The sequence below is a fragment of the Halichoerus grypus genome, chromosome 1 (assembly GCF_964656455.1).
Source record: "Halichoerus grypus chromosome 1, mHalGry1.hap1.1, whole genome shotgun sequence".
In the NCBI taxonomy this organism is placed as follows: domain Eukaryota; kingdom Metazoa; phylum Chordata; class Mammalia; order Carnivora; family Phocidae; genus Halichoerus; species Halichoerus grypus.
In genome coordinates, this window is record NC_135712.1 from 40,831,385 (window position 1) to 40,903,473 (window position 72,089).

The window sequence follows — 72,089 nt, forward strand, 5'->3', positions numbered from 1 at the left end:
AAGCTATCCAACAGGAGTAATTCTAACTTGTCTCACCACAAAATGTTTGTGATTTAAAGAAAAGAGAGGAAGAAATGGTAGCACATATTGAATGCTCTTGAGAGTGAAGGGTGGTGGAGATAGAAAAAATCAGAGGTGATTTGAACAGTAGCAAAGTACTGATGTATCAAATATTTACTGAGCACTCACAAAGTAGGACATTCTGTTCCAGGCTATGGGGCTACAGCAGTGAAGAGAACAGGCAAGTCAACCTTGAACCCTCCCCTTAAGGATGGAGCATCATTAAGATTTTCGACCAGTAGTCTTGGCTATGCAGCATGAATTTCTGGAAGGCCCAAAAGGCTGAGATGATAATTTACTCCAACAATGCTCAGCAGCTGGCTATTGGGGAAGAAGAGGCCAGTCATGTTTCCTAAGGATTCGGTGAAGAAGCGGTCAGTTCAGTCAGAGATGAGGGATTTTAGGATGGTTGTCAGTTTTACTTAAAATACTGACCTAGTTACTTGGAAAGACAAAGGAAGCTTAAATACAAGAAGTCAGAGATTGGGGTCAAGATGAGCGTGAAGAGTGACTATTTTCTAGTTATGATATTGAGTTACAAATGACTCAAATTTATGATTTTTAAGCAAGCTAAGCATAACAAAAATACATAATACACAAGGCAGGAGGCCAGCATTCAGAAAGCAATGATATTACAGCTAAATGAAAATTATTAACTCCAGTTGTACACTTGATTACCCTTGAGCAGTTTCAATTGATTTGGATAAGACTCTCATATGAGGAAACCTGAGATTTTATCCTGCATTTTTGGCTCAGTTTAGAGGTCTTACACAGACACTGAAGTGTGAGTCCAAGGGGTTAGACAACATTGCATGAGATATTTTTTGAGTTGTTGGTTCCTTTATGTCTATGAAACAATTCTCAATGGTTTGAGGAGAAAAACAAAGAAAAATTAATTTGGAAATATAATAGAATGTGTAACTTAAAAAATAGTAGATGAAGAAGAAATAGCTTTAAACATTTAATCTCTTGAATGTCAGTTATTAAGCCCTTTGAAAGAAAAATCAAGTGTAGGATTTATCAGTGCATTTAAAAGCATGAAGTGACAATTTTTGTTAATTCATTGTTGGATTTAATCCTGAGAGATGGATATTGTTAGGTACCCAAAACAATAATGATTGACTAGGAGAAAAAGAAAGCAAAAAGGATATAACTAACACTTGATTAGTTTTTGCAAAAGGAAATTACTTTTAGTGAAACACAAATTATAATACCGAAAAAAATCATACCAATGACATATCTTTTTCACTTAAACAATCGATTTGCTATATATTTGTGATTCTATAAATTTTTACTAAAAGTAATTGTCTTCCTTTTTTTTTTTTTTTTTTGTTAAAAGGGTTACTGGACATCAAGGTGAAGCATCAACAACTTGATTAAAACTAGACTAAGGGATGGGGTGCCTGGGTGGCTCAGTCGTTAAGCGTCTGCCTTCGGCTCAGGTCATGATCCCAGAATTGTGGGATCGAGCCCCGCATCTGGCTCCCTGCTCAGTGGGAAGGCTGCTTCTCCCTCTCCCACTCCCCCTCCTTGTGATCCCTCTCTTGCTATGTCTCTCTCTGTCAAATAAATAAATAAAATCTTAAAAAAAAAAAAAAAAACTAGACCAGGGGTTATTGTAAAAGGAAATAATTTGATTATTCCTCCTGAAATGATAGCATATTTTAATGTATGCAAGGCAGCATTATGGACAGGATATCCTATACCTGTATATAAGTATTTGCTTTTGTGGAAACTGGAAAAGTGAGGCAATATCTAATTCGTCATGACAAGAGTGACTGATTCATATGGTTTGGCATCCAAGCCAAGCAGGGGCTTCACTGAACACTTGAATTGATGCACAGAATCACTCTAATAGCAGTGAATCCTGTCAGAACAAAAGCTCTGCTGCTGAAAACTACGAAATTATTTTGAGTTGCATGCAATAAGATTTCTCAAAGATATTTTGTTAGTAAATTTAATTTTATTCTTGGGGTTATTAAAGGCAAAAATAAAATACACATAAAAAATCTGTGTTTACATACAACATCTATTAATTGATACCTGTTCTTTGCTCAGTTGTTAAAAATTTATTTTGATGGTGCGATATTTAAGGCTCTTCCACATACCTGACTGTGCTTCATATCAGAGCCCCCAGATGATGGAGCACTGTGTTGTGCGCTACAGATTAATTCTTGGACAGATTTTTCTGCTTCAGTACCTCTTTTGTAGGTGCCAAAAATAATTGCTGATTTTGCCAAGTTGTGTCTTTATCACCTATCAAGGATCTCAGTGCACTGTCATGTGGCATCTAAGGTAAGCATGCATTTATCTTTGTGTTTACTTTTCTCACTGCGCTGTGTTCGTGAAGCTTATTCCATTGGCCTTTGTCATCTGTTGTATGAGATGAGCTTAAAGACCATGGGGTGTTTCTATTTTGTTCTCATTTGCTTTTTAAAATGTGGTGACTTATTTTAAAATTTTATTATGTTATGTTAATCACCATACATCACACCATTAGTTTTTGATGTAGTGTTCCGAAAGCCAAATAAAAATTTGAAACCAGAAAATGAGTCTAGTTTCACTGACACTTAGCCATCTTTTGCTTTCCAAGCACATCAGACTACAACCAAAGCAAAGAAAAAAAAAGATAAGAGAAAGTGAATTCTGGACCTGATCCAGAGAGTTTTCTGCCCAAAGCTCCAAGAGACAATGTTGGACACTCCTGTGATTCACATCCTGGAAGTGTTCTGATTCAATGCAACTGGTAAATATTAAGTATATGCTTTTGTGGATTAAATCTTAGCTCTTGTTCCAACATTATTTAATAGTCATTTGGATTGGCTTGTTTGTGAAAACATCTAAAAAAATAAAACACAGCATTATATGCAAGGATAAAAACCTCAGAATCAGTGGTGCTTTTCTTTTTTAGTGTCAAATTAAAAAGGGCTTTATTTAAATTTATATTTGCAAATGTAAAGTATAAATACACTTTAGACAAGCATTTTGTAGAAATACACCAGCTTTTTCCAATTATTTTCTGTATCCACACCATTACAAAGTATAATATATGATATGGAATCCCTGGATTTCTAATATTCTGGGATTTGAACTTGAGAATTTTGAAGTGAAAATCACTTTTTTTACCTTAAATGATAGTGAAATTTATAAGTCACTTTAAGTATACAATCCAAAGAGGGATAAAAATAAATAATATACTTACTTGAGTTTCTGCTCTTTTTTCAGGTCATTAATTCTTAATTATCCAAGATGTTCAGTCACTATAAAGGAATTAAAAATACATTTTATATCTGGGTAATTGGTAATATCAAAAATGCTCTTCTGCATTAAATTCAGTAGGTGAGCTGAGTTATATTCTCTTCCATAAACTAAGATAGGGCATTTTTTCCTATTATGCTGAGGAAAGAAAATATTGAAATTACTGTTTTGCTTCCATTTACAAACATATTAAGTTGATATACTTGATTTTTATAAAGAGTAGATCTTAAGTATTGCAAGCTATAACTGAGCAAACACTTCGAAGGTAGTTTTGTATGAGGAGTAACAAAGCAGAGTTGGGACCAAAGCTTACTTGATTTTGATGGATTCATTTGAGGGTTTGCTTTACTCACCTCATAGAACACGGACAGAAGTGGAGGATTTGCACAGTCCTATGAGAGAAGGTGCATGGGCTGAGGGATTTCACTGGGGATGTGTCTAAGGCAAGTACACAGGCCCAGTGCCTTTGCTGCACCTTTTGAGATTAGATCATGGACTGTGAACTCCAGAAAGTATAAACAAATACTAGCTTTAAAAACAAAAAGCTATATATGTATGCATATGTGTGAAATCACATACCTGTGTATGCCCACATACACAGATAGACAATTTTGTGAGTTGTATCACTGCTACATATAGTAATGGTCATTTTTTTTCTTTGCATTGGAACTATTTGAAACTTTTCATTTTGTGGATTTGTGGTGGCTTCCCATTTGGAAAAGAGGAATGGGAGACAAGCCCAACCTTAGATTCTGATTTCTAGGAGGTGTTCTCCAAGTCTTCTAGCTCCACCTTCTCATTGTTCTCTTTGTTCATCACTATCACCTTTGGGGACTGGAGAGCTTTTGCAGTCTCCTTCCTGCTCTTGGGCCCAAAGGTTGTTTTAAGCTTTGGACACTAAAATAGGTTTTGGTCCAGGTTTGTGGTTTCTTTGGAACTAAAACCCTTTCAAAATTAGGACACTTTGAAGTTATTTCCTGCCATCCAGGTTCATGTGCCAGTAACCACATCCAAGTTTTTTCTATACATAATGTTCAAGCATGATTTCTTTCTTTTCTTCTCATCCTCATTTCTCTCTTTCCCCCCTCTTCTCTTTTCTCCTCCTTTTTAATAGCAGACAATTTAAGGCTATTAAAAAAAAAAAAAGTGGTCTCAGGTGAGCAGGTAACACCCTTAATCTGATCATCCGATCTTTGCTGCAAGATTCAGTACCTGAATCAACTGAGAAATCTTACTGGGCCTTTGGCACTCAAGTTATTTTTTTCAGTGTTATCTATTACTTGACCTCTACTGATCTTCTTTTCCAAACTGTAAAGCCCTTGATCTCATCACGAAAGCCAGCCAATCAGTGTCTGGGCTCATCTTTGTCTTCTGATACATTTTTGGAGGCAGCTAAGAGTAACCAACTACACATTCTGACCCTTTCCAGCCACTTCTTCTAAAATCACTTGTCTAGTTGTCACATGGTCTTACTCCTAAGGTAATTTGGACCTCCATTTTATAAACGTTTAACACAGAAGATCAGGGGTCTCCAGTCATCAGGCCTACTATATCTGTGTCCTCACCACCTGCCAGCAACCCATTAAGTCAATTTTACATATTTAGAGCTTCTTGAACCAGTTTATGTTTTATGCTAGTTAACACTACTTGGTAAATATCAGCTCTGTTATTTCAGTGAACTGGTAAAATGGAAGTTAATTGGCATGCATATAGAGTTCAGTTGATGGCAGGAAAGGGCTGGGGCTTTTGTTTCATGTAGTCCCTTAGTGACTCTTGGGCTCCTTCACCTCCTGGAGTCTTAATGTTTCACTGGATCTTCTGCATCTGGCTGACAGATAGGGATGTAGTAGGTAAGGATGATACATAGGGGCTTTTTATGACCCAAGACTAGAAATGACACATATTTAGAAATGTTTGCCCATTTCTGTTGGCCAAAATGCAGGCCACATCTCACTGAAAGAAAGTCTGTGTGTCCAAGGGGAAAAAAAATGAATGGATTCTCTAAGAAGTTAGTAAGTCTCCACTGCAAGAATCAACCTTCATTTTTCTTTATTAGAGTTTCGATTATCTGAAAAACTTCTAAGTCATAGATTTGTGATAAACTATTTTTCCTTAAAAAGGCAAAGTGTTTTCTTGTGTATACATTCATTTTTCATCATAGCAGTTTCTTAATCACTTACAACAGAGGTCAAAAAATTACACACCAGGGGTTGGCTGCTTGTTTTCGTAAATAAAGTTTCATTAGATCATAGCCATTGTTTACATTTTGTCTATGACCACTTTTTTAAACTACAGTGGTAGTGTTGAGTAGTTCCAACATGGAGATCTTGTGGTCCATAAGCCTAAAATATTTACTTTAGGAAATGCTTGTTGATCCCTGATTTAGAAAATCCAAAATTAGCTTTGCATATATCTGCTTAGGACAGTGAATGAAAAATGTTGTTCTTTCCATAGATGATCTTTTCCTTGATCTCAAGCCAACCTCAGTAATATTTTATTTAAGGAAGCAAATGATGATTTATTCTCTTTTTAAACTTGACAACACCATTTTCAATTCTCGAGAATTGGACAATTAAATGTTTCATGTAGGAAATAACATTTAATTATAAAATCAATGTGATTTCGGCAAACTCCCAGATAGGAACCTCATTTCTATATCTTTCTCCTTTTGATCAAGATACAATAAAACAGAAAAGATATTATTGATATACACATTACCAAACCTCAAAAGAGAAATGATCATCAATTTTTGGACAATGGAAACTCCAGATTGTTTGATATATCAGGAATGGTCTGTGAATTAGGAGTTTATTTTGTGGGCAGATTTAAGGATAATACTCATTTTACATTGGACCCTTTTCATGATAATGATGTGTATACATCATTCTTAAATTATAATTCTAAAAACTGACAGACCAATGCCACTGCATAGGTAAGCTGTTTTGAATGAGAACTAGAACCAAGGCATCTGCCATCAGATCCATTACGGTTTCCACTCTGACGCAGCTATTTTCAAATTAACTAGTCCATGGGTTTTTAGTTAATTTCCCAAATAGCCACAACTTTTCAACACTTTACTTTTGGATGTTGTTTTACTTTTGGATAAAATGAAAACTCTGCCTTCACGCTGAGCTAGGTGCTTTACAGGTATTATCTCATTTACTCTTTAACAGTATTTAACTTGTGCATCAGCATCCTTATCTGAAGAAAAAGTGGACTTGAAGAAGGTAAGTAACTTGTTTAAGCATATGCATAGAGGGAAAAAAAAAGTCCTTACATCTATCACTTTTATTGGTTATAGTTTTTTGCACTGACACGTTTTGAAGGAAACAGAGAGGAAAGTATGATGGATAGGGAGGTAAAGTAGGACGAAACCTTCCAAAATAGGGTGGTTTCAGAGAGTCTCTCTGAAAAGTGATATTTATGTTGAGACCTAAAGTGAGCAGTCAGTCATAAGAAACTCAACAAGTTCTTTCACGAGAGAAGTAATACCAAGTAGAATGACCTTAAAAAGAAATAGGTTGTGCTTTCCATTCTACTGAAGAATATTCTAGTTTCTATTCCTCTTTTCTTCTGTTAAACATATCTATTAAGTTTTTACTTTTAGAAATTGTACCTTTTTTAGTACTACAATATTAATCTGTCTCATTCTAGATGTCATCTATCTGCTAAAATTCTTCATCACTTCATTTATTTTGGTTTTGAAGATTTTAATCAAAGTTGTAACAAAGTTTATTTCTGATAACTCCAAAATCTTGATCACTGGTGGTTTATTGCTACTGTCTATTTTTTCTCTTTGTTTTTGATAATTTATTTCTGTCTCTTGTCATGCCTGGTACTTTTTAACTGAGTGTCAACCATTGTAAAAATTGTAAAGACTCTGAATCATGATATTTTTCTTCAGAGAAGATTTAATATTCATCTATTAGAGAGGTACTTATGGGTGGAGCACCTAGATGTAATTTGAGACTAAGATTTTTCTAAACTTGTTTCAGGCTTTCTCAGGGCTGGTCTACTTCTACTTGGTTCTTCATCCTACAGGGTCATTTTCCCAAGGATCTCACCTGAAAGTCTAGGGCCCTTTGGGGATCCTCCTTCATGGTGGACAGCTTAGCACTGTCAGATTGTTAAACATTCTTATAGTACTTTAGCCTGTATCAACCATTTTTCTTCTAGGTTCTTGTCTTTTTACTCCTTCATGCAAAGATTAAGAGTTTGGCACAGACTTAAGGGAAAACATATATCAAATGACACATTTCTCTATGATTCCTTTTTCTCCCAATTTAGCCCCTCAAATTCCTGCTGCCATGGTAATCATGACCTCTAATATTTTTCCCTTTCTACCTCAGTGAGTGGGCCACAAAATTTATGAGGCTGTTTTTCATGCAGCCTCTATGTCCTGGTCCTGGAAATTTGCAAATGTCCAAAGTGGGAAAAAAAAACAAAAAACAAAAAAAACCAGTAGTAAATGGAAGGCTTTTTCCATTGCATTTCCTTTATCTTCAGAATCATGGCCCCTCAAATCCTGGCCTCCTTGTCTGCTCCAAGATTCCTTCAAACTGCTATTTGCTTGTTTGTTTTAATTTTAGTCAGCTTTAATGGTTTCTTGACAGAAGAGTCTAATACAAGTTAATCATAGACAGCAGCAGAAGATTGGGAGATGACCCTGGGTTTGAATTTCCTGTCTACAGTAATAAATGTGTTTACTTAGTCATTTAAAAAATATCTCAATATAGGTTTTCTCTCCTTGAATGAGGATAATGTTGGTTTATGAGATTGTTATGATGATTTAAACATACACACACACACACACACACACACACACATAAACACATACATCTATATAGCAAAGCACTTGGTATATAATAATGAAGCAAGAAATGTTGGTTCTTTCCTTCTCTTGTTTTATTCAAAGGTCATATTTTTGATGTTCATTGATCCATATTTATCAGATTAGTGACATTTCCATGATATATGTAATAAGTTTTGAATGATGACAGAGAAGAAATAAATATACAGAAAGTATAACATGCATGGATATATTCTAAGAAAATACATTTCATCTGCATAACATGTACCATCCCAAACATTAAATTTTTCATGAATTTTTATTATGTTGTTTTTATTATGAGATACTTAGAATAATTTAACTTAACATTAAATAAAAACAAAGCAAGTACATAAGAGAAGACATAATAAAATGACCTAATTTTATTTCATTAAAATATTCAACACTTGGTAAAGAGAAAGAGATATGCATTGAATTGTATATGCTAAGATCTATACAAATGAAATGATGTAAATTTTGTGAAAATGCAAGTATATTTTAAGTACATAGTGTTTTCTGCCTAATAATTCAAATAATATTGCTAATGTTTTGTTGTTCACATGAATATTAATATATTTATTTATTTATATTTAATAAAGTCACCATTTTATTTACTATCTGTAAATTCATTTCAAAGATAGAATTTTACAATAATTGATAATGATCTCTTCATTTACTATTTTTCATTTGTGAGTTTCCAAAATACAGTGCTGTAGATTTATTTTCATTGTAGCTGATTACTTATCACTCCACCTTTCCAAGGCTAGCAGCAGCCTAGCAGATCAATGAGAAACTCATTGCCTTGAAAGAGATTAGGTGATAGGTTTATAGTCGAACCATTTGCTCTAGTTAAGAAATGTGTAAAATTAATAGATTGTTCTCAAAATTCCATCTGAGAATTGAACAATTTAGTCATTATATTCTCTATTTTCTTTAGAAAGAATAGGACCTAAATATAAATCCAAAACATAATTTAATAAAAAGGAAAGGAATTGAGGGAGCCAGAAGCCACAGAGAAGAAAAGCAACTCAAATACAGGTCAAAAGTTCACTTTTCCTAAGAGACAATGGGTATTAAGTAAAGTAATCATTGGGATTGATCAGATTAGGCCAGTCACCCTAGATGCAACCACACAGTCCCACCTAGCCTCAAGTTGCTGAAGATTTAGTGTAACAGCCCATGAGACACGGGTGGTCTCCTATACACAGACGCATAGCACATGAGCCCAATAGCAGCAATTTTCAGAATTTTGTGTTTCTCAAACACCAATAAAGTCATAAAGAATTTTTGAGACTAATAAATGTTTATTTTGTCAAAGAAGGAAAATCACACACACAGAGGTACATCCATATTACATTGTCATTATTTTCATTTTGAGGACCACTGAAACAAGGGCAGAGAACTGCCTAAGCCAGAGAACTAGGTTGACAGATTAGCTATTTTAGGACCTTTTTTAATAGTCTCCTTTGGAGACCAGGGGTGTTCTCATGTTATTATTCATTTAACTCACTTTACCACTTTAAACTTTTGATACATAACATCTTCCAGCTTCTCCACTCAATCCTTTCAAGTTCTTATTCTAGCATGAGAGTGTGCTTTATTTATTTTGTTTCTGTTGGACATTGAGCATTAATATGTAGTGCTTTCAAAATTTTGAAGTTCTCTGTGTGTTTAAGAATGGGGAAAAGATGCTAAAGTAAGTCACCCTTTTATCTCTTAAGCCCATAAGTCTGTTTTTCAATCCACTGATCATCTGACTGCGTGGTTGGTCTTTTAACCAGTTTCTATGATTGTATAATGTGAAAAGTGTTGCTGCCATGCTCACATAGGAAGTTGTTGTGTTACAGACACATATTTTGTACTTTAAGAAATTATTCCATAGATTAACACCCATAAGAAAACATTCATTAGAAAAAACACTGGATTCTAAGTCTGCTTCAATTTGAGATTCACTTAGTGTCTGTAAACTGAGGATATTGATTTTTGTTGTTGGTGGTGCTGTGTTAAAATATTTGAATTAGTTGCCAACACTTACAAATTGGGAGCTTTCACATAACATTCCAGATTCCAGGCCTTTTTTCTTTTTTTTTTTTAATTCGGTTTACTTCACCTCCTTGTGCCTCAGTAACCTGGTCCATCAAATGGGAATGATGATGGCACCCCTCTCACAAATACCACTCGTTTGGAAATACAAGGAATGGCTTGCATGTGGTGCCATGAGGCTTAATGAGCAGTTACATATCAAGTACTGAGTATAGTTCTGGCACATAATCAGTGCTCCCCCGATGCTGAAGCCTGGTCATGCTCAGCAAGCAAGTGAGCTTGATCGACCAGGGCATCCCCTTTTTGCTGGTTTCTGAGGTTGGGCACCAGGCCTCTCAGTCTCGGGGGTTCAGAGTTTGCTAACATGGTTGGCGGTGCTGAACAAGAGCATGAGGTGGGCAGGGACTAGCCAGTGAGGACCCTCCTGCTACACATCTACAGACAGATGGACAGAGTTGGGATTTTGTCCTCCTTTGCCTGGGCATGGGGCAGAATCTGTATAGAATATGAAAGAAAACTGACCAAAAACTGTAGTAGATTTAAAAAATCAACACAACAAAGGCCTTATTTTCCGACTATAATGCTGACTTAGAAATCATTTACAAATGATATGTGTATATATACAATATTTACATTATATATTTAAACATAGACTATTATATATATTACATTGTTATATTTACATGTATTATATATATTTATATACATTACATATGTATAAAATGATATGTCTGAAACCCAAAACAACCATATTAGTAAACATTCAGGTTAAAGAAGAAATGATAAAAGACTATATAAGATATTTATGAATATTCCCATATGGTTCTAAAATAATTTTTTAAACATTATATTATAAAATTTAAGTATAAGGACAAAGATCTGTAAAGAGTTGTATCAATTTCCAAAAATAAGAGAAAGTAAAAAACCACAGAGTGATTATTCATCTTATCAGATATTTGTAAAACTCTCTACACATCTATCATTTCATTTTTATTTTTTTTAAGATTTTATTTGTTTATTTGACAGAGACACAGCGAGAGAGGGAACACAAGCAGGGGGAGTGGGAGAGGGAGAAGCCGGCTTCCCGCTGAGCAGGGAGCCTGATGTGGGGTTTGATGTGGGGCTCAATCCCAGGACCCTGGGACCATGACCTGAGCTGAAGGCAGACATTTAGCGACTGAGCCACCCAGGTGGCCCTGCACATCTATCATTTTAAAACAATGTTAACACTGTCCTGGTTATAGACAAATATATGTAGAAAGAAACAGAGAGGTCAGGGTCAGAGTGCTGTGTGAGAAGAGAAACTTGAAGTACAAGCACCACTCATTTGGGAATAGATGGAGTGTTTTGTATATAGGCCAATGGGGGTACACTAACTGGAGCAAAAGGAAGTTCATTTTTTAAACAAAACAAATGTCAACCACGGTGGACTAAGAGAAAATAAATTTATAAAAGTTAAAAGATGGGCACACCGGAGAACAACTTCGTCCATTTGTATTAGAGAAAGTTTTTTTTTTTAACAAGACCCAAAACCAAATAAAAAATTGGATTTTGCTACATAAAAATATTTTTACAATAAATATTACCAAATATTAATTTTTAATGCATATCATCATAAGAGATTTTTGCATGAATTGAACCAACCAGGTATTGGTAATATCTAGATATATAAGTATATATACATACAGTCTAGAATTATAAAGGAATTTATAAAATAAACAGTAACACAATCAAAATACAGGAAACACATTAGAAAAATAGTTAACATTAATAGTTAAAATAGTTAAAAAAATTAAATGATTAAGTGGCCTACAGAAGGAAGCTCTGAATGGTTAATAAATATTCAGAGAAATTCTATGAATAAGTGGGGCTGTGCAATTAAAACAACGTGGAGCACATGCTCTCCAGCTCAGATTAGTGAAAGCCTTCAAGTTGATCAGAACTAATTATTGGTGAGAATGTGGTAAGAAATATTCAGTGTTGGTGCTGTCTAAACTGGAATGGTCATTCTGCAGAAATGTATAATTATTAATGAGATTAATATTCATGTAGCCAACACTCAAAAATTCTGTTTTTCATAAATTAATTGTCACAAAGTCCATAAGGGGAACTCTTTCAGGACATTCTTGGCAGCACTGATTGTAATATTAGGGATCTGAAGACAATTAGCTGTTCATCACTAGGAAAATTAATATGTAAATTGTTGTGTGGGCATTTTTCAGCAGTAGCCATATCTTTTCCATGGTTCTTGCTCTTCATTAGACAGGGCTTCTGTCTGTTGACTTTCTTACCTGAAATACTAACTAGACTGGTTTTCTTTTATTTTTTATTTTTTAAGATTTTTTTATTTATTTGAGAGAGAGAGAGACAGCATGAGTGGGGGCAAAGGGAGAGGGAGAGGGAGAGAGAATCTCAAGCAGACGCCACACTGAGCACAGACCGGACACAGGGCTCGATCTCACAACCATGAGATCACGACCTAAGCCAAAACCAAGAGGTCGATGCTTAACCCACTGCACCTCCCAGGCGCCCCCACTAGACTGGTTTTCTGATTGTAATCTTACTGCTGATAAGGTATTGGGGTTGATCCCAGGAAACAGACCCTAAAACAATACTGAGACTAAGAGGCTCATCTTCTTCACTTTTAACATGATGAGAGCTTCCTTGCAGGTAGAAATTGAAATTATAGTAATCCATGACAGGCAGAAGCATTAAGAATACCAGTGTTTGAGGTGAACCACTGATTAAAAGCAAGTATTTGGAGGATTCAGTAATGGCTTCACGTAACCATCATGGTACCAGTGCAGGCTACAAGGAGTAAAGCTATTTCTTTTTTTTTTTTTTTTTAAAGATTTTATTTATTTATTTGACAGAGACACAGCGAGAGAAGGAATACAAGCAGGGGGAGTGGGAGAGGGAGAAGCAGGCTTCCTGCAGAGCAGGGAGCCCAATGTGGGGCTCGATCCCAGGACCCTGGGATCATGACCTGAGCCGAAGGCAGACGCTTAACGACTGAGCCACCCAGGCGCCCGGAGTAAAGCTACTTCTAACGGTGATCAATAATCTATGGAAAGAGAAGCTCAAGGCTATATCATCTTTCTTGCTCTCTGTCTCACTGTGGTAATCAGAGACTTTAATTATCAGCACTTTCCAGAGACCATCTCACAGGTCAGTTACATTGATGATATTCAGTTTCTTCCTGGGGAGCAGCAAGGAGCAAGCAGCCAAATGCTTTAATGAGATACTACATGGTGTCTGAGATTAGGAGTTAGACACCATGAACACTTAGATCCCTGCCACTTAGATGATGTCTCCATGGGTCTCCTAGGCTGGGTCATATTGAGCTATTTCCTCTAAATTGAAAGAGCATTTTGATTTTGGAGGCACAATACACCATATTTAGTGTGTTGGTTCAGAGAATTTACTGAATAATGAGAAGGCTTTCTTTTATTTCCTAACTGTTGTTTGTTTCAGCATCTGTTGTTTGGCTTATCACCCATAAAGCAATTCTCTTATACAAAATTCCCTCTGAAACACGAGATGGCTTCTACTTTCTTGAGTAGCCATCGCCTCACACAATTCATGCTCAAAGACATAATCCTTACAAATTATAGTGAGTTTCTGTGTGACACATAAAAACAAGAGACAGTCTCAGAGTAGAAGAGGAAACTATAAAAAAATACAAAAGATGGAGCTTGAAGAGAACGTGCTATAAAAGAGAGACTCTGGTAATCTTAAATGACAAGCAAAAAAGCTATGTACATGACACTAAGATTGCGTGACCCATTAAAGTTTAAATATATTCTTGGTGGCAAATTCGGACTAAAACCCTGATCTCTTGACTTGCAAGCTATGTCAAGAGCTCTTGGTACTGTGCCATATTTGTTTTCCTGTTTTAATTTTTATTCTATTCTTGCCGAGAGCCTCCTTCAGAGAAGAAAATAAGGATATGTACGAAAATGCATATTATGAAGAAATGAGTTTTGAGGGTGGAAATTGTACACTTGAAGGAGGATGGTTATTATGAGAATTTCCATTAAAAACACCGTGCTACATTTTTCACCCAAAGCTCTGCGGTTTATTTTTCTGTCTTTGGGAATTTCACAAACAACTTGTAAAGTTCTGGCCAAACCTTTGAGGTTTGCCTTTCCATAAGTATATGGAACAAGCCAAAGGCTGCAACCGTAGCCAAATGAAACAATGGAAACCACAAGACCTGCTGGCCCGGCTCCTCTCTCCTTTCCTTGATTTTGAGCCCCTGGAGAGGAAACCACCTGAGTCGCATTTGTGTATGCTTAGAGCTCTGGAGAACTAAGCCTCCAAACTAATGGTTCTTGCTTAATTTGAAATAAAGGGATCAAAGTATTGAATCCTAAGGAAGTAGAGACAGTTTTGTTTCTACCACTCCTGTTGTTTTTTAAAATATTTTTAAATATTTTTATATTTTTTAAAATATTTTCTTTGTTGCAAACATTTAAAAGGAGCCTCTGCTCAGATGCATGTAGCCATGGTGTGCTTCTGTTTTCAGGAGTCTGGAGGGCACGGTGATGCACATACCTTCTCAGAAAACCCTTTCACCAGATGGAATCCGTGGAGCCCCCAGCAGCTGGTGTAATAGGATGTATACTCTCCCAACCTGTAGTACATTAGAGTGCAGATTCAATTCCGCCGAGACTTCGTACGCAATATAATCCCTGGAGCCTGATTGCTGGAGCTACTGAAACTCTTCGTGCCTCAGTTTCAGGATCTACTTTATTCTTCCCAGGACTGGTGTGAGATGAAATGAGTGAAGAGACACAAAATGCTTACAACAGTGCCCGGTATGCTGGAGATGCTCGACAGATACTTGCTGCTGGTGGTAGGACTGGTAGCGACGGTGGCAGCCGTAGTAACAGTAGTCATAGTGGTGACGTACCAATAGCGTGGTGGACGGCGGCCAAGGAAGAAAGTGGGAAACTCTGAGAAGCTGTAGGAAGCATGATTTAAACTTGTATTTGACAGCGTTTGATAACAGGTCTGCCCTTCTCTTCAGCGTCATTTGTGCTTTTATTGAGATCGAAAACTAAAGATAAACTCTCAGGCTGATGCTTCTTGCATTGAGTTGAAGGGAGCTCTCTGACAGCCGGGCACTTTTACTCACGAACCTATTCAATTATTCATTCATTCTTTCTGCAATTATTGAGTGACCCAATGTTAATGTGCATGTTAGGTAAGGTAATTCTACCACTGTAACAAAGTTCAGAATTCCCGTGGCTTAACCAAATGCAAGTTGAATTCTGGTATTAAATGTGGATGCTCCTGTTTGGCATGCAGCTTTCCTCTAGGTGGTAGTTCAGAGACCCGGGTCACTTCCATCTTGTGGATCTACTATCCCCCAGAGCCTCAGAGTGCTATGTTTCTCATCCCAAGATGGAGTAGAAGAGGAGAGAGAAAGTAACACTGTTGATTAATTTCTTTGTTCTGGAAATGACAAATACCCCTTCTACTTGACAAGACTCCATTCAGATGCAAGAGGATTTGGGAAATAAGGACTCTGCTTGGGTAGCTTTAAAAACAAAAAAATAAAAAAATAAAAAAAACAAAAAAACTCTATCGGTCAGAAGAGGGAGAACAGTTTTTGCTGCATGGTTATCCACTTCTCCCATACAAGGATACAGGGATAAATGTAATACCTGTTCTTATTGTCAAGGGAATAATGGGGACACAGGCTGGAAACCAAGAGATGAAGACCTTCATTATGCCTGGGGAGGTCACACAGTGCTTTAGAGAGGAGGTGGACACCACGATTGCATGGTGAATGAGCAGAGTTCACAGACACAAAAGGAAGTGTGTTAGATTAGCAAAAAAGAGACTATGATTCGCAGAGGTATGAACCGAGTAACCCTAAAAGGCTGGAGCACAGGTGTGTAGATCCGCCTGGGGGATGAGCAGTATCTTCAACTGAATGATGTTCTGTAGAGGACATAAACTAATTTAAAAAAAAAAATTACCCTGAAAACAGAGTAAAATACATTTGAAGATATTAGAGGCTCAGAAGTTAGTTGACAGATGAAGAAACATAAGTGGAGGGAGATGGAGATGGCAGAGTATACAGGAAATGTGAAGGAGTTTTGGTATTTCACTTCTTAACATGTTCACCCATCCTTTCTGCATGTGATTTCTGCCCTTCTTTGCATGTTTTGCAATACAAGCAAAACCAAACCAAAACGGATTAAAAGTTTTATGAGCTTTTGGAGAATTTTAAGTTACTTTTTGTTCCTTTAAAAGTTATATGGCAAAACAATAAGAATAATGAGAGACAACATAAGCATATAGGGTACTATACCATGGATGGTAAAATAGCATCCATCATGCTGGACTCAAAGTAACAGATTTAAGTACACACACATTCTATTACATGGGGGACAAAATCAATTAGGATTTGAATATAAAGAAAAGAAACATTTAGCCCTACTTGTCTTTCTTCTGATCACTTACTTCCCTTACATATCCCATAGTTAATGTCCCAGTAATTGTAAATCCACTAGGAGATCTAGCTTACATATGAGTAACCACCATCCGCTCAATATTTTCTGGGAACTTGGCTGTCATTTGGGTTCATCAAATATTTGAGTGTTATTTTCAAAGACTCCAGGCTGTCCAGTGCCAAGCTATCCTTGGCCCAGGAACCTACCCTTGATTCTTAAGTAGCTTCTTTCTAGAGAAATTTAATCTGCATGTTTCTAATACATTTAAAATTAGATCATCAAAATATAGTTTTATAAGAGCTATCCAAAACCCTTGTGAGAGAGTCTCCTCATTTTTTTTTTTCCCCAAATGAAAATGTCTCATTTGTTAAACTTCAAGTGTGTTGCGAAGCTAGAAACCCCTGAGAAACAGATTTTAAAACTTGGCGGTCTCTATTCTCTTATCCCTAAGGCATATAGTAGGTGCTTTGGAAGTTTATTTTTGAATATGTTTTTAGAACATTGCTTGGAGTTCATTCATGTAGGGCTGAGTTCCTTCCTTTCCACCAAGCCACAATTTTCCCATTTGAAACCTTTCCAGAACTCAAAGGAAGCTACACAGGTGAAATGTCATGATGGCTTCATAAGAAAGAGTCTGGGGCAGATATTTGCAATTTCCTATTCAAGATAACCTTATGTACTTGTTCAAGCAAGACTATATTCAAAATCACTTCCTGCCACAAGAATTCTGAATTTCATTGTATTTTCTTTGATGTACTCTTTGCTATCAGAATCAATCCTATTTTAAGACAACTCTTTTTGAGTCTCCATTTTATATATTTTTCTTACAGAAATCTAGAAAAAATACTCAATCACCAAATATACCCTATATTAATTATAATTAAGTGATTTTATTTGATGTTATATAATTTCTTAGTTTATTGGTATTATTCACAAATAAAAATAGAAGGTTAAATGTTTTTATCAATATTATCTCAAATGAATTGCATGATTGCCTATCACTAATTCAGTTTATTCACCGAAAAATTGGCTTGCTTTATTGTTCAAAAATAATTTTAGGTTCTATGATGAATGCTAAGATGAATATGGAAAAAGGAATTAACATATAATGCTAAACTTATCATTGTCCAAGTGTATGGTGTTGACGTGGGTTGCATATTTCTAATGCTTATTCAAGGGAAATCCATGAGCATTTCATATGATAATTACTGGTACTGTATTTTTAGATTATTAATTTAAGAGGGTTTGTGTCTCATGAAAAGTTGATATATTTTAATGAAACTTTCAGTCTAGAGTGACAAATAAATGTTGGGGTCATATAATATTCTTACTCTTCATAACACCATACCTCGTCTTCTAACCCCTTAGCCACTCCTCTACTCTGATCTGCATTTTTCCCTTTCATCCCCATTTCTCTGGCCTCCCCACCCCAGGCTGGATCTATTGTTCCTTCTCATTAGCCCTTATTTACATGATAACATTTACATTGTAGTATTTTTCATTCATCTTATCCAAAATCCTACCTACTTTTTGGTTTCTGTAACATTCAGCAACTTTCCAGCCCCATCCTGAAACTTGTTTTTTTCTGTAGCAACACTCCATCCAAATTGTTGCCCTATTATCACTGTTCATCTCTTCTCTGCCTCTTGTGTTGGTTCCTCCTATACCCGAGTTTCATTATATTAGTTCTTTATGACAACCTAATCAAACAGGTATTATTTCCATTAGTTTAGAGGTGATGAATTTCAAGACACTTTCAGATTACACAAATAATAAATTGCAGAGCTAGGATTGGAATCCAAGTCTATATGCCTTCAAAACCAGAATTTTCTAATACACACTTTGCCTTCCTGGGGCATGATCAGGCTGGCTCCAGGGCCTGCCTTGTTTTTTCCTGTTGAAGGCATCAGGGCATCAGCTAACTTTCTTTTTTCTTTAAGACTACTTCCCCCCTTGCCTAGTCTGAGTTCCAGTCATTCAGTCTCTTATATTACATCCCCTACATGCCTGGTTTTGAGTAACACAAGTTCAAGTTCAATTTCAAGTTCACCACTTTTTTTTTCTTATTGTTTGAAGACCTGCAAATCACTATAGGAGAGCAAATGGCGTAACTGCGTGATTGTTACCACAGTCAAATAATCATACCAGGTTCTTCAAAAATCCATATTGTGGGTGTCAACTACTACTTTGTGGGCTTCAACCAGCAAAACCCATGGTGGCAGAAATAATTACTCGAGACTACCATTTAGTCAAGAGAGGTGAGAGGAAGCCTGAGGATAGACTCTCTGAGCCACTCCTAGACTCTCCTATTTATTAGCGCAAAGACTTCAGGTAACAAAGTAACATACGTCATAGGAATTCATGCAGAGCAGAGGTGTAAGTGCAGAGCAGGGGGTTACAAGGTTCTTGAAGCAAACAAGGCAATCAATCTTAAGCAATTCAAAGGGTAGGCTTTACTACTTCTGGATATGAGTTTTCTACAGGTGAGGCAAAAGCAGGCAAGCGTTAAGAATCCCACAAATCTGGTAGAGCTGGTACTAGAGAAGCGAAGCATGTCCTGTTGTTTCCAACAAGACAGAAAGCAGTTTTCTGCTGTGCTATGAGACCCTATAACTTACTAACCCATGATTGTATTCCCACACATACAACCTGCTTACTTATAAACTATGACTCATATTTTAATGCCCAGACACTGTCATCCGTATGTTCCCTTGTACAAAGGAGCAACTTAAATGTGCTTAATAATTGCATGATATCTCTTATATTTGTTTCCACAAAGCTTTACAACCAAATGCCCCACCAATAGAAGTTATGAAGTTTAGCCATTTATAATTAACAAGAAAAAAGTAGAGTATAATTAATCTTTGCAGACTCTCTCAGCTCTCCTGTATACTTTAGTTCTATCACTTTGGAAATCATTGAGATTTAGGTGTGATTGTAACTAATACATTCCCATACGTGTCTAACACCTCTTCTTAGCAGCCCCAGACTTCCTTATGCACAATCATTCTGGAAAGTGTAGATTTATTCCCTTCTGAGCATTTTTTCAAAAAGGTGCAAACTGAAGTGTAAATGGCATTCATCTCACCAAATCAATTGGAATGTAGTTGCTGTTAAGGTGGTTAAAAAAAAAAAAAAGCAACAACAACAACAACAGGAATATAATGCCTCTCTAAGTGATAAAGATTTTGAAAACAAAATATCTAGGCACTGACATCAAAATCTAATGATGTAATGTATGGTAATTAACATAACATAATAAAATAAAATAAAAAAAATAGGCACTGACATCAGATGGAGATTTAGTTCAGGCAGTTTGATTTGCAGATTTAATTTGGGGACAGGCGTGGTTTGGGTGTGAGTTAAAGATAAAGCTTGGAAATCTGAATAAACAGTGACAGAGGTCGTTCCCGATGTAGTGTATTCCTGCTTCAGGAACGAGTGTGCCTCTGGAAGAGAGGCAAATGGAACTCTGCTCAGGTGACAAACCCACTCTGTTCTCTCATGCATGTGAGCACAATCTAAGATAAGCGGTGAGGGCAATTTCATTTTCAAATAATTTATTCATTAAACAATATCTTCCACATCTTATTAAAACCCAATATGCATAAGAAAAAGAAAAAGAAAAACAACGCTCCTATTAGAAACTACAGTCGATCTCATTGATTTAAAAAGTATATTGCCACTTCACCCCGTCCTCCCCTGCCAGATTGTGAGTCTCTTAAATGAAAGACCTGGGATTTAAGCATCTTTGCTCCTTTTGTGCTTCTCACAGTCCCGGCATACACATACAACAGAAATGCAATAAATGGTTGTTGTAATAAACTAGAGACATAAATATTGCTGCTGTCAGAGATATTAGAGGATCACTAAAATGGCAAAAACATGGAGCAGCTTAATAGTCTACTATTACATGGTTTGAAGTTGAAATTAATCGTTTTCTTGTTTGTCAGACTTGGATTTTTTAAATGGCTAAGCATGGGGTTAATTTTGACAGGTAAGTTTTATAGTTTGGATACACATTAAGCATTTGGTTTTAATTGAAGTCTTTTTTTTTTTTTTCTTGCTCAGGCCACCCAAAAGCTTCCTTGTAAGAATATGTTTATATCTGTATGTATTTTCCCTGTCACCATTTGCTGATGCAGTATTTAATTTCTTTCGTTTATGGCCTAAAGTATAATATTCTGCCAATTGAACAAGAGTTCACTAAGTATGAAAAAATATATTTTCCAGTTTTCCATTAGGAAATCCAAACCTCTGTAGTTCCATTTGGATGCTGCAGTTCACTATTTTGTCCCAATTCACTAGTTACAGATGTTTTTAAAAGTGCTGGAAGGCATAAGACCAAGATCTAACAGGGATATGGAAATTAACTCAGTAGGTATCCCAAATTTTATTTCCTCTTAAACTTCATGTTAAACTTACATAAAACTAAAATAACTGGTGTATTCATTCAATTTAGTTTTTTTAACGCATGAAAATAATTGTTTCATTGCCTGATTTTTAAGAAAAAGACACACACATACACACACACACAGAAAGAGAAGAGATTGATTTCTTTTTTTTTTTTTTAAGATTTTATTTATTCATTTGAGACAGAGATACAGAGAGAGAGAGCATGAGCAGGGGGAGAGGCAGAGGGAAAATCAGGCTCCCCGCTGAGCCAGGAGCCTGATGCAGGGCCCAATCCTAGGACCCTGGGATCATGACCTGAGCCAAAGGCAGATGCTTAACCATCTGAGCCACCCAGGCACCCCAAGAAATTGATTTCTTAACAAATTTCTTTTCCAAATCTGGAAGACAGCCAAAGTCCTAAAACTTTGCTTTTTGTCTATTGCTGTCTCCATGAGTAGGAGAGCATCTGCAGGCTCCATGAAGTATGTGCTCCAGGAATCGGAGGACCAGGTCATAAAATGTCACCCTCTCAGCACAAGAATAAATTCACAGTGAAGAGATTAATAATTTATAGTATTAACCCACCCAAAGAAATGCTTTGTAGCTTAGTTGTAAATAGGTTTATGATTTAATTCATTTTAATTTATTCAAAGAAGGACACCTTCTCAGGAGCATGGCATTTTGTATGGAATTGTGAGAAAATAAAGTGAAAAAAAAAAATCAGTATTTTTCTGGTATTATTGAAACGAGAACAAGACATTATTTGAGAGGCATCAGCACTTGAGCCATTAGAAAGTTGTACTCTATAGAAAAGCAAAGATAATTTTCCAAGCTCTACCACAGCCTAAATGAAATATCCCTCAAGACCACACAGATCTCCGCCTGGATTGCATGCTCAGCATATATTTTTATAGTAAGAAAAAGATGCCACAGTTTGCAAATATAAGTATTCCTGGAGCCAGAAAAGAATGTTAAAAAATTGTATTCTATGTGAAAAATTGGTGTTCTACTTCATAAACTAAACTTTTGTTAGAGCAAATAATTCAACAAATATTTATCGATCTAAGCAAATAAAAATGAGTGAGTCACAGTGTCTATACTGAAGAAACTCACACAATGAAGAAATGAACTAGAAGACACCTCTGTGGCACCACTAGGTGAAGCTTGTTGATGTCTTGATGGTTCAAGTGCAGATGGGAAAGAAAATTGATTCTACCTGGGTTTGTCTACTGATGGCTTCCTACATGAGGTGATATTTCAGTTTCAATGGAGAGTTTTTCTTCATGAGTTTAGTTAGCATAAATTAATTCAGTTAACTTTCATAAGAAGTGGATCGTTGAATGAATTGCCTGTCTCTCTTTACTTATCTTTATGCTACATAACAATAACACTCTGCATTGAACATTATTTAAGTACAAATATATAATCAAATAATTTTAGGTGGGCCCAAGAAGTATAACCTACATGGAATTGGGTGTCTTTGAACTATACTAGATTTTACCTTAGCATTTTATTGCAGTCAAGAAAATAGACACAATTGAATGTGCACATATGTGCACATACAAATTCAATTAAAAACATTGAAAATGATACAGATTTTCTTGAGCTTATATTTGGAGGAGGTAAATGAAGATTGTGGATACACAGCACATATTTTTAAAATTCCCTTCTAAAGTTTCTCTTGTCCCTAATGCTCCTCAACTATCACATCTTGTCTTTTGTGCTTATTCCCTTCATGTTTCCATTGTCAGCCTACAGCTACAATCCCTCTCCACAATCTTGGAATATATCCAAGACCACAATTTAAAAATTAGTGAAAGAGTGTTTGACAATATTCAAACCTTGCCCTTAATTAAAATTTAGACTTCTTTTTGTTAGTCAAGCATGATGTGGGGAGCACATCACGTGCGTAATTTCCAAATGATAATAGAAAACAGTCAACCTAATTTTCCTCTTTATAAACATCAGCAGGGAATGATAATAACTATATTTTTGAAATGCTCATTACCTACGAGGAACTGCAGGTAAAATATCATTTGTGAATCTCACAATAATACTAGAACAGGTAAGTTTTCCCTTATTTTAGTAGAGTAGGAAGCTGACACAACTCCATTAAGAATAGACAAGAACTTACACCAAGTTTGGCTGACTCTAGAGTCCTCACTTTTCCCACTGTACTAGGCTGATTTTACACAAAGCAGTAACAGCAATGTATTTTGAGTATGTGAGTGCAGGCTCTCAAAAATAAATTGGCTAACAAAAATATCAACAACAAAAGTCCTAAGGCCCCAAATTATCTTTGACCTTTTCATCCCTTCTGTCCACCACAAAAATGGCTATATTCATCTGCATGCTGAAAATAGTCAATTCAGGAATATTTTCCAATTGCTGAATGCCATAATATCCAAGGCAGCACCCATGGCTTTCACTTGGAACCTTTCTGGTTGTGAAGGAGCAGAAATCTTTCTGAAAGTAACCTTCTAGGGAAAAGTAAGCTTTGAAGATCTGATTTCTTAAAATGCCATTCCATGAACAATCTACCACAGATACTCAAAGCAAAAAACTTTAGGAATGAGTCTATCAGTGGCCAGGGATGGCGAGTATTGATAGAGGTTATTTGAAGCATAAAAAGATGACTAATATAAAAAAATTACCTAAGGCACTAAATATAAAATTTTAGTACAACAGAACCCTTCCACAATTATAAAATTTCTATGCTAATCTAGCTATACCTTTGGGGTAGACATAGACATTGATCAGAAAAGCACATACAGAAAATGTTATGTATTGTATGTGGGTGTAAACTTTCAAACATCCCATGAGGAACGTATATGTTTATGACTTTTTCAACTATCACTAAAGCAGTATCAGGAAACTACAAGTTAAAGCATAAGACAAATAAAACAGGTATCATGAATGATCCAGAGTTTCGTGATAGTCCCTGGGAGAAGAATTCAAATAAATGTCTAAAATAACAGAGTGTAGATATCTACATTAAGAGGAAAAGATCACCTACAACAACTAAGAAAAATATTATCAGCTAATGAGCCATTTCCAATTGGAACTGAGTAATCGAAGAATACTAGATACAAAATTTTAAAAATAGTTATGTTTTCTAATGCTAACCAGCTAAATATAAATCGTTTTTTCTTTACCTCAGAAATATGTTGTACTGTACCGAGAATTTACAGTTTTAGGGAGAATGATTGATGTGTTGAATTTGAAAAAGTTCACATAATTTAGTAATATAACCTCCTTTTCTGTTATGATTTGAAGCATTTGCAGCTGTAATGGCCTTCGAGTCCCTGGGATAAAGGCCTCAGCCAAAGCCAGGAGTTGCCTATAAAGTTCTCTTTGACAGAAACTGGGATGGAATCCAGGCTCATTTCAGCAATATTTGTGGAGAAGAGGATTGAACTCAATATATTTGACCCAAAAATGCATTTTTGGGGCTTGCACCATATTTATTAAAGCCTTGTGGCAGAAGTAGAAGTTATTAAATGGGTGAGAGCTGGCTTATAGAGACACAGTTCTTAGCAGTCGTAGTTCAATTCGACATACTTTTACTGATCACCTACCTGGAGCCATGTCCTAGGCTAGGCACTCACAACTATAAAAAAAGGAGGCAAATACCATCCACAGACTCAAGCAACTCAAAATCTAGTCAAAGGCAGATAGAAAAAACTGTAACACATGATGCAGTAGGATAAAAGATTGTAAAAGAGGTACACAGTACAACTGGGAGTCATAGATACTGAAAAAAATCAGGACTACATTCATGGGAGAAGTAGCACTTCAGCTGGGCGTTGACAAAATGGTGCACGAGCAGTGCGTGTGTCGGGAGATGGGAGAGTGGGGGCAGGGTTACAGCTAAAAAATTAGTAAATTCAGAATACATTCAAGGAATTAAAGTTAGCTTTTCAGGAAGCAACATTTTGGCTGGATTATACGATACCTATTTTTAGAACAAAATACCAGGTTAAACTATTTGATGCGTGTTTTAAAAATAGTATAAAAGATCCAAATGTAGAGTCATGTCATTGTCACTGATTCAGTTATAGTTGGAAAGATAGGGTGGCCACAGGGAAGACAGATGAGAAATTGGGAAATCAAACAGAGAACGGTTAGTCACCTGTCACAGGACAGGTAAATAGTCAATTAGTTTCTTATTGCTGCCCTAACAATTAATGGCATAAAACAATGCAGATCTATTATCTGACAGTTCTGGAGTGGTCAGAAGTCCAAAATGGATCAGCAGAGTCATATTTCTTCTGGAGATGCTGGGGGAAATTTATTTCTTTGCCATTTGTAGTTCAGAGAGCCACCTACATTCCTTGGCTAGTAGCACTTTCTTCCAGAGTCAAATCCAACAACACAACATTTTCAAATGTCTCTCCTCTCTGACTCCTCTGTCTTCACATCTTCTCTGACTGTCCCTTTTGTCTTCTTCTTATAAAGACCCTTGTGATTACATTAGGCCTACTCAGATAATTCAGGATCATCGCCCCATATCAAAATCCTTAATCACATCTGCAAAGCCCTTTTTACCTTGTAAAAGAATATATTTACATTTTCTGGGGATTAAGATGTGAACATCTTTAGGGAAACATTCATTCAACCTCCCATACTGTGGGAACATTATCTAATTCCCAGACGTCAACCGTTTCTAATTTGTAAAATAGGGATAATAATAGCGCTATCTCGCATCATGGTTCTGGGGCTTAAAGGAGAAAAATAATATAAATCAGTTACCATAGTATTCAATAAAAATTGTAATAACCATTGTCATTGCTGTTAATGGTGTTGTCATTTTGAGGGTTCTGAATGCTACATTGAGTTTTACCCACTTTATTTGGCAATGTATAGCTGACCCTTTTAAGAGCAAGGTTATGCTCTCAGAACTTTATCTGTTAATGTTGAATGTCACGAAGTTTGTTGCAGAGAGACTTGAGACATAGGGGGCTCTTGGGGGAGGAAGAATCATTATTCAGATGGATTAGAGGACAAATGACAATTATTTGCAAAGTATGTGGTAGGTATACAGTAAAGTCTTAAGCTTTTTAGAGACCCTGAAAGTTAATAGGAAATGATATTATTCCAATAGAAACCTGGGGAAGAATGTGATAAAGATTCTCTAAGAAAGGATCACTGGTCAAAAACAAATGTTTAGAGGCGGCTAGGTGGCTCAGTTGTTTAAGCGACCGCCTTCAGCTCAGGTCATGATCCCAGGGTCCTGGGATAGAGCCCCGCATCAGACTCCCTGTATCGCGGGAGTCTGCTTCTCCCTCTGACCCTCCCCCCTCATGTGCTCTCTCTCTCTCTCTCATTCTCTCTTTCTCAAATAAATAAATCTTTTTTAAAAAAAACAAATGTTTAAAATATATATTCTAAGTCAATAGTAAACGAAGAAAATTAAAACCATAAAATGATGAATTGACCGGGATTTTTAAGGCAGTGTTCAATGTTGAGGAACATTTTTAGATGAGTGTGGAGTGTAGATTGACAACTACAACCTTATGGAACACTTGAAAGATGTGTACCAAGAGCTTTAAAATAGTCTTTGGCCAATAACTGAGGACAATTTTGGTGCTGAAAATATCTTTTTGTGCAAAAAATATGTTTAGTTAAAATTTCTGTGTTCTTTTTGGTTAACGCAAGAACACAATAGACATGAAATTCCAATGTCGATTATGTGACAGACCACCGTGGACAAATGTCAAAGCAGGTTCTGAGAGTCAGTAAGATATTCACACATATTGGGACCATAAAGGAGGCAATTGGTTGGAGACAGAAAGACAAAAAAGATTTCTTTGGAGACAAGTATCCCGTATTCCCCACCTTAAACCCATGGGAACTGTTGGAGGGCTGGACCCACCCTTTACTTCAACCACAAGAGGGACACCAGTGGAACCACAGGGAGAGCTTAATATTATTTCTTTATCCCTAGTGGAACATGGTGAGTGACTATGGCCCAGAAGATCTGCAGGATGCGGGGTGTAGTGGCTGTTTTGCTGAAATAGAGAGAGATGCTACTGTCTTTAAAAAAGCCTACAGTATTAAAATTTTTTGAAGTAAGAAATGCTTGAGTTCTTACTGTAGTCCATAAATGGGCCAGAAGAAAGAAAGAACTATCGCGAGTCAAAGTATTGAGTGATGTTTCCTTAATGGGAAACGAGACCTCACCTTGTGGAAGCTGGAAGGGAGTTGGCCATACTCACAAGGGTTAATAAGAAATTAGAGACAACTGAGAGGCACATTATGCAGAATGCAATAGAACTTGCTCAGTGGTGGCTTCTGGTAAATTTAGAAACATATTTACAAAAGCATAGCCTTTAAACATCTGTCAGGTCTTGAGAGTACCAAGCTAACTTATAAAAATGCCAAGCAAGTTATAATGTCTTAATATCCTTAGTTCGGTTTTCTTTTTCTACTTCAAGCTCAGAGGAGAAACAAACAAAACAAAATAAAGCAAACAAATAAACAAACAATGAAAAACATGCAGTAGTTTGGAGAACGAGGATTTTCAGAAGAGAGAAAAAAGCCAGTCACCTTCCATTCCTGAACTCAGGTGTCCCATCTATATCAAACAAGGTCTGGAAAAGTTGTAGAGAATATTTACTTTGGAAAGAAGTTCAAAGTTTCTATTATTACCTGAGGCTAAATGCATTTAATTGCTGAACTGAGATTACATTCAGCAACTTGAAGTTGTAGTAAGACTTTCTCTTACTTAAAAATGATTTCAAAAAATTTTCAGCACTGAGTGGTTTTAGAGGGAGAGTGGGAGAAAACACAATGCAGTTACTTTTTATTACACTCTCTGAGTACTGGTTATTCAATGTACTTATTATACATACATATAAATTTACTCAAACCATCATTAATATTAATAACAACTGTGAAATAATCTAAATATCCAACAAGAGAGGTTAAATAAATGATGAGACAATCAAAAATAGAAGTTTATGTGGGTTTTTTTTTGGAAGTTTATGTGATTCTTAAAGACTATTATTTTATCATAAAATCTTGGACAATTGTTGCATAATGTAACCATTTATTTTAATACAAAATTAATGTATATTATTCACCATAGAAGACTGTGATAATATTTTTCATTGTTCTGCAGTCGTGTATCGATTTAGACAAAATTGAAGAGAACCGATACTGCTCATTAGGTTTAATACCTAAATTTTATGGCTTAAATTTATAATATTTTGAGGAGGGAAGTGCATATAAATATATAAATTCAAATGATAACCGTCCTATTACCGCCCTATGAATTTTGTCAGGGCAACCACTGAGAAAATCTACTCAGAATATTTACAAAGGATAATAAAATAGTAATCATTTTGATACTACAATTTTTAGATACTCAGTATCTATCTGAAATAAAAATACAGTCTTATAATATGAAAGAAGAACAATGTCTGTGACTCACTGAACAGTCTATTTACTATGTCCGGGAATACTACTCAAAGGACTTCCTAACAAAGAAAGATTCATTCTTTCTTTCAATACATATTTATTGAGTGTCCATTATGAACTAATAACCATGCCAATTTCTAGAAGTAAAATATGGAACCCAATATACATGGTTCCTGGTCTAGTACGAGAGCTAGATCTCAAATAGTTACTAATGCCTATAAAATTAACACTATGGTAGTGCTATTAAAGAGAGCATGTAGTTTTAAGAGATCATATGTTAGAAAAAGCTTCAATGAGTGACTGGCAATTCATCAGATTTTTAAATTAAAGAAGCAGAAAAAGGAAGAGCATTTCAGAAAGAGAAAATTGGTTGTGAAAAGGCCAGGATAGAAAGGAACTTTACAAAGTGAAAAAGGATAGGTGACTAGACATTTAACACAAGAGGAAATGTGTTATGAAATATAACTAGAGAGACAGATAGCAACCAGACCACACAGGACTGAATAGGTCATTTTGGAGTTTTAGGTTTTGCCGTGGTAAACATTTTGGTTATTTAACATTGCTTTTAGGTTGAATATTTTGTTTCAGGCAATAAAGACATGAACTCGAAGTGTTGAAGATTCCTTGGAGAAGTCTGGCAATGAAATAAAGGAACTAGGGCAGTAGCTGGAAGGTACTGTGAGTGTGATGAGAAGTATTTCCAATTGGCAGAGATATCAGCATGCTTCAAAGCCAATGGACTTGTGGCTAAAGATATGGAAATAAAAGCATTTTTTAAAATTTTATTGCCCAATTTCACACCCACCAAAAACAAGAAAACATTTTAAAAATACAAGTGGAGAAAAAGTCTGTATTTAATGAAACAAGTACATCAGTGTGATATTTTGATATTCATCAATGTGTTTTTTATTATCAGAATTCTATTTTGCTCCCATTTGTCTCCCCATTTCAGGAAGCAGTTATGTGAGTCCAGGATACAGATCCAAGCAACAAAGGTTGAACAGTAGAACAACAGAGAAAAAGTATTAAGTTCTTGGCTTTTGAGCTCAAAAATTGTCACCTGAAACTCATAACATAATAATTTGAAAACATTTGGTTTTCCAAAGATGATTTTTTTTTAGTTACAAAATATTTTGAATTATGCAGGACAGAATATGTGTAGAATAAATAGAAATTTGGGAATAATGAATACTAATGTAGGTGCCACTTTCCCCATGAACTGGATAAAGATCTCATGAGCAGAAGAGAAAGGCTTAGAGATGTGGGTTTTGAGAAGGAACTAGTTCCAGAATAAGGACATGAAGGAGGAACTCCCCAGATTTCTTGGGGTAAATTTGAAAGAGGAGGAAACTCATAAGCGGTTTCCATTTGAACCCTGATGACATCAGACTTGTAAGTGTTCCTCTGTCTCTGCAGTCTGGTAATAGGATAGATTATACATATAGAAGCCTCTGGACACATATGGGGGAGGTGTTCCTACAAAGAGTCACATGTCACCAGAGTATTATGAGAAGGCAGTTATATTTTCTCTTGTCTTAAGAAAGGCATAGAAGTTTGAGGAGAAACTGCCAGGAATAATGAAGGGCAGAAGTTGCTTCAAAATTGGCTTGGTTGTCAGGTTCTAGCAGGTATCAATTGCTAAGGCACCCCAGATGATACATTCAAGACACTAATGGGATTGTTCACCTCAATAGATACCAGAATGAACAAATGCTAAAACGTGGTTTTACCTTTCTCAGATTCAGGCTAGATACATAAACCAGGAGGAATTTGAATAGTACTCTGGCGAAAAGAAGGAGGGGAGTCAGTGAAAAACATGGGTTGAATCCTGAAATGATGAATACATCTAAACAAACTAGATTAATTTTTTTAAAGATTTTATTTATTTATTTGACAGGGAAAGAGCTCACACACAAGCAGGGGGAGCGGCAGGCAGAGGGAGAGGGAGAAGCAGGCTCCCTGAGGAGCAGGGAGCCCAATGCAAGGCTCAATCCCAGGACCCTGGGATCATGGCTTCAGCTGAAGGCAGTTGCTTAACCAACTGAGCCAACCAGGCGCCCCACTAGATTAATTTTTGGAACCAAATTTGGACTTAAAATATAAATTGTTATAGAAAATAAAGCTGTTTATTATACATATGAGTCATACCATTGAAAGGTGGTGAGGCAGAGCTGAAAGATAAATCATATTGGCACATCATTAGTAATTGTTTAAAAACTAATACTCCAGCTTAGGGAGACTTCTGAAGGTAACACAAAGTAAAGGGTGCAGAATGAAGATACAATAATCAAGAAATGGGAATTTGATATACATAATGATTGCTGAAAATTGAGGGAAGATGTGCTTCAGGACAGGGAAAATAGCATATTTAGTGAAAGCCTACAAGCAACAATCCCATACCAAACCCAAAGTGTACCAACTCATCTCTCTTCCTTCCTCAACTGACATTACTCCTTTCTGATTATGTCATTATTCAACAGATAGGTTACTCCATTCAAAACTAAAAGTCAGTAAAGGAAACCACATAAAACTTAGCCATAGATTATACATCCTCTATGCTCATGTTCCCTAATAGGAGACCTGTGGGTTTGAATATCTGCTGCCAATAAATCAGTAGATTCCTCTGGAGTTACATGCCAACTTCTAGGAGTAAAATAGGGAACCTAACATACATGGTTCTTCGTCTAGTAAGAGAGCTAGATCTTAATCAAATAAGATTAAGCATCCCCATTAACAGAAGCATCACCTTGAACAATGGGGAAAGTATTAATCTGTTCTATATACTCAAAGGTAAATTTTGAGCAGTTGAACTGTTTTTGTTCTTTGGAATATATAAATTATGTAATTTATTGAGTTATTATATTAGCTATAAAAATCTTTCTTCCAATATTATAACCTACCTCCTAAGAAGTCCTCTACATATTTTTGTTTTGTTTCTAGCTATACTTTATGCTTCCCTTTCTTATCCTTAATTTGATTGAATTCTGTATTTAAATCATTTTTGCATTTTTATATTTTTTTCGGGAAAACTCAAATCATTTATTTGACTAAGGAAGAATAAAATAATAAAAAATACTGCCATATGCACATTAAAATTTTTTTGAAGTATAGTTGATATATGATATTATATTAATTTCAGGTGTACAAAATAGTGACTGCACAATTCCATACATTGCACTGTGCTCACCATGCTAAGTGTAGTATTCTTTTATTCTTTAATACTCTGTAGGAAGCATGTATTTTTTATAATGAGAACAATTTCATATAAAAAGCAAAGTTTAGATGAAAAGTTTTTTGGTTAAAAGTTTATTTGCAAAAAAAAAATTCCTAGTTCTCAGGGTCTTTAATAGTTTCTCACACAACTTACTCAACACATACTAGCATGTAATCCTCCTTGTTGCTTGTGATCCAGATTCTTTATTTAAAATGCTCTCCATTATCATTGCAGTAGGGAAAGGGTGGGGGCTTGGTAAAACATTCAGTGGCCTGAAGAGCTTCCAACTAGCATTTGCACATAACACTTCTCTTCACTCTTAACTGGCCAAAGGAAGTCACGTTGCATGGCCTAACTTCAGGGGACACAGGGAAGGGCATTCCTACCATGTACCTGGAAGTGAGAGTGAAAATATTTCAAAAATATTAATGATAGCCTTAAGTGGTAATGATTATTTTCACTAGGATGGTGAAAAAGGGGATAGAAAGAAGAAATGCATGCAAAAAAACCCTATATATAATATATATCTGACATATGTACACATACATATGTAGCTTTTATATATAATGACTTATATATAATTAGAGACAATGGAGAGAAAAAAAAACAGGAGTAATTCAGTGACTTTTAGTTATAGTGACAGGAAAAAGAAGTGCATTAAGGGAAATATAGGACCCTTGAGAATTGTGTAAAAGATGGTGACAGATTATTTAATTTCAGACTTACTGAATTCAGGGTAGAAATAACGTACAATTAGAAATTCAGCTGTTTTTTAGGAAAGATATGGAAGTCACTGATTTGGAGATGGTAAATGAAATCATGGAGTTAGCCAAGATTCCAAAGAAAGAAAGCGCACATAAAAATGGCTGTGGGGAAGTCATCAGAGAGGGGTAAAAACCATGAGAGACTCTTAACTATAGGAAACAAACTGAGGGTTGCTGGAGGGGAGGTGGGTGGGGGGGAACGTGGTAATTGGGTGATGGGCTTTAAGGAAGGCATGTGATATGATGAGCACTGGGTGTTATACTCAACTGATAAATTATTGAACTCTACATCTGAAACTATGATGTACTATAAGTCGGTTAAGGAAAAAATGGCTGTGGGCAGATTCTTGGAAATTAGAATAATAGAAAGATGGAAGGGAAAGAGGCATACGTATGAGTAAAGGAAGAGGCATTAAGAGAATTGCAAGATAAATGGGATAGTTTAATGTTAGGACAGCTAACAGATATCTAGCAGAATGGTGGGATTTCATCTTTGGAATGATCTACAATGACAAATGTTGTGAAATTGTTCATTAAAGGCAACTGAAGGAAAATATTTAATGTGTTAGGTCAATGGGAATTTCTGAAGAAAGGCTTCTAGTAGAGTGGGAAGGACATATGCCAGAAAACAAGGGGTTAACAAGTAAGCTGATAGTCAAGAAGTAATAGTGGTGCTTGACTATAGTTCTTTGAAGATGATAATTATGGAGAATGAGAGAGGATTTAGATGAGGTACTGTAGATGAGAGTAGAAATGTATTGGCAAGGAAAATCAACAAAAATAAAACTGTGATATATAGAGGTAGATGATAGAAACTAATGGAATAAAGAAATAAAAATGAAACACACGCGTATAGTCCTTAATGATACTTGTCCAAGTTTTTTGTTTCCTTCCAGATTTTTATTTAAATCTAGTTAGTTAACATATAGTGTAATATTGGCTTCAGGAGTAGAATTTAGTGATTCATCACTTACATATCAACCCATTGCTCATTACAAGTGCCTTCCTTAATACCCATCACCCATTTAGCCCATCCCCCACCCACCTCCCTCCATCAACCCTTGGTTTGTTCTCTATCATTAAGAGTCTCTTTTGGTTTGCTTCCCTCTCTCTTTTTTTTCCCTCTTCCCATATGTTTTTCTGTTTTGTTTCCTAAATTCCACATATGATTGAAATCATATTGTATTTGCCTTTATCTGACAGACTTATTTCACTTAGCATAATATACTCTAGCTCCATCCACATCATTGCAAATGGCAAGATTTCATTTTTGATGGCTGAGTAATATTCCTGTGTGTGTGTGTGTGTGTGTGTGTGTGTGTGTGTGTATGTGTATATATATATATATATACATATATATATATAATCTTTTATTTATCCATCCAAATTTTTATTTAAGTTCCAATTAGTTAAGATATATTTAGTGATTCATCACTTGCATATAATACAATGCTTATTACAAAAAGTGCCCTACTTAATGCCCATCACCCAGTTACCACATCCCCCCATCCACCTCCCCTCCAGCAATCCTCAGTTTGTTCCCTATAGTTAAGAGTCTCTCATGGTTTGCCTCCCTCTGTTTTTATCTTATTTTATTTTTCCTTCCCTTCCCCTATGTTCATCTGCTTTGTTTCTTAAATTCCACATATGAGTGAAATCATATGGTATTTGTCTTTCTCTGCCTTATTTCACTTAACATAATACACTCTGGTTCCATCCACATTGGAGACTCTGTTTTCATATAGATTTTTTTTTTTTTTACTCTATTCTCTTATGTCTCTGACTCTCTGTTTTGTATTTTCCCTTTTATTCCTCTTTGTTTCATTCTTGACCTTTTCTTCCTTTGCGTATTTCAGTTTACTAATTTTCTTTTCAGTTTTTCCTGTTTTATATTATTTCAGTTCTGATTTCCATTTGTTTCATTTTTATAATTTCCAAGTTTTTGCTAAAATTTCTAATCCTATCATTCATCTCCTTGAATATCTCAGGATTAGTCAAAGATTGTGTGATAATTATTTTTTATAACTGGTTTGCACTTAGTATTTCTCTTGGTCATTTTTTAATGGAGAAAGAATTAAAGTCTAAAGTAATGACTTGAAGCTGAGATACCTTCCTGCAAGGACCTTTCTTCCTCAGTTCACTGTTGGAATATAGCTCTTTGCAGTCCAATCCCAAAGCAGGAAGTTATTACTATTTCCTTTTTGAACTCTGAACTCAGCAACCTCCTAAATACCCTTTTTTCCTGAAATTTAAAGACATTTTAAGGGAAAACTAGCCCCAAATGCTGAGTTCACATTTCTGATTTCTGTGTTCCTCTGAATCTTGGCCTTATTATTTTCCCTAAAGAAAAGGAGAAACCTGATATACTTAGGTCTCCAAGCACAGTTTTTTCAAGTACACTTTTTTAATGTCAAGTTTTTTCTTTTTCTCTTTCTTTTTCTTTCTTTCTTTCTCTCTCTTTCTTTCTTTTCTTTCTTTCTGAGAGAGTACAAGCAAGGGGGAGGGGAAGAGGGAGAGGGAGAGAGAGAATCTTAAGCAGACTCCAAGCCTAGCGTGGAGCCCAACATCGGGCTCTATTTCATGGCCCTGAGATCATGACCTGAGCCAAAAATCAAAGATCTGAACGCTTAACTGACTGAGTCACCCAGGTTCCCCAATGTCAAGTTTTTTCATTGTCTTCAGTAAGGTGATTGTTTCTAATCTGGTCAGCTATCACAAGAACCAGCTATCACAAGAACCCCTATGTTGAATTTTAAAGAAGCATGCAGATGTTAGTATTAGCTAGATTGTGAGATATTTTTAGGACAGAAACTCTAATTTATTCATTGTCATTACCAGTTTGTTACATAGAAAACAATCAATGAATATTTAAATTTGAACATTAGCTGCTCTCTTAGTTTCAAGAAACTCCATTTAATAAGAAACTTGAGTTTTTTTCTAGATACTTCTGCTTACCTGGTTCTTCTTTTCAACTTGTAGCCATATGAGATGACTTTCATGTCTTTTGCTGCCTATTACTCCCTTAGATTTTTCCTGCAATTGTGACATCACTTGCTAATTAAATTTGTCCTGGGTCCCAGCGACCCCTACCCTCATTCCGCCCATCCACTCAACACCCAACTGCTTAAACCTGTCTCCTTCCTACTTTACACCTATTTTTTTAAATCTAGCAACTCCCTAAGATGCATTTAAGGTAAAGGTTAGCGACAAGTGTTTATTTCTATAGTATTCTTCTTCAATTCAGAGATTCTAAAATAACTAGATTAAGAGAAATTTTGACTTAATATAAGCTATTATTCTTGTATTTTGGGTTTTATGCTAATTAGTTAGACATCTGAAATCTGATTTCCTTTCTCAGGCTGTTTTTATTTTCAGTTTGCAAGGGCATGTCTGAGATTCTGTGAATTTCGGACAGGTTATAACTTGAAATGACAGGCAACACAGTATGATTTAACATTTCAGAAATAAGGATTTGTTATTACTGTTGTTTTTTAACTTACAAGCCTTGTGAAACTTGTTAATGAGAAAGTTAATTGTTTGATTGGTTAGTTCCCTGGGGTCTGTGGCCCTTTTAATGCTTGTGAACTTGTTTTAAAAAGCAAAACTAAGAAGCTACCGCAAAGATATAAGTATCCATGAAAAACTTGTTTTAATCTATATAGAGTGTTGTGTTAACTTTAAATATTACAATATGATAAAGGCATAAAATATTAACTAGAGAAGGCAAAAGACTGACAAATATACTTTATCATCACAGGAGTCACTGAAGGTTTAGAAAAAAAGCAACAATTCACACTTTTGAATAAACAGGTATCACATAGTTTACTAGCAGGATAAGTTTTGAATCATGATTTATCCTTACCTATACCTTTCTTTAAGCCAGTCTTTTCCAGAAATGTTTCAGAAATACCTTGCCATTCAACATGATTATAATAATCAAAGTCATCAGTAGCAGTCTGTTATTGTTTTATGTGCAGAACACTTGACTAAATGCAGAGAAACATCTTTTTAAATGTTCTCCTGGAATAATTAGTTCACCCTACTTAATATTTGACCTTTCATTGACTCAAATGGAAATAAGAAAATAGAAATGTACATAATGGGATAATTTCAAACTCTTGGAAGACATTCAACAATTATCTCTGAGTGGTAGGTTAATGTGGTCTATTTTCCATATTAGCCCCCAAGGTGGATTAAAATGAGCAATGAATTATTACACATTTAAACGCACCCAAATTAATTGTCCAGTGCTTTTCATTGAAAAAGAAAAATACAGATTCTAATTGTGTATCAAGTTAGAAATCTGTGCTTCCTTACAAAATTGCAGGTAATTTCCTCCTAGGTGTACCTAAATAGGTAAGTACTGTGTACATAAGCTCAAAATGTGAAGAAAAAGTTAATAACCAATTACTTTATTGGTATCAAGGAACAATCCTCTTACTGAACTTTAGAATTCTCTTCACTTTTAGATGAATTATCTGAAGCTAAGAGAAAGAAAATATTAATTAAATTTACCTGGGAGAAGCAAATGATGTACATTCTTTTTCTGCAATTTGGAAAGCACTAATATGCCTATGGACTACTCTAAAATTCAATTATTGCTCTGAATAACTTAAATCCCTTCAAATGTTTAGATCTATAGAGTGACAAACCAAATCAAAGATATTAAAATAAACAGAATTCCCTGTTAAATAGTTATTTTATTTACATAAATTTGTTCTTTAATTTTTTTGTCTTTATAAAATTTTTTTTAAAGAATTTAAAGAATTCTTTTAAAGAATTTCCAGGGAGGAAACCGTACAGACTAGCCTTGTTATTTCACTAAACAAGATAAGAAAGGCAAATTATCTTTTCTCCCACATAGGAAAGGAAAATGTGGAGCCCCTGGTTGGCGCAGTTGGTTAAGAGGCTGATTCTTGGTTTCGGCTCAGGTCATAACCTCGGAGTTTTGAGATCGAGCCCTGCATTGGGCTCCCAGCTCAGCGAGGAGTCTGCTAAAGTTTCTCTCTCTCTCTGCCCCTCCCTGTGCTCACTCACTCTCACGCTCTCTCTCAAATAAATAAATCTTTAAAAAAAAAAAGAGGAAAATGTTCTTTCTTTTAGGCATGACTGATCTATCATTTTACTGAGTTGGAGATGTCTTTGTGATCATTCTGCCTCAGTGCACTCATTTTTGTAGTTAAATGCATATACTGAACATCTGTGATTTAGTAACTGATAAATACCATTTCTAATACTGAGTCTGATAAAGGAAAGTACTGTGCTCCACCAAGAGAACATCTTCTTAAATGTCAGAATTAACTTTAAAAATACAAACAGAAGATACTTATCTTTTGTTATAATCTGTGTAAGCAGGAATGCGTTATATAAAAACAGTCATAGAAATAAAACAGAGGCATTGAGAGAAAGAATGGTATACATCAGAGAATTAAAAACCGGCACAAAATAGTCTTCTTTTTAGAAAGACGCTAATTAATAGTCTCTTTTTGTTTTTAACCAAATTTGTTTACCTCTGGAGAGGGGGAGGTATAAAAGGAAAACCTTATCGATATTACAATAAACAGAAGGCCTGGCAAGTAGAGATTTGCCAGCTGAGATATGCATCAATGTGTCCAGAAATTGATGTTGGCCTAACTGGGGGCAGATCCAAAGACCAGTGCCCGAGGTGGCACAATTATAATTAAATCAGATGAAGGGGTTCATTACGCTCACAAATGGTGAAGAGATGCCTGTCTCTTTTCCTGTTATATCTCCTCTGTCTCGATTATGCCCTTGGGGGCTGGTGAGTAGAGTTGATAGAATGAGGGAAGGAATATGCCCAACAGCATATTTGAAGTGAAAGGAGATTTTCAGAGAAGTCTAGAAATATAAACAGGTCTTTTGATGAGATCTTTCTCAATGGAATAAAAACAATTAAAAATATTATAAGGCATGGTAGTACAAAGGAAAATTCTGTTTTATCTGGCCTGTCTTTTATCACACAATTGAAAAACTATCAAAGGAAAAAAGTAGGTCCAAACAGAAATACAAAATAAATCTAGGTTTCTTACCCCTTTTTATAATTTAAGTAGTTAATAACCTACTTATCAAAATGGGTCATTGCTTGTATTAGATCATAATACAAATTAGAAGTACAGAAATGATTATTATATCTATACTTACATCTATAAGTACACATATATCTATATCTATCTATCTATATCTATCATCTATCATCTATTTATCTATCTGTCTATCATCTATCTATCATCTATCATCTATCTATCTATCTATCATCTCTATCGGAATATTTGGCCATGCTTATCACAATCAGGCAATCAGTTTATTTTTCTTTTAACCTTTATTTAAATAGAATTAGTTTATTATATGATTATGGCAATAAGGTATTTTTAATTGAGATTTATTTATTTATTTATTTGAGGCTGGGGGAGGGGCAGAGGGAGAGGGAGAGAATCTTAAACAGGCTCCATGCTTACATGGAGCCTGATGTGGGCCTGACACAGGGCTTGATCTCACAACCCTGAATCATGACCTGAGCAGAAGTCAAGAGCTGGACGCTGAACCAAGTGAGCCACCCAGGCGCTCCTTATCAAGGTATGATGTACGTTCTTTAAAAAGCACAGATTTCAATGTTTTAGTACTACTATTTTGATAAATGTGTAAATCCACATAACCCCTTCCCCAGTCAAGATATATAACATCTTATTACCCTGGATATTTTTTTATTTTCTCGCTCCATTAAACCCCCCTTGCCTAACTCTATATACAACTATTTTCATCATTATAGAATTGTTTTTGCTGTTTTAGAACTTCCTATAAGGGAATCATAAAGAATATATGCTTTTGTATCTGGGCTCTATTTTTCAACATAATGTTTTTTTTTTGTTTGTTTTGTTTTGTTTTTTAAGATTTTATTTATTTATTTGACAGACAGAGAGAGACAGCAAGAGAGGGAACACAAGCAGGGGGAGTGGGAGAGGGAGAAGCAGGCTTTCTGCTGAGCAGGGAGCCCGATGCAGGGCTCGATCCCAGGACCCTGGGATCATGACCTGAGCTGAAGGCAGACGCTTAACGACTGAGCCACCCAGGCATCCCTCAACATAATGTTTTGAGACTTATTCATTACTTGTGTGTAGCAGTACACAGTTCTTTATATTGATGAGTACTGATTGCTAAATATGGTATGAACTTACCATTGGCAAGTGTTTTTCTTGCTGGACCTTTTTTTGCCCAATATACTTAGCCAACAATGGGAAGACCTGGGTTCTAATCCCAACTTTATCACTCACCCACTTTGGAAATTTGTGCATTTCTCTTCCTCAAGCTAGACCTCGTCCTCATCTGTCCAATTAAAGAGGAGTGCTAGATCATCTCTGAATCTCTTTCAACTCATATATTCTATGTTTTCTTGTTCATGGTTGTTTAATAACAATATCAATTTGATAAAGAACTATTTCTAAATTACTAACAGACATATTAATCTTAATTTAGTGACTGTTATTTTCAACTCAATTGTTAGACAGCAAAAGTTAAGATTTCTTCTCTTCCTTCTTCTCTTCCTGAGGTTGGCTTTTCAATATTACTCTAAAGGGAGTAGAATACATGGTATACATCTGATAATAACTCCTAAAGTTATCTTTCACTACTTTGATGCAGTACTTTTAGTTGTTGCTAAACCACTTTGGTCAAACTGAAATGTACTTCATCCATCTTTGTCTGTCAAAATTGCCATCTTTTAAAGATACATTTCAATTGTCACATTTTCCTTAAAACTTTTTCTAAGCAGTGAAGTCAGGAGTGAATCTCTTTCATCTTTGAAATCTTACTGCATTTTGCATCATTCTTTCCCTATCTTAACCATTTGCACATTCATTCATTCATTTGTTCATTCATTCCATCAAGTACTAATGCATGTGTCTAGCCTGTGGTAAGTGTAGGAATACAAGAATGAGCAAATAAATAAATAAATAAATAAATAAATAAATAAAGTCTCAGTTCTCATGAGCTTACATTCCAGTATGACAATCATGAAACAACTATGCTCAGTTACAAATAGCTCGTACTCTGAAAAAAAATTACTGATTCCACTACGCTGCAAAACAATGAGATCTGGTCTAGTCTTGGGTGGATCAGGGGGATATCCTATACAATATGATGTTGAAATTCAGGTCTGAAGATAAGAGTTAACCATCTGAAAAGGTGTTTGTGTGTGTGTGTGTGTGTGTGTGTGTGTGTGTGTGTGGTGATAGTGGTGGATGATGTAGACACAGTGAATTGATTTCCTGGCACAGTAACCTGTATTAGAAAGCAACACAACACAGTTTAGAAATCCGCAAGATTTTGAAAAGCAAGGGTCAGAAAATTGTGAGAAGAATCTAGAACAGGTAGGCAAGTACAAGACTTTTTACAATGTTAGAGACTCTTTTTAAGGTTTTGATTTTTACCTTATGACCTATTCATAGGGCTTTAAATTGATCACATTTATAGGTTGAGAAGAGCGTTTTGGACTGAATGTGCACATGAGGAAGTCACTGGCTGATGGATGACAAATGAAGTCGTATGTGTTGATGAGAAGCCTGTGGAGAGTGTTAAGAGTGAGAAGAGGTGTCAATTCTGAGACTTCAGAATCTCCCAGAATAACCTTTTGCACATTTAAGTGTATTATAGATATTTGTAGAAATACCTCATTAGCTCTCCTTAAATTTTAAGATAATGTGACAGAATTAAAATTTAAAAAAAGTGTAAAGATTTAAATCTAAGCAGTCTTGGGTTCAAATTAAGACATTATCCTTTACTGGCTGTGTGACCATGGACAGTTTGCTTAATTTCTGTTATGCCCTTTTTTTTCCCTTCCTTAAAATGTAGATAATAATAATTCTACTATGGGAGTCTTAAGAATCAAATGATTCTTACATAGAACAAAGAGAATAATGCCATGCACATTCTATACACTAATACCTGTTAGTTTCTTTTGTGTTCCAGTTTTTAAAAACACAATGCATAGCATGGATCTTTAAAGTAAATATTTGTTTCTTAAATTTAAGAGACAAAGCAGATGAACATGGTGGGGGGGAAGAGAGGCAAACGGGAAAACAGACTATTGATGATAGAGAACAAACTGAGGTTTGCTGGAGGGGAGGTGGGTGGGGATGGGCGAGATGGGTAATGGGCATTAAGGAAGGCAGTTGTGCTTAGCATTGGGTCATGATCTTAGTGTCCTGGGATGGAGTCCAGCATTGGGCTCCCAGCTCAGTGGGGAGCCTGCTTCTCCCTCTCCCTTTGCCCCTCCCCCCTCTCATGCACGTGCTCTCTCTCTCTCTCTCACTGACTCGCTTGCTTGCTCTTAAATAAATAAATAAAATCTTTAAAATAAATAAATAACTTGAAATTTTTTTAAGTAAATATTTGATAAATAGGTATTGAATAAGTGAGATCCATAATGAGGTAATGGAAGATGGAATCAGGAAGAAAAGACCGAAGGGAATACAAAGTGATTATAAAAATTATCAAGTTAGTATATAAAGTCAAGATTTTTAAAAAATTTTAATTATAATGTGCTGTTTATTAATACAGCATGATCGGTAGTTAATTGTATTGGTCTAAGTTTATACATCAGCCCTGATTTCCCCAAGGCTTTTGTTGCTTCCCTTATACTTGTTGAGTTAGGAACTGTTAAGGGGTCTAAGATTTTACCCTGACTGCAAACTAATAAGCAAGCCTGCTATAGATTCAAAACACATACGGACAAAAGAACACAAGTGCCCTAGGTCAAAGCCACAGACAACTTATTACTCACAGCAGAAAAGCTGCAGCCAGAGCATCAGTTCCTCCTGCCCACATTCCCACGGGGCAATTCAAGGAGGGCCAGATGTTTTAGGGGCACATGCAAGAGGTTGCACCTCAGGCGAAAAATCCCACAATTACAAAACAGGACGCTCTTGTATGCCTGCTGGCTATCTGCCCATCCTCCTCTCCAAAAATAATAATAATAATAATAATAATAATAATAATAATAATTAATAAATTATTCCTTACCTTGGACTATAATGAAATGTTTCCAAGGTGGGAAAGGCAACTTACTACCCTAGAACCCCCTGGAGTCTCTATCTTTAGGGAGACATTAGCTTCCGAGGCGTGCTTATTATTCAAACGTGCCTTTGCTCCAAAGGCGGGAGGAGGGAGAAATGGAAGAAATCCATACAGGATTGTTGCCCGATAGTTTTTGCCCAGAGTGGCCCCAGATACCAACCCCACTCTTCCTGTGGTTGGAAAGCCATGGCTGCTGCCACAGTGCCCTTGTTTTCCCAGCTCACCCTTTTCGTTTGCCTCCCCCGACTAGGACGGTGGCCTTTCCTCCTTGGTGCCTGCTGAGGTGGGTTGATGGTAGCTGCAGTGTCTGCGGTAGAGATGCTGGACGTGTAACAGCCTCTGGCCATCTTAGCAATAACACAATTCGGAAAAGCAGCCAGCTTTGACTCAGTGAGTGACTTTAAAGAGAAGGAGTCAGCGGATCAATATTTGACCCCTCCACTTCGTGGATAGACTCCTTCTGGCGGCAGTGGTTGCCCCGCGGCCTCTCAGGAATCAACCTTAGTGACGGAGATGACAGCTGTGTTTCTCAGTAAGCCAGGTCTTAGTATTTGCGTGTCCTCCTTCCCGGTTTCACCTCATTGTCTGTCCTTTTTATTCTCTCTTCCCCTGCCTCCCATCCCCCACCCCCAGTGAACCATTACTATGCGATCTTTGCCAGAGACTCGTTTTTCTCAGTAACCCAGGCTAGCATGCTAACATACTGGAGTTTTTGCTGTGTGCATGTTGTGTGTACATCTTTTTCTAGGAAAGTGAAAATTTGTAGCGAAAAAAAAAAAAAGAAGATAGTAGGAAGGGAAAAATTAAGGGGGGGAAATCGGAGGGGGAGACGAAACATGAGAGACTATGGACTCTGAGAAACAAACTGAGGGTTCTAGAGGGGAGGGGGGTAGGGGGATGGGTTAGCCTGGTGATGGGTATTAAAGAGGGCACGTACTGAATGGAGCACTGGGTGTTATACGCAAACAATGAATCATGTACATCTACATCAAAAACTAATGATGTACTGTATGGTGACTAACGTAACATAATAATAAAAAAATAAAGGTAAATACTAATGCAGTCATTGATTTAACATACACATTACCAATCTCAGGCATATCAAAAAACTTTGAATGAAGTGAAATGTCTCTTTGCATTCACATCCTCACTTTATATTTCCCTAGACCAAATGTGCTGCTCTCCAACCTGAATGTCCAGAGTCTCCGAGGACGGTCATAGGCTCTTGGTATGTCCCTTCAGTTCTCTGCACTTTTCACATTCCCTTACTTCACACCTCTGCATGCTATTCTTATGTATCATGTTCATGTAAATGTGAATGGTAATGAAGTCATGCACAGAACTTTCCTTATTTCAGAAAAAAATCTTATTTCAATACAAAGATTTTAGTGGCAAGGATTAGTCATTTTAGATAGAAGGATACTTTGGTAGATAGAGGAGTCATTTACATCTTAAATCAAATTATGTAGGCAACATCCTTCTTGGTCTATTTGCATAAGTCTTTCCTTGGTATGAAAATATTCAGAAAATCCAAAACAAGCATTTGTGATACTTTGGATAATTTTAATATTGATCTCTCTCTGAATACTAACTTAAGTCTGGGCACACTTATTCCTAAAACAATTCTAAGTATTTTTACCACCTCTTTTAACAAATTATATATATTTTCAACTACTCTCCCTTATATATTGACATAATTATAATTATATTTATATTATAATTATATTTATAATATATAAAATATAAATTATATATATTTTATATAAAATATAAAATTTATATAAAATATAATTATAATTATAATATTAATGGAAGTTAAGTAATGTGCATATGCATTAAGTTCAATTGTCTGTTAATTGGGCATAACAGTTAAAGTAAGTCAACATAATATGATTTATTGCATATACTCCATAAACAGATAACCAGATGAAATGTTTGAATGAGGAAATAAATTACTATGGAATATCTCTGTAAAACTGGGTGGTCAATTAAAAAATAAAATCAACAACACTAGTGTCATATTAAATCAGGAAGTAGTAAATATTTATAGGATAGTGAGGCCAAGGTAAAGTCATGTGCTTAGCAAACTTGTTTTCTTTCTCTGTGCCCCCTGGAAAAAAATCAACTATAATTTCCCAGGCCAAATATCCATTATTCTTGGACCTTATGACAGATTTCTGGGCAGTGGAATATTTGGCTTAAGTAAAGACATAATTTTTAGACTTGATCATAAAATGTTTCATTGATCATCCACTTTTTCTCTGTCCCTCTGCATAGCAGTTTTTGAAGAAGTTGAGATAAAAGATACAATTATATAAACCTCCTTCTTCATATTTACCCCTAAAGGAAAACTTTCCAAAAGAGCCACCCCATCTTCATTAGACGATGATATGACAAGAAATTAACTTTTGTTTTCTTAAGCTACAGAGATGTTTGAGTTGTTTTCTCCTGCTAGTTTACTTCTCCTGGTATAAGTAGGGACTCTGTAATATATGCAGGGAGGAATGGTCAAATTTAAAGGATATTGTCAAAGAAGTATTGACAAGGTAAAGGATATTTCATCTGATAGAGTGAAAAGTGAAGAAAAAGGAGAAATCAGACAGCTTTTACTTCTAAAATATCAGCAGAATAACAGATTCTCGACAGTCATGTAGAATTTGTGAAGAAAGACTACTTAAAAAGTATGTCATCTTCTGTCACCTAATAAGGAGAAAGTTTTAGAAAGAATCAGAAATTCCCATCTCTGTTGGGGACAACAAAAGATCTATGTGGCCTTGTTAATAAGTGCAGAAAGAGTCCATTTAAATCTGGTATATATAACTTAAAAAAAAAAAAAAGGATATTCTGTGTGTTTGGAGGGAGGGATTAGTCATATTTTCTACATAATAAATATATAGTAACACATGTAGGGAATATACAATTTCTATTTCTAAATCATAAACTACAAAACAGAGAATACACATCGCAAAAGAATTTTGTAATTTTTTGCTTTGCTAAAGAGACCATGTTCTCAGACTAAATAAATCTGAGCTCAGCTTACTCAATACTTTAAGGATGAAGTTTTCTGTCATCTATGAATTTACTTAACTACACTGTATTAAGCAAGCATTTATTTTCTGTCTTGTCTGTCTTGGTTTCAAACCAAATCATCGACTGTGTAAAATTGGGAAATTTATTTGATTTCTCTGAGCTTTAATGTACTCATCTAAAACAAGGATAGTATCTGTTTTACAGGATGAAAACAGACATTAGAATTATTTGCACTTAGAAATAGGGTGTCCATGTTTTTGTATAATATCAATGCAAAATTCAAATAGAGTATGTACATCATGTTACCTTGATCAATCAGTCCAATAACATGAATAAAGCAGAATAAATTTATTTTAGAATCATGTGTTCTTAAAGAATCTATTATAGTTCATAATGCTGTTACTTTGTTTTAATAAAACATTTTTATGATATCAAATGTATTATCATATAGTTATCTGAACTTACCTTTTGAAAAATTGTGACAGCTCTCTGTTCTAGGTCATGTTTCCAGTATCTCACAATATCATTTATTGCCAGAAGTTCATAAGGAAGTTATACAGAGGAGTCTCTCCAGAAAACGCACAATGTTTATTACTGTGTCTTTGATTCCAAAATTCTATGAATAATTGTTTGTTTCTTAACAATACCAAATATCTATTTCTGGCTCTGCTAAATGTTGTCTTCATTCTGGAGCACAGGCTGATGGAACAATCTCTGTCTGGGATATTGGTGGTATTGTGGTAAATAGATAAAAAATATTTAGCAAGCCATATTTAGCATGCTAGATGTAAAATTTCCTTTCCAGAAGTGACACTCCAAATTTCACTGGCCAAATTAGGTGTACACTTGAGTTCAGTGGATATGAAAATACGTATACAAAGCTTTTATAAGAAGTATATCAGACAAGGAATTTTGATGATTCAGGAAAAAGTAATATAATCCATGACAGAAATTCATGTATGTTTATGAAGAAACTTAATTTAATTGTGGAACTAAACTTAATTTAGTAATGGAGACAAGGAAGGAGTAGTGAAAGAATATTAAATACTAACTATGTAATTCTGGCAATTTAACCTCACTAAGCCTCAGTTTTCTTATTTATAAAATGGGAATTTTAGTCTCTGGCTTGTAGAATCATTGTTAAAATAAAATGTGCTAATAAGACTAAAGTATATAAAAGTATACAGCGGAATAACCTGGTTAAGACTCAAGTGTTGGCTATTATTATCTTTACTTTTATTTCATTATTTTAATGTAAGAATAAAATACAATATATTTAAATTAGAATTATTAAAAAATAAATATACACCTTTTTAATAGTGTATATATGTTGTGTTTTTTGTTTGTTTCCTTCCACACCATTCATTTCATCTTCTTCTGATAAGTAACCTCAGTTTTTCTCTGGGGAATTATCCTTCCTTCACTCTCAGTTCATGCCTTTGGATGGGGTCTAACTATCCCTCATAGTCCAGAAGCTTGAGAGAACACATGGTTTGGTTGGTCTTGTCATTCTGCTGTCCAAAATGATTAGCTTTCCAATGGGCATGTGGCCCAGGTCAGGATAATGGGCATTTCTTCCTGGGCTTTATTTGAAGCAGTATGAAAGCAAAGCTATCTTTCTGTTGAAGTTGGAGTTAGGAAGACAAAAGTCTGGAACTTTGAGCAGAGATATGTTCAGGAAGTTTATTGGAAGATACTCTCAGGGTCAATAAAGGAAAGATAGTGTTTCAGTTTGTTCAGGCTAGTATAACAAGACGATCATAGATTGGGTGACTTATTAACAACAGAAATTAATTACTCATGGTTCTAGAGACTGGGAAATCCAAGATTAAAGTGCTTGCAGATTTGGTGTCAGGCTAGAGCTCACTTCCTGGTTCACAGATAGTGTCTTTTTGCTGTGTTCTCACATGGTGAAAGGGGGCAAGAGAGCTTTCTCTGGCCTTTTTCATTAGGGCACTAATCCCATTCATGAGGGTTCCATTTTCATGATCTACTTACCTCCTTGGGAGTTAGGACTTCAGTATGTGAATTCTGGGGGGACACAAATGTTCAGACCATAGCAGGGAGTAAAGGAAGTAGAATCAGGCAGAGGGAGGATTGAGTTGGGATGAGTCACAAATGTCTCAACTGACCCTCCAGAGCTCTAGAACTGGGTGGCTCTTTAGAAAGGATCACTTCAGGCAAGGAGCCAGGGACTTTAGATTCCCTGTTGAACAGTCATTGGATATAGGCTGCCTCTAGGGAGAGACAATGTCCTTGGAAATGTGGATCTCCTCAGCTGAGCACAACTCCCTGGAAAGGGACTCACCTGACATGATCAAAAAAGGAATAAATACATCAAACCTGAAAGGATAATCTAATACAACAGGTTTTTGAGTTTGCCTAGGAATCAGAGTATCTCAGAGAAACATATAGCTGAGAGGTTAAGAATGAGCACTAGACTCAATAGTTGTGCTCCTGGATCCAGCCACTCCTGAATTACTTACCTCTTAGACTTTTTCATGTTATCAGTTTAAAAATCTATCATCTATTCTTTTGGTTGTTTTTTTTTTTTCCCAGTGATTTTTTTTTTTTTTATCACCAATTGAGACATAATTCTTTCATATTATCCCCTCTTTCTCAAGGTTTTGTCTCTTTCATTTTCTTATATTCATGCTTGATATTATACAAGAGGAAGATTTGAAGGAAACTAGGCTGAAGAGGAACATCAGAAAACTTGTTCTTTCAAATCTTCTGAAAAAGAGTTTACTCATAGAGTATAATAGTAATGGCTTGAGCAAGGTTGTAAAACTGAAGACTGTCTTTCACAGATGGGCATTGTTAAATATATTACTCTTAATGAGAGGGTATAAGGATGGACAATAAACTTCCTGAAGACTGAAAGAATTTAGAATGAGGCGTTGATTTTTTTTTTTTTTGACCATAATGACAATGTTTCCCTATTCATGTACTAAATAATGCTGCTTCTTCAGGTCTGAAAGAAAACTCAAATGATTTGGGAATCCAAGTATTATTTTAAAAAAAGAAAAAGAAATTGCTCTAAATATGGTGCATCTCAGAAAGAAGAATGATTGTACTTGATATTTAGAACTGTGTCTCCACTGTGTGCCATGCTTCATCAGTTAAATGAGTTTAGATCTGTTATTATAATTGCTTATAAGGATTCAAGGCAAGAAAAGTACGTGAGCAAATATAATTTTCCTCCACTGTGGCTTTGAAAAACCAGAATTAATTTCACATTGTCTGTGATCAGTTGATCATTGCTTCATGGCAAAAGCTCGAGGTAAAGTAAATTGCAATTATAAACGCTACACATTTAGTGTTGTTTGACAAAAGCATTATATTAAATCAAATTCTGACTTTAGAAAAACTATTCCAGTTCCAGTGATTTTTATTTTTGATGCAAATGATATCACCTATTTCAGGAAGCTATTAAAAATTTGGGATCTGGTTAAAGAAGTACATTATTAACAGGAAATACCATTATAGACATTCATTACATTTACATTGCTGGTCAGAAATGTCAATGGTTTTTAAAACTAAAGAGAAAAAGAAAAGAACTAAATATTCTAAAGAGTCTCATACAGGCAGGGACTTCACCAGGCTCAGAACTGCAGGGGCTAGAAAGCTTGCAGGAAGGTATTATACTTAATTTTCCACTTTGGTTAGCAGATTTAGATTATTTTTCTATGAATATAGAAGAATATAGCTGGGAGCTACATATTATAAAAGTGAAGTTCAGATGTGCTTTTCTAGCTAGATATTTTCTCTAGGTAAATATCTTATTTAAAAAAGAAAGAAAAGAAAAGGAAAGTTAAGAGAAGAAAAGAAAAGAAAAAAGGAAAAGAAAAGAAAAAGATAGTTTAAAAAAATAACAAATAGTTACATAGCAGATATTATGTACCAGGGATTTAGAGAAAGGCTTTAGAAATATTAATTCATTTGATGCTCATTGAAATTTTAGGAGATGGGTGCTATTATTATCCCCCCAAATGAATGAAGCATCTGTGGCACCGAGTAGGTTAATCACCTGCCTACATCCCAAGCGATGACTGGGAAGAGCCAGAGTATGAACCCAGTGCCGTCTGTATTGAATCCAATACAGAGTTCAGGTTTCTCACCACTATGGTTTGAAAGGCAAATTTTGTTCTCTTAAATAAAAATGTGAGTATTATTTGCCCATTCTTACTCCAACTCACAACTCCAAGTATAATGTACTAAAAAGAATATAGTTATGTTCTTATAAAAAAGATTCATGTGAAATTACACTGAGAATGTCCTCTCTCTCTAGTGGCTTTTCTCTATTTGAAGCAAGAAACTTAGAAAATCTTCTTTCTCATTGCTTGAAAGTATAAGGTACACTAATCTCTGTAAACTATATTTTGATCAAGCATTTGAGAGTTCCCGAGGCAGAGGATTAAATGGTTCCTATAAGTTCAACTGAAAGGAAAGACAAAATTCAGAAAACATCAACTATCCTAGAAACAGGAAAAAAAAATTCTCCATGGTAGCTCTAATTAGCTTTTAAAAACTTCGTTCATACCAAATATAAGTTTTTCTGTCCAACACTACAGTGTTAGTCAAACCGTATATGCATTTAGTTGAAGCGCATGTGATGCTCCTGTGTCACTCACATAATCCTCTTATAGGTTGTCCTAACTATTTGAGACATGATTTGTTATTTGCTTGTTTAATTCCTTTCCTCTCAAGTGTTTTGTCTGTTAACAGGCAGTCTGAAACTGCAGCTGACGCAAGGACTTTGTGCCCAGTTCATCTACTTGCCGGTTGCTGTGGCAGAACTGGGGCTGGGGCGGCAGAGAGCCCTCGGCGGATCCTGCCCTGCAGGCTTTTTCTGCTTCCCAGGCAATGCCTCCAATCAGCTGCTAGTAACAGTTTGGTACATGTGCCTAGTGTGTTATAGTTTTATATTTTAAAACTACTTCTCTTTATTAGCACTCATATCTAAAACAATCCCCAATCCCAAAGCAAAGCAGTGTCTATTTCACTAATTACATTTTCAAATGTTTTCTCTCATTTTTCTTCCTTATTTCTTTTTTAATTTGTAACTGTATGAGATTTTACATTTAGATAGGTATAGCAATTTAAATTCATGCAATTTTCATCATTTATGAAATGATTATTTTGGATTTGTTGTTGGCATCTCAGTCTTCCTTATTCTTGCCATAAACGTCTTTCTTTTTATATCTATTAACCAATTACTTTCCTTCTTTTCAATTACCTCTCCTTGTAGAACTCAGGGACAGTATACCATCTCGTATCTGTTCTCCTTCTCTTGGACACAAAAACCACAGCAGCAGAAAACATTATCCAAGTTGGTCAAAAGATTTGTTGAAAAACAGCAATAGCCAATTCCTGGAGCTTTATTATTATTATTAATTATTATTATTATTCATGATGTCCTTTCACCTGTCACCTGAACAACCCAAAGCCCTCTGATGTGCTCAACTATGGGGAGCAGATGGGCCCCACAGCAATGTCCAGGCTAACAAAGTTAGGAAGTTCAGTCCCAAGCATACGTGATTCATAAATTGTCATTTTTATTATTATAAAATAATTACCACTGCCTCATTATATAGTGGAAACTCAAGTTATGTAGATAACTCTCCCATAACCTATTGCAGTTGATGTGTATTAGGTGCCTCTTTCTCTGTCTGTCTGTCTGTCTCTGTCTTCCTCTCTCATTTGAACGCTCTCTCACCTATGCACAGAGAAACTGAGAGCTTGGCAAGTCTATTTCTGAAAGAGTATCTGAAGTCTTTGATACAATTTCCCCAAGCGAGAAGGATGTTGCCTGAAACTTAGAGACTGACAGTATAAATTCTGAAGTATCTAACATATTTTTTGTGTAATGTTCTGCAAAGATGTAACTCAGTAAAGCATTCAGTGGGGGCTAATTTTGCAAGTCTCAGAAAGTTTCCTTTCACATCTTGCGCTAACCTGTCAATATTCTGATATTCCTAACAGCTTCCCTGAAGCACCTAGTACACTATGGACTTAAGCAGCAATTGAACAGGATGTTTAACTTTTAACTCAATTCTGGAATTTAACTGTCATTTACATGATTAGTTAGAGTGACATTCCTGAACAGTGAGCTCTCGGGATCATCAAAATTTAATTTTCTTTAGGGCTGGAACACAGGAGATTATGTTCAGTTTATTAGCTCTGACCCTTTACACTTAGACAATTATCCAGCTTAATTTGGCTTATGGACTACATAATTCATGTGGCCTGGTTATTATGTACTTTTATCCTTATGGATGCTACTTGAAATGCCTGAATTAGAGGTTCTCACTTCCTTCACTATTGCAGAAAGTAGCATCCTTGACAGGAAGCAGAAGAGAAGAAAAAGGCAAAAGAGAAGAGATAGTTTGATTTTCAGACAAAGAAAAGTTCAGGAAAAAAAAAGAAAAAGAAGCATGAATTATAAAAACAAAATAAAAATAATACGAATACTCTTACTTTTAGATCTTATATTGAATTTTGTCTTCATTCTTATCTCTGGAACAGAGCATCACACTTTAAATAACAAGTCTTTTGAAGTTTTAAAAAATAATATGGCTATTGTAAAAATATATAGTGTAGAGGGGCACCTGGATGGCTCAGTCGGTTAAGCGGCTGCCTTGGGCTCGGGTCATGATCCCAGGGTCCTGGGATCGAGCCCCACGTCGGGCTCCCTGCTCGGTGGAGAGTCTGCTTCTCCCTCTCCTTCTGCCTGCCTCTCTGCCTACTTGTGCTCTCTCTCTATCTCTCTGTCAAATAAATAAAAAAAAAATATATATATATAGTGTAGAATTATGATGTTTAGTACAGTTCGATATTAGCCACATACAGCTATCTGAATTTAAACATTAATAAATTATAAAACACAGTCGCATCTAGAATTTAGTTTTTAGTGGCACTAGCTACATTTCCAGTGTGTAATAATCCTATGTTATTGCCAAGTGCTTGATAGCCAAAGCTATCATATTGAACAGCACAGAAAAAGAACATTTCCCTCATCTATTGATTGTCCAGTGCTGGCCTAAATTGCAGGCATAGTACTTCCAGTAAACCTGATTCTTTCTATTACATGCCTTAGTGCTTCCTTCTTAAGTGTAGTTTGTTGCTCACCACAGAGTCTACTGTTTGTGGTCCTGAGAGTGACATCTAGCCTTGTCCACATGGTTAGTCCAGGAAAAGTGTGGCAAGATTGATCTTAAGAACAAGCACGATGTTCACGCCTTCTGAAAGTTCCCGATTATAGTCCAGCCAAATGCCTGGTATGAGGGCAGGCTGAGAAACAAAGTTTCTTCCTGGTGGCTTGAGGATTAATTCTGAAGACTGGAGCACATGAAAGAAAAAGAGGAAGAAGCTATATTAAGATTAGAAAACTATTGATTGATTGATTGATTAGGGCCTGGCAGTTTAAATTCGTGTAGTTAAACCAAAAGAACTGTGATCAGCACAAAACTTCCAAATCTACACAAGTGACTTTTCCTATAAGCAGAGTAACAGACACCTGATTTCTTGAATTGCATTCCGGGAAACGGGGGTCAGGTTGAGCAGTTTGCCTGTGTTGAGTCATTCCTCATGACCACTCTGCTAACCAATCTATTGTTGTGCCTTTTTGGACAGACAGGGAACTTCAAAATTGGCGAGATAAAGTAACTTTCTCAAAACCTTACTCTTAATAAATACCCAAATTCAGGATTGAAACTCAGGCTTATTGGCTTTTGAAATTGTGATTTTTGACACCACATATAATATGGTTTTGAGGTATAGAAGAAATTCCTGCCTACCCTGAAATACTTTACACAAATCAGTATCATTTACTTTATACAAATCATTTACATAAATGATTCTTGGGTATCTGATCCAGATATCCACGTCTGAATCAGATCCTGCAGTGGGCTTCATTCTACCTGGCCCATGGTGCAAGGACCACCAATGCCCATAAGTGCCACTTATACCTATTCTTGACAAAAGTCCAGAGTCCTTTGGAAGTCTGTGCTGATGAGTATGCATATGGCGGAAATGGTGCTTCCTAGAACCCACACTTCATTTGTATGTTCAAATCTTTTGGGGCCTCCAGTATTCAAAGTAGAGAGGCTTTTGCTATCTAATGACTCTGTGACATGAAGGCTAACCAAGTGAGAATTTAATAGTGCAGGAAAAATTGACTTTCAGTCTTTCTTATCCATAAGAATACAGAAACTGGAGATAATGGGCATAATTACTAGACTATTTATACTTTCAAGGGAACCGCCAGTCCTTTGGGAGAGCTATACCCTTATAGAACAGAAACTTCTAGTGGAATATATTTTTATTATGTATTTTCAACAGATTTATTTTCTTGATTTTAAAATGAATTGAATTTTTGAAAAATAAATTTTTCCAAAAAAAATTAAAAATGAACTTTTAAGATGAATTTAAATGTTTCTTAAAAAATTACAACACTGACCATTCAGGCATCCTGTTTTTCCTCTGCTTTTCTTCTTTTGGAGCAATCTTCTCAATTAAAAAATATTAAAAATATAAAAAAGCAAAACAATGTAAAAATGTAAAAAACATTCGGAGTCTAAGCCACTTTCTGAAAGGTGATGAGCCTGGAGATACCCATATAGCTATTTAGCATTCTTTAACACTTTATAGCAGAAAGTTTCATGTGTGGTCAAGGATGATAAATAGGACAGGCCTTTGTTTTTTGATGTAGGAATAGAAAGGGACTCAAGAAAGCCCTGGGAGCTTCCATGGAACATATTTATTAGAAAACAAAGCAAAACAAAACCCAGGAACCAGTAGCCCTAATTTCTGATTTGACGTTACTGATTAGCTTTGTGAGAGTGGAGAAGTTGCTCTGCATTGTAGAGGTTTAATTCCCTCACTTGTAAAATGAACAACTTAGAACAGATGCTTCCTAAGGTTCTCTGTCTATTGCATTCTGAAGAGTAAAATGAACAAGAGGAAAATACCAGCCAGCAAAATACATAAGACTTTGACTGTAGAATGCCACAGCATTTACAACCGAGCAAAACACTGTTTTGTGCTGCATTGACACAGAAATGAAGCCTGGGAAAAGTTCCATCAATACAGACTGATTAAAGAAATTAAAGCTAGGAGCATATAATGAGCCATACTTGTCCAGAAAAGAACTAGTTACATCATGTGGCACAGAATTCTGTCTCTGGCAGGATAATAAACTTCTCTGTTTCTACTATCTAATAAAGAAAAAGGGACTGAGAATTTAAGTAAATTAAGGAGAAATTAAGCAAATGTATGTCCAGGGGCAGACGGAGATTAAGGACTCTTTTTCATCAATATTTAATTTACTAAGACACTCTTTAGTTTAAGTAACTTTCGTAGGCTGCTTGACAGCTGGTTGACTCTATAGTGACATGAGCCAAAATGATTCCTAAAATAACCACACTTACGCTATAGCATCTCATCAAGGTTTTGCCAACATGTTTTGTGTGACATGGGAAAAGATACAGCCCTCTGTGCAAATCGTGAACCTAAATAAAGACGAAAAATCCTTGACTTCAAAGTTCATGCTGTGTGCATGACTCAGCCTTGTTAACACTGCAACTGTTTTATTACATGTATTTCTTTGGGTTCTATTTTGGGAAAAGATTTACTTTAGGCAGAAGAAAGTTGGAGTTCTTTCCAATCATAAAACCTAACATTGAAAATAGCCTTCAGACCCATTATTGCATTGCTAACATCGAGACACAACATAATTATCCATCTTTCCTACTCTTTCCTTTGGGCCCAATTGCCTCCAAAGAAAATGGAAATGATGCAGTCCTACAAGAAAAGCAAAGCAGAATAAATCATTTATCTTTCCAAATTCGCAGGCATATCCTAATTTGTACATACTGTATTTCTCTTGTGCAGGTTGTTATTACCAATCTTGGGAACTTACAGACCTGGATGCACTGACTGAGCCTGATGCCCCCTCTCCTCGGTCTTAAAGCTGTTTCTTCTCCTCCGGAACAGCTAATTCATTTTACACAGGGAAAGTTAAATTTAGCAAAAGGAGCCTTTTTGGAGCTGAGAGTTCTTGCTGATCTGGGAGCCTGTCAAGGTGATTCTATGCCAACTTGGACCTGTCTGGAGTTGAGGCTTCCAATCTTGCCAAATGTTGTGCTTATTTTGTGACAAAGATGAAAGTCACAGTTGGATTTAAAAGGAGCCCATCCAGTTTATTTTATTCTTGTCTCAACTCTCGAAATCTTCGTCTTCATGACTGAAAGCTTTGTAAATAAACAGGTGTCCACATGTCCCAGTGTGAACTGAAATGTTATGGAGCCAGAGAAGGAACTGATTTATTTTTAAAAGAAAAGTTATTGTAATACTTTTCTTTGGAAACTAGAGGTAATAGTTGTTCTACAATTTGTTTCCATAGATTTATTGCTCTCCATACTCAGTATTTCCATGGGATTTAGGGTTGGAGTGTTACATAAAAAGGTATGGGTTTGACATATGTCTTAGGAGCTAGACAAGCTCTAGTCAACATAAGAAATGCATAAGAAATGTTTATAGACTGTTAAGTTTTTCAGTAAGTACTGAAGAGAGGCCATCTCCCATATTTATGGTTTCATTTATGGTATAAGATCTATACACTGAAATAGATATGTAAACTCAGGTATGCTCAACCAGAATGATTTGCCACTTTTGTCTCAAATACCTAAAGATACAATTTTCTCCTGCTGCTGCATAGTCAGTAAAATAAATATTCTTATTATGAATAATGTCTGATATATTAATACACACATATACATGCGCAAACATTTATGCAAAAACACACTTTTTTCTAATTAACTAATTTTCCAAAGTACCAAAGAATTCCCTGTTTGAACATTAAGCATCTTAGGTGCCTGCATTTATAACTGTTTCAGCTAACTAAATACTAAGCGTCTCATTTGTAACAGCACAATAATTCCAGCATTGAAGGGTGCATTCAGTGGGGTTATATTGTTCAATATTAAGTTTATTTAAAGTCAATTTTAAAAGATTTGAGATATATATATGTGTGTGTATATGTATATATATATATAATACTTATATACTGTAGAAAATACCCTATCTTGAATTTTCCTAGCAATTATATCCTTTAACACATTTAAAACCATGTACATGCTTTATTAACCATATATGTGCTCATTTTCCAATGTGTTCATCTCATATAAAATATGCAATAAACTTATTATGTAGGTATTTAAGGAAATATGCACAAGTAAGCATCTTTGTCATATATGTCATTTGTTCTGCAGACATTCATATTCCCTGGCTGGAGATTTAGAAATTTCGCAATGGGATGATCAATTATTTAATTTAAAATTTAAATATATAAATTATTTAATTTTAAATACAAGCACAGCAGTTTGTCAGAATACTGCACAACCAGAAGCCAAAAGAAACCAATGTTTCTGGTTTTTGAAAATACCTTAATAACTCATCTCTTGCAACTTTCATGACTTTAACATCTTAATTATTTAAATCAATTAATGAATGAATCTAATGCCACAACACTGCAGTTTTACCCTGAATATACAAAACAACTTTGCTTATGGATCTCCTAGCAGCTGGGTGACCTAAATGGCCTCATTCACATATGTCGTATTTGGAGGCTATAGGTAAAGAGTAACAGGGGTCACAGGGCCATAAGTCTCTCATTCCACAGTTGGCTATCTCAGGCATTCCGTATGGTGCTCATAAGATTCCAACAGCAGCAAGGATAGAAGCACTTTTCAAGTCCCTGCTTGTGTCACATTTACCACTGTCCCATTGGATAAAGCAAGTCAAATAGCCAAGCCCAGACTCAGAGTGGAAGAGCCCTACAATGGGTAGGGCTACAGGGGAGAGAGAAAAATTTGTGGTCTTTTTTGCATGGTGCCACAAAGATCATTCCTAAAGATTTAGATTCTTCTGATGGGGCCTTCTTTTCTAGGCACCCATGTTTTGAAGAGAAAAAAAATGAGCATAAGTGGCAGCTTGATAGATGTAACCAAAATATAAATGTCAAGAAACGCAATTAGTAAATAGAAGTGTCAGTGATGAGGTGTCATCGAAGAGAAAAGCAGTGTGAGGCATCGCAGGTGACTGGATGCCTTGAATTTTTCATTGTATTGTATGGCTTCCTACTATAGCTGCAAAGGACTAACACCTCTTTATGACTCATACTGTCCAAATACAGTATTTTCCAAATGCGGTCTCTGAATCAACTGAATCAATTGTGCCACCTCTGAATCAACTGCATCGTACTGCAATGGTACTACCTGAGATATCTGAGACAAATGCAGCTTCCCAAGTCCCATTCTCAGAGATTTTTGACTCAGATAGACTGGATGGTTGTGAGTTACATGATCTGAAGCAAGCATCCCATGCTATTCTATGAAGAAGAAACACAGGTCCATAGAGCAGGAGGCGTAGTGGTCATCCTGAATTCTCAAAATGCAAGGTCAGCACTGATGGTTCCAATATACCAAGTATTACCTTAATAATTAGAAGAGTTAAATTTCCTTGAGGAAAATATTTCCTTCTATTCCTGGATTAGATACAAATAAGAATTTGTATTTAGTTATTTTCTTTCTTCTAAAAGTTTCAAGGCATTTCTCCTCTTTCTAGATGCCCAGATGTGTAATGAATCCCCTCATCAAAGGGTTGGGAATATTAGTTACACTTCAAAATTACTTTTCAATCTTAAAATTCATAATTTTATGAAAAAAACTTTGAATATCAACACCAAAAGGATTATGAAAATGAAATCAATGAACTATCATGATATCCTAATATTAAAAGAATCTTCCATTTGCAGTTTATAACTTCCAGAGTTATTGTTTTATAAAACGAGAAAGTGATTTCATTCTTCCAAACTCACCTTTCTCTCCAGGGAGTTTTTCACGTACTTGTATCTCACCACTGCTATCTTACGGATAAAAAGCAGATCAGGTAGCAAAATGTAAGCAAAATGTAAGCAAAATATCATGGAGCAAATAACAGTATTAAAAATAGAAGTCAGATCTTGTGACTTCCTATAGAGCATTCTTTTGACAACACAACATTTCAAGGCACTAGACTAGGTATGAAAATAATCTGAGAAGTCTTCTTTCCTAAGGCTATCCATATGTTGGGGTAGGCTTGGATCCAGTCCTGCCTAGAAGTTGGGGAACTAACTAATGAGTCCTGGTGTTTCTTCCTGCTGACAATTCTATATCATTATAAATCTTTCAAGATATCCAGTTCCTTAAACAGATTCTGAACAATTAAACATTAATTTGTTGCAGAAGGAGACAGTGCACCCTCACTATCATAACTTCCAAAATTAAAAGCTTTCTTGTCACCTTATTTACTTATCTAAATATGAGTCTATCAGTTTTAAGATTTCTTGTTGAAATGTAGGGGTGCATGAACTCAAATCAGAGTGGGGAGAAGGCAAGAACAGATTGTCTTGAACATCAGGAAAGAATGTTATCTTGGCCTGTCTGCTCAGCCTGAGGTGCTTTAACACTTCTTTCTAACACACCTAAAAATACCTTTTTTTTTCTCCTGCTGCTGCAATTACAAGTATGGAGTCAATCAAGGAGGCATATAATCTATCTCAGAATATATCAATATATTCCTGAGAGGAATCCTCAAAGACTTAACAACACTGCCTGTATTGAGAGAGAGCAAACAACAGTACAAAGAAGGAAGTATTTTCTTCAAATCATATGCATAACAAAAGTGAAAACAAAAGCATGCATTCTTGGGAAAATCAATCATGAACACATAAAAAATTAATGAAAGACTATATTTTGAAGACATTAATCATTTACCAAAAATCAACAGCCAAATAAATCCACATTTTAAGCATGAAAAGACACACATTGCAAGACACACGTTCATTTATTTATTCATTCAAAGTATATTTATTGAGCATTTACTGTGTGCTAGATACTGTGCAAATGCTGAGAACACAGAGCCAACATCCAAGAATTTACTTTCTAATGGTAGGGCATATTGGCATAATGTGATTAAAATTATAAAGAAAAATAGAGAGAGGGTTGATAGCCAATACCGTAGCTATATAATTGGACTCAAGGAAAGCTTGAGAGAGAAAAAGACATTGAGCTCAGATCATTTTACACTCTAGAAAATCAGTCACCATCCTTCTTATTGTCTGAGTTACGATCTTCTTTATGTTCCCATAGCAAACCATGTTGTATAAACCAGGCGTAGAACTTGATAAATTGTTTTCTGTTGACTTAGCTTCCAGATTTGAATGGGAAGTTCATGGAGAAGATAGATCACGCATTTTCAGTCTTTTTAATCTCAGCATATGAAATATGGAAAGCCTTCAATAAATGCCTGTCAAATGAATGAATGACTTAAATTGATACTTGTGCAATATATTTGAATATTCATATTTTTAATCTCTGCAAATATGCATTTGTAGATATAATTATTTTATCAACTGGCACCAAAGTTCTTCTTAGGGAGGGGATGTTATTTAGGAAATTAAGCTCCTTTGATGTGGAAAATGAGACCCTGAGGCTTTATTGTGAAAATAAATAGCAAAATAAAACTAAAAGCTAAACTTCTATGCATAAAAAAATGAGGATGAGACATTTGGAAGTGGGAAAATAGAGAAAAGAGAGAAAGTGAGAAGAAAGAGGTCAACCATGTGTGAGGAGCCTGAAAACTAGACAGAAAGATGATCAGGCAGAATTTTGCAGTAACCAAAAATGTGTTTAATCACAGTAATGCCTAATAAGTAATTTAAAATAATTTGCATTTGTGTGATGTAAATTCTTCTCTCTTCTCCCAAATTCAGTAAATTCTATAACAAATACAAATATCATGTCTTATCTTTGGAAAACCCAAGTAAAAGTGTCTGACTTTCATTTATATGTCAGTACAGAGGACAGAAAAGAGAACATCCATGCAGGATGAAATGTAATATATGTATAAGAATGAACAAAGCCTAAGGGACAATGGCAATGGTTTAACATACATGTAACTCAAGTCTTGGAATAAGAATAGAAAGAAATATCAGACAAAATAATATCTTACAATTTATAAAAAATAATAAAAAATACTTCTCAGATCAAAGAATCTCAGCAAGTCTCAAGTGAGATAAAGAAAACCACACTTAGATCAATGATAACCCAACTGCTAAAAAGCAAGTATAAAAATAACACCAAGAAGACAGAGAAAGTACACACTTTACAAATGGAAAAAAAAAAAAAGATACAAGTTATGACTGACTTATCTTTAGAAAAAATGGAAAGCAAAAGAAAATGGAAAAAAAAATCATCTTTATATTATGGAAAAAAACAAAAGAGAACCATGCACCCAGAATTTGTATCAAATGAAAATACCATTGAAAAAAGGAAAATGAATGAAAATATCTTAAACAAAAACTATGCAAATTTGTTACTGGTTGGCCTGTAGTATACAAAAATGCTAGAAAAGAAAGGACATAAAATATATCTCAGATAAATGGAAGGGAAACTTCCAAACTCATTTTATGAGGCCAGCATTATGTTGATACCAAAACCACACAAAGACCCCATCAAAAAGGAGAACTATAGGGGAAGAGAGGAAAAAATGAAACAAGACGAAACTAGAGAGGGAGACAAACCATAAGACACTCAATCTCAGGAAACAAACTGAGGGTTGCTGGAGTGGATGGAGTGGCTGGGTGATAGACATTGAGGAGGGTATGTACTATGATGAGCGCTGTGAATTGTGTAAGACTGATGAATCACAGACCTGTATCCCTGAAACAAATAATACATTATATGTTAATAAAAAAATTTAAAAAAAAATATATATCTCAGATATAGAGGAATTATTAAAGAGCACTGGAATGATTGTATAAAATATTATAATTTTTTCTCTGTTACTTCCTTAAAATTCAACTCTCTGTTTAAAAACAAATTAACATTATAAAATGGGTTCATGAACATAAATAAAAGAAGAAAATATGATAAAAATGACATACATTATATAATAAGTGAAATTCTACTATTGTAAGGTTATATATATGCAAAGTGGGTCATGTGATTTTTTTTAAGTGTCAAGAGTGGTGTATTAACTATGAAGTAGGAAACTATTAGACCTAAATAGATTTTTTAAATAAACTTTTTTTAAATTTTAGAATACAGTACAGAGATTTCCTGCATACTCCACACTAAGTTTCACCTATTATTAACATTTTACATTCCTATGCCTCATTTGTCACAACTAATGAACCGACATTGGTAAGTTGTTATGAACTAAGCTCTATGCTTTATTTGGATTTTATTAGTTTTTTTTTTTTTTTTTTTCCCACCAATATCCTTTTTCCTTTCCAGGATTCTATCCAGAATATCAAATTACATGTATTCATTATGACTTCTTGGTTTCCTCTGGTCTATGACAATTTCTCAGATTCTGCTATTTCCAATGAGCTCTATAGTTTTGAGGGGAACTGATCAGGAATTTTATAGATATCCCTCAATTGGGTAAAACGATGTTTGTCTCATGATTAGACTGAGGTTATGGATTTGGGGAAGGAAGACCAAATAGGGGAAGTGCCATTTTCATTACATCATGTTACAAAGACATACTATTAATATGACTTATCACTGATGATTCTGTCATTCACCTGATGGAAGTAAGGTTTGCCAGTCTTCTCTTCTGTAAAGTTCTCCCGCCTCCCCCACTTTTCATACTGCACTCTTTAGAAGGAATTCACTCTGTGCTTCCCAGGCTTACAAGATAGTGAGTTCAATTGCACTCCTTGAGGGATCAGTGTCTTCTCTATGGGCGATATGTCTCTTCACCTCATTTATTTATTTATTCACTATTTTATTTGTAACAGTGTGGGCTCATGGATATTTATTTATATTTGGGGTTATACCTACATTATTTACATTGTTACTCCAATTTTTTTCATGGGGAGCTTTTTCACTTGGCTCCTATGTCACCTTAACAACATCATTAATTTTTTTAAAGAATTTTCTTTCTGGTACTATAAGATGTCCCAGGCTTATGTTGTATATTTTATGCCTTATGCTCTGTATCAATTATTTCTGGAAGGAGCCCTGATTCCATTTGTTGGGGACTTGTATTAAAAACCAATATCTGGGCACTGAATGTCCACATTGTTCCTGTAATATAATTGTTCCAGGCCCACTCAACAGACACAGCTGGGAATTATATGTGTATATATTAACACATGACTACAAATGGATCTATAATTCTTTGTCTATCTACCCTCCTGCATTTATATCAAGCTAAACATGGCTCATGTTTATGTCTCTGACTCTAATCTAGTACTGAAAGTTCATTCTAGCCTCTCCCCTTTATTTATCTGTTACTTTCCTCCTCAGTGGTGAGAAACCTGGCTCTTACCAATGGTCATACATTTATTTATTTATCCAATCCTAGGATAATAGATGGTGATTTCAGAATTGTTAACCTATACCCCAGTAAGAAACAAGTTTACCAATTAAAGTATAGTGTTTATGTATAGTTTCTTTTGTCTTTAGTCTTACAATTCTCACTCATTTCCAAAATTATTTAGGTCAGTATTTCCACCACCCTCTACATTTACAACATAGTTAGATTATTTTTTTTCCATCAACATTCCATTCTGAGATCCCCTAACTTCTGAATTGATTGTTATTTTCAACAAAAAGTTATGGATGCATATTGTAAGCCCTAAAGCAACCATTAAGAAAATAATTTTTAAATTTTAAGTAAGAATCTAATAGAGTTAATTAAATGGAATGCTAAAAATTATTCCATTTCCCAAAGAGAATTCAGAAAAAGAGCAAGAGATAAGCCAAATATAGAAGAAAGAAATAAAATAAATAGCAGGGTGATAGATTTAATGTATTAATAATTACAGTAAACATAGTTGAATGCAACACTCCAATCGAAAAGAAAATGTATTGAGTAGACAGAGTTAACAAGAACTAACTCTGTGGTTTTTAAAATAAAGATGTTAAAGAAAAGAACAAGTTAAATTTAAAGATACTGAAAAAGATCTATCATACAACCTATACACATGAGAAAGTTGCCATGTCTATATTTACATGAGATAAATTAGAGTCCAAGCCACAGAATGTTACAAGAGAGAAAGGGGGCATTTAATAATGATGTAAGTGGTAATTCATCAGAAAGACATACAAATCCTAAATATGTATGATTTAATAACATAGTTTCAAAATTCATGAAGAAATGTTTGCAGCATAAAAGTGAGAGATGGAGAAATCCACGACCATAGCTGAAGATTTTTTAGTAGTCCTCTCTCTCAATAATTGCTAAAAAATAGTTGGCAAAAAAATACAAAAAGTATATAAACAACACTCTAAGGTTGGATCTCCCAAAGCAAACCCTGAGCAAGAAGATTTCATGGCAATATAATACTCGGGGTCAGCATCTGTGAAAGGAAGAGGAAAGCAGAATTAGGAATAGAAGTGAAACTGTTAAGCAAGTCTGACAAATTATCAGTTTAACAGAAGAGAGACTCTTGGGAGAAAATATTTCCTCTCAGAATTGTCCCTATTGGGCTGAATCAGCGATGACTTTACCCCCCCCGCCCCCACTTCTCTTAGTTATTACATGTGAGCTTCCCAGGAATGATGCGACCTCTGGTGAGGTGACTTTTGGGTTTGAGGAAGAATCTGAAGGGGCTGACATTTAAACATTCTCAGTGTATTGTATTATGGCAAGTTCTTCCTTAAAAGGAAAACTGGACAGCCCATTTCCCCATGTCCCACAAATACCACCAACAAGCTTAACCTATTTAATAATGACAAAACATCACACCTATCACTAGCAGAAAAACATATTCTTTTCATTTGCCCATAAAAATATAAAACAAGCAGCAAGATAATAAATTTAAATACAAGCATTTCAACAATTAGAAGATAGACCATACAATGGACCATGAAATAAATCTCTATAAATGTCAAAAGATTAAAACCTTATAAAATAGATTCTCTAAGTATAATTGAATTAAATGATAAATTAAGAACAAAAAGATATCTATGAAATACCCAAATATTTGGAAGTTAAATAAAACAATCTTAAATCACCAATGGGTATGGGCGCCTGGGTGGCTCAGTTGGTTAAGCGACTGCCTTCGGCTCAGGTCATGATCCTGGAGTCCCGGGATCGAGTCCCGCATCGGGCTCCCTGCTCAGCGGGGAGTCTGCTTCTCCCTCTGACCCTCCTCCCTCTCATGCTCTCTGTCTCTCATTCTCTCTCAAATAAATAAATAAATAAATCTTTAAAAAAAAAAAAAAAAAAAAAAATCACCAATGGGTCAAAGAAAATTATACAATGGAAATTAGAAAATATGCCAAATTAAATGGTAATAAAATAGAGTGTATTTGCGGAACACTACTAAAGCAGTGCATAGTGATCAATTTATACTTTGTTTATATTCAAAAGGAAGAAAAGCTTAACATCATTAACTTAAATATATGGTTAGGGAATTCTAAAACAGAAAAGCAGATAACAAAAAATGCAGTAAGTAGAAGGCAAGTAGTTAAATAGGAGCATAAAACAATGAAACAGAAAGCAGGACAATGTTGATTTGTTGAAAAGACTTCTAGACTTGATAAATACCAAGAAACTAAAATTAAGAAAAAAAAGAAGAGCAAATACAAATTACCAGTATCAGAAACAAAAGCAAAAACAACTAAAATATTACTAAATAAAAGGGAAATATTAAAGGAAAACTGAAGAATATTATTAATTATTTTAGAACCATCCATAAAGAGGAGAAATCTCTAGAGGACTATTGAGACTCAAATTCCAGAGGAGCAAAAATAAAAAGAAAAAATATCTTGAAAAGAACTGGACTCTGTTTCAGAGACTCAAGCACCTTTACATACTAATGACAAAGTCATCTCAGCTGTCATCTAGGTGATATTATTAGAGAGATATTTTATAGACTGTGACTCAGACTCACAGGTAGCTTTATATTTTAATTTTTAACTTAAGTAGGAGCATTTTCACATCTTAATACTTTTGAAAACATGAATTTTTACTGCGGAATAATAGTTTATCATGTGGATGTTACAAAATTCAATCAGCCATTTTCCTATTATCGGTTGTTTTTGTTTGTTTCTATGCTCTTGCAATTATAGTTTGCTTCTAGAGCAAGCAGACTTCATTTGTTCTGAATAAGATTTAAAGGCAAATCCCGAGTTAAGGGTCAGACTACATTTCAGATTACGAAAACTGTCCAAATTTCTCTGAAAAGTACTTCCTGCAATTTATAATTTATTAGTACAGTACACAAAAAGATTACAGTACATCTTTTTATATACTTTGCATCTAGTACCAGATGTTCTCTATATCAATTATAGAAGTAAACAATTATATCTCTGCTTACATTGACATTTATTATTTATAAAAATTCATACTATATGTATTGCCATCGTATTTCTTGTTTTGTTAATTGTTTACACGAATTAGTTGGTATTGATTGTGTACAAGCCAAAGGAGTTCATCTACTCAAATCTATGTATTTAATACCTTATTGTACAAGCACCAATACTCGTTAATATTTGTTAGTGAAAGGTGACAAGTATGCTTGTACTATGTCAGTGGTCAATGGAGCTCTTATCCACATTACTTTTTTTCAATTAAGTAATTAAAGAAGTCCTTATGGGTTCTTAAAGAGTACAATAAGCACAAAATTCATCTTTTGCACAAACTGAAATTTGCCTTGCAAACAGGCCTTCTGGGTGTTCTTTTCATGGAGAAGCTTCCATTTCTTACTACAAGATAGAAAAACAAAACTCTTGGGAGGGATGGCATTGAGTCAAATTTTGAGAATTCTGTGCTGGCACATTAGCTGGATTACATAAAATGGTTAAAGTAATTCCTAATTATCTGAGTCGTGTCTAAGTTCACTTTATAGCTTAATTTACAGTTGTCTGTTGCTGGTACAGCTGTTACTATTTTCCCATTTCTTAGAGCCCAGACATATCAGTTATAAAATATTTTTGGGGATTCATAAGAGAAGGTAGGACTATTTCAGCAGATTTGGTGGTTAAGAAATAAACAGTTACCAGGTGCCTGGGTGGCTCAGTTGGTTGGGTGCCTGCCTTCGGCTCTGGTTGTGATCCCAGGGTTCTGGGATCAAACCCTACACTGAGCCCCACATCGGGCTCCCCGTTCAGCGGGAGCCTGCTTCTCCCTCTGCCCCACCCGCACCGCTTGTGAGCTCTCTCTCTCTCTCTCAAATAAATAAAATCCAAACAAACAAACAAACAAAAACCAATTACCACTTATGTTTTACAACTCTCATCGAATATTATGAGGTACAACTGAAACCAAATGCCAAATGGCTGTGAGAAGAGTACTTCAAAGCATTTCACAATGTCAGGTCAAGCCATGAAGCATACCTTTCCCCGTTTGTTGACTTCACAATATCACAGGGTCCCCTCTGTCTTTCGCCACCTACTAGATCCAAGGATCTGACTGACTCATTGTGTTGGGTCTGGACCGAGGCGATACAGAAGTGAAGCAGCCCTAGATCCTTGGCTATACTTGTTAAGCAGTCCTCAAGGGTTCTCTATTATTAATTGAAAAGGCTGATTCAATTTGCTAAACATGAAGTAAAAGGAAAAAAAAATAGTATGTAAAAATCTAAAGCAGGATGCAAGTAATACCCTCTAACTTTACAGTGACATTTGACTGCCAAAGGAGGGCTTATTCGTCAAAAGTCGGACAAGTGTTGAGGAATAAGAAAGAAAGCAAAGAAGCTTCGTTGCCCAGACTTCTCCACTAAAACCCTTTGGTGCATATTCCAGGAACTGCACCTTTCTCTTGGACTGAAGATATTGACATAAAATGGAACCAATTCGGATGAAGTTCCTGAACATAAATGTATTAAATACACTGTTTTCACATTTCTAATGGCCCAATGAAGTCAGAATAAAATTTTATTGAGGGTTTACTACAGCATTATTAATAACCTGTAAGGAAGGCCTCCTATATTCCATCGTTTTGTATCTGTGAAAAATATGTGATTGCCTTTTTCATGCCTTGAGGCAGTGAATAACTGAGTAGCGGCACCTTATCCAAGGACACTCGCGAGCACGTAACACTTATTCCTATAATAAGCTACGGTAGATATAAAAATATCTGCTCATTAATCAAGCATAATCTCAGTGAAACAGAGTGTGATGGGAAGCCCTTCCACTGCCCTGTTTCTCCAACAAGATATTCTCATGAGGAAAATTAAAATTATATAACTTGGAAGAGGTTATATATTTGCCATATAATGGGAAGCAATGCTTAGGGCTTCTAATCACAAAATCATGAATTCATACACCACTGCTCTCGAAAAGAATTCAAAAAACAACTCTCACAGTTGAGTTGGGGTTAAGATTCACGACAGAAGCCTATTTATACAGCCTCCGAAAAGATCATCCAGGGGGAGATAGCATAGGGAGCTTTACTGAAAAAAGGCAAGGAGGGTACGTATCCAAGGCTTGCTATCAATGAAATGAAATACTCTAAGTTATTTTTGTCCTTCCCTCTATTAGGTGAGCAAACAGTTTATCGAGCATATTCATTGAACTGTTTTCCATTTTCTCTGGGTTTTCTTCAGGTAGCAAATGCCTACAGAATCTATATGTTCAAACTTCAAATGTTGAAGTTGATAGTCGGAGGGAGGTAGTTTTTTCCAATAATGTAGAGCAATTCAATTTTGGACTCACATTGCCAGAATCTCTTAATGCTTCTCTGAATTTATGCAATTAGTGTAAGCTTTTAAACATATTGCTACATATGGATTCTTAGTTGTTTTTAATTTGGATTTATTTACCATTTGATTTTAAGCAAATCAAAGGCAGAGAGAACATTTTTTATTCTTTTGTATCACACTATAAAATCTCTCATGTTTTATGACAAAATGTGACAAATTAAAGTACTAATTAAATCTTTTTAGGTCATTACACCTCATAGGCCACACACACGCACACACACACACACATGCACACACACACACACATGCACACACACACACAGACCCACCCTGACACATATTTTCTATGTAGAGAACATATATTGTTTAAGAAAGAGTAATAATTATCTATTAAATCAAATCTTAAAATAAAAATCAGGTTTTTTTTAAATTTTCTTCCTGAAAATATAGCTGGACTTAGAGATTTCATTTAACTTTGACTATCGATAATTTATTCTGGGCAAGTGAAGAATGCAGGTACCAAATTAGATGAAATATATTTCTATGGGAAGAAAAAAACTGTAAGGTAAAAGTATAAATGCAAAAGGAAAGATAAAAATTATTTGATAAACCTTTTCAAGACAAAGGCTTATCCAAAAAGGATATACAGTTTGTTTTTTTTCTTCATTTTAAGTAGTTAACAGCAATTAATATTCTATTCAGTTCAATTTAATACATATGCATTAAATAACTTCATGTCAGACACTTTATTAGATAGATATTTGAAACAGGAACAAATGAAATAGAAGCCAAATTTGAATACTGGGTAATTTATCTTTAACATCTAGTTACCAATTTTTACTCTTTTATACTTGTTTATTTTTTATTAAATATTTTTAGAGCATTTTTTAGATTCACAGCAAAACTGAGAGAAATGTACAGAGATGCCCCTTATACCCCATGCCCCCACACGTGCGTAGCTTTCTCCATTATCAACAGCCCCCGCCAGTCTGGTACAAAACTGAGGAAGAGAGAGAGGCTCTCTCTTCATGTTATTTTTATGGATTTGGACAAATGTATAATGCCATGTATCCATCATTATAATATCATGCAGAGCATTTCCATTGCCCTAAAAATCCTCTGAGCTTCATCTTTTCATCCCCACCTCCCCTCGCACCTCAATCCGTGGCAACCACCGATCCTTTCGTTGTCTCTGTAGTTTTGCCTTATCCAGAAGTTCATACAGTTAGAATCATACAGCATGTAGTCTTTCCAGATCAGCTTTTTAAATTTAGGAATAGGCACTTAAATTTCTTTCATGTCTTTTTTTGTGGTTTGCTAGTTCATTTCTTGTTGGCACTGAATAATATTCCATTGTCTAGATAGACACAGTTTATCCATTTATTATAAGTCCATTTGTTATAAATCCAATTTATTTACCTGCTGAAGGATATCTTGGTTTCTTCCAAGTTTTAGCAATACAAGTGAAACTGCAGGAGACTTGCAGATGCAGGTTTTTGTGTGGACGTATGTTTTCAAATTCTTTAGCTAAACCTCAAGGAGCGTGCTCTCTGGATTTGGTACTTATTTCTTATTCCAAAGATTCACTTCAGTACATTTCAGTAACCTAAATTTGGGAATAAAAATTATTTGTCAATTCTTCTTTTCACGACCTCAATGATATTTAGATGTTGGGAGTTTATTTTTGACACAGTGTATCAGAAAACAGTGAAGTTTTATCCTTAACTTTATCACTTCCAGTGTCTGAGATTGAATGAGACTACTAATTGAATGAGCCCAAAAAGTGTCAATGGGAGAAATAAGCAGAAGAGACATCGTATTGTGCTATGCTCACTCATTTACTACAGATAGATGCATTTGGCCATAGTGGACTAATTAGCTCAAGAGTCACTTCTCTTATTATTTCAAGGGCTTTAAAGGATAGGGGAATGATAAGGCAGACTAATATATTTTTAATTGATCTATAATAGATTTACCATTATCATAGAAAGTAACAAGGTCTCTATTTCTGAGATGCCATGATTAAGATAGCATCTTCAAATTAGCCACAAATCAAGAGAAATTAGTAAGGGAAATAAAGTTTTATATCTATTCCATTGTCTTGTATTAAACATAGTATCAAAAAATTGTATAATAAATGAATACCCTCACAAACTCAATAAAGATTTTGCATGGTAAAACATTACACTACAGCTCTGCGAAGGTGAGAATTCTTCACTTCATAAACATTACATTTACTCCCCAGGAATTTCATCCTGCAAAAGTTTTCAGGAATGCCCAAACTATCACATTAATGGCAAGCAAAAGGAAATGTTTGGTTTTCTCACCATCTCTTAGGGATGCAACTTTATGCAAAAACATACATTTAATTTCTTAGTTTTTAGGTCAAATGATCCCATGCATGGTGATGTATGTGAAGTCAAAACTATGTATGGCTCCATCCAGAGGCCAGTGGTTGAGACACTATTTCCAGGATAAGTCCCATGTTTGACTTTAATAAGAATACTTACAAGTAGCTGTAGAATGTTCTTTCTGTGCTATCATTAATTCATGTGGTCAAAATGCTGCCGAGTCGGCAGATAAGTGCAACCCAAAGCCCAACTTTCATAACTCTGGTAATGATCAGTGGGGTACACAAATATCTTCAAGTCACATAATTGTGGTGATCTCAGTGTGCTCAGTTCTGGTGGACTGTTGCCCATACCACTAAATCAGCATTCACAGCACCATGCACATATGGCACAGTTGGAGTTCAGTGGGAACCTAGGACTCTGTTAGCTTGGGGGCCAAGTCACTCTTAACCTCCATAAAAGGCATCTCTTTAAAGAACAAGGTAAAGGTCACTGCAACTCATGCCAAGTGTAAAAATGAGAACTACAGACAGGAAACACCGTTCAGATGTTGTAGGGCTGTAGGCCTGTTTTATGTCTGCTCTGAGCCCTCTGCAGCTTCAGGAGACCAAAGATGTACTCACCATCCCCATTTATACTAGGTCCGCAGCCAAATGGGTCCAGACATTAAAAACAGGGGAAATCCAGGGTCTAATCAGGAGTTGCCCGTCTCAAAGGCACGACATGAAATACTGCAATAAGACATAGTGCGATTGGAATCGTGACTGTGATGTGTGGCTGGGGGTTGTAGATTGAGTGTTCCACATTATGAATGTGGGACAGGCAGGCGGAACATGACTGCATAACTACTTACCCCCAAGTCACTCATAAAATTGAGATGTGCATCTCCAGAGAATACCAAGGAGTAAAAATTACAAATAAAATAAATGTTCAGTGTGTCTGAATTAATGAGCGTATATTAAGATCATATATAACTTGAGGAAATAAGAAAACAGCACAACTGAGATTTCCCTGAGTAATAGAGAGACATAGGGGAAGTTATTTTTATTATCTAATTGGTAAAAAGTTTCCAATTTTTCTGTCAAAGTTTATAAAAGAAAAATACATGCAGGTTTCAAGGCAGGAGGAGGGGGCAGTATGTGTGGCAAATGTGGAAAATCACTCAGTGGGGAAATAAATTTCATACACAAAAACGTGGTCATGGACAAAAGTTGAAATAAAAACCATATTTACACGGCATGACTTTTCAGATGATTTTTCTTCATTAAACTCAAAATTAGAACCAGTTTGGTGAATAAACTGGTAACATGCTTTCTGTGGTTTGAAGAACCAATCTTGTCCCAGTGTATTCCAGTCAGTAATATTCAACTTCTTCTCTGTTCAATGCTCTATTTCAAATACCTGACCTTTCTTTCTTCTTTTCCTTTTTCCTTCCTTCCCTCCTTCCCTCCTTCCTTCCTTCT